The following is a 72,089-nucleotide window of genomic DNA, read 5'->3' on the forward strand; positions in this document are numbered from 1 at the left end:
AATAATAGTAATAATAGATGACCATTTCATGGAACATTTTGTGCCTGTTCAGTAGCTCAGCTTTGTTGAGTCTGTGATCCCGTATTATGGAAAACATTCCTGCAAGCTATTTATTAGAGGTAAACCTATAAGATTTGGTTACAAAGCCTGCCTGGTGCTTGAAAACCTTCCGTGGATGCCTCATTCGTTTTGGCATCTATCAAGGCAAGAGTATAAGAAGATTCCACTTACATTGAAAACAAATTCAGAAAGACTGCAGCCCCTCTTATGCATATTCTACAAGAATTTCAGAGGCAAAAAATCTTCCAGCTTAGATTTGCATGGAAATCGCTCAAAACTGTGACATCATTTCGTGTTGCACCTAAGGGGGCGTGGCGGCACATTACAACACAAAGGAAGGTTTTGAAAGATGTGTGGTATGCTGGTGGTCCACTAGTAGCGTTCGTATTGGACATGTCAAATATGTGGTTGGACTTCGCGTTCCATGTTCCATACGTTTCTATGACAAGGGCCTCCCTGATGGAGTAGTAGTAACATCGTCGGCTTGTAATGAAGGGGTTCCGGGTTCGATACACAGTGGAGGTGCATGACACAGCGGTTCTGATCCCATTTTAAACTCTAGGTCCGGTCCAGTCCCGATTAGTGCATAAAGTGGACTTAAAACGTTTCTATGACAAGTGAATATTCAAGTGTGATATACAATATGTGAATATAGAGTAATCATTATGTACTATAAAGTTACCCGAGCAGCGTTAGCTCAGAAAATATGAGATTAATATTTGTATTATATAAAAAAATAATCAAATTTTGAAAGTAATTTGAAGGTTAATTCAGAAATTTCCAAGTTTTCAAAAATTAATCAATTTGTATGGTAACGGGACATAATTTGAAAAGGGAGAATGAAAATGTTCAAAAAATGATTACAAATCGCTTATTAGTACATAACAGATATTAGACTAAATACAAGAAAAAAATGACAAAAAATAATTCATGCGTTTAAGGGTTAATTTTGCATCCCTATCATTCCCTCTCAATCTTTCTGTCTTATTTCCTTATCTTCCCAATTCTCTCTCTCTGTCTCAAACGACATTACCTTATTGCTTATGTAATAAGACTATTAAAAATCCAGTCAACCTTCTGTATTTTCTGATCTGTAGGAAGAACGAAACAAATATTACAGGACATAACGAGGCATAATTTCTATTTCTACCACAAAATAGCCTCAATGTTGGAGCATGGACGTCCGCAGGATTTTTTTTCCAGGGAGGGGCAAGGATGGTATTTTTTCCAGGGGGGCAAGCAAGGCACATTTTACCCAATAATAGTGTTATTCCCTCAAAAAACATTGCTTAAATTTAAATTTATCATATTCATGCAATAATTAACACATATGATTGTGGCTGAAATGAAATTATATGTGTGAAATATATAATTTTTGGTTTACTTTCATTTTCATATGTTACATATGGACACAAAAACTGTTTTCCTCCAGTATGAATTCTGGAATGTAGTTTAAGACTTCCCCTTTGCGCAATTGACTTGTTACATATTGAACAATTAAAAGGCTTTTCTCCATTGTGACTTCTTGAATGTGATTCCAGATTGATTCCTCGAAAAAATCATTTGCTGCACACTGAACACCTAAAACGTTTCTCTCTGTATGAATTCTTAAATGGTTCTTGAGATATTGCTTTTGTGAGAATGATTTGTTACACTTTAAACACACAAAGGGTTTTTCACCAGTATGAATTTTTGCATGCACATTAAGATGCGAGTCGTTTGAATGATAAGTTACATGTTGAACAAACAAAAGGTTTTTCACCAGTATGAATTTTTGTATGCACATTAAGATGTGAGACTTGTTTAAATGATTTGTTACACGTTGAACAATTAAAATGTCTTTCTTCATTGTGAATTCTTGAATGTGTTTTAAGGTCTATCCCTAGAAAAAAAATGGTTGGTTGCACAGCAAACACATAAAAAGATTTCTCTTTCGTATGAATATTTGAATTGTTCTTAAGATACTACTTTTGTGAGAATGATTTGTTACATATTACACACCCCAAAGGATTCTGACCAGTATGAATTCTAGCATGCCATTTAAGACGTAACGTTTGCCTAAATGATATGTTACATGCTGAACAAACAAAAGTTTTCTCATCAGTGGCACTTCTTGAACGCTTTACAAGGTCTGCTCCTTGAGCAAATGGTTCATTACAAATTGAACACATAAACTGTTTCTCTGTTGTACTTGTTTTAAGGTGTTGTGTTTCTGAAAATGGTGTGTTGCAACTTGAACTTTGTATGGGACTCACGAGGTCAGATTTGCAGCAATCACTGTAAGTTACACCAAATTTAGATACTGAAAACATTGTAGATTCTTTTACTCTTGCACATTCTAAATTGCTTCCATTGTTGTCTATTAGAGAACCAAATACTGCTGACGGCGTTGAGCTGGAATTTGGAGGTACTGATTGTAGTGATTTTCTTCCTAAGTTCTTCTTTGAAACACAAGCATTTTCACGCATATGTGAAAGTTCAGCATCCACATTACCTTTATGCATGGCACTTCTAATCGTTGAGCATTTGGGGGATAACCTGGAAGGAGATTTACGTCATTAGCCAATGTCTCGACCTGAAATTTATGAACAAATTTCATGATTTTACCTCATTCTGCCTGAATTTAATTTCTGCCATTCCTCTCTATGGAAGTTATCAACAATTAACACTATATTTTGGAATTAGCAGAAATTATGAACTACCAAAGTTAATTGTCAATCTTCTAAACACTAAAAGACATTTCAATTCAAGTTGTGAGACATATCAATGATTTCTTTATCAGTAGGAACAAGTATTACCCAAAAGAAAATAAGTTGGCCACACTGTGCTCACATGGACAATCACCAAAATTTCCTGATACATGAAATGTCAGTATTTAGGGCCATATCAGAGGTCAAATGGGCAATGTATTGGAAGAGTGTCAATGAAAGTGTTGTTCTTCAACACACCCTCAAATGCTTGTTTCACACTGCACGAAAACTATGTCTCTGGACTTAACAAAAATTTTCCACTTGTCTCAACTTCTGTAAATATTCACTCAGTAGCAAACATCAACCAAACGAAGAGTAGCATATTACACCATACCAAAAAATTGCCATTTCTAATAAATTTGTAATCCCAGGTAAATGTTAAAAGTATATTTAAAATGGTGACAATTTCGTAGAAAATCATTTCTTTGTAACAACTGAAGTTCTAGTCAGTGCCAACCTGTAATTGCCTCGAATTTAGGCTCAGTGAAGAAATATCCATCCCGTGCGGAGTTGCTGGTCTCCTAACGGGCATCTCCCTAGGTGGCAGATAAGGAAATGCTTACCAGATATGGTGGGTACCGAGGGAATAAAATACCCGAGGTGGACCAAAAACCAGACTCTGCTGCCTTGCAGTGAATGAAGTTGGCTCTCCAAAGGCTAGAGGAAGGAAACCTCAATAACAAATTACCTGGTCCTCCAGGTTGGGGGTTGAGCATGGGGCTAACGACCCTATCCCATAAAACAAACATTGTTACGGAACTCGGAAACAATGATAGTCAGTTGGATTCTATGGAAAGACACAGGCATGGTAAAGGACTAGGTAAACGGAAGAATGATATCTACATGGCCACATGGAATGTTAGAACATTAAGTAAACCAGGTGCACTGCAAAACCTAGAGGAGGAAATGGAGAAATACAGAATAATAGTAGCAGTATTGCAGGAGATCAAGTGGCAAGGAAATGAAATGTTATCTACTGGGGATTATACATTAATGTATAGTAGACGCAGTGGAAGTACAAGAGGTGGCACAGGATTTCTACTAAACAATAAATATAAAACTGTAGTAAAGAACTTCACACCAATAAATAAGAGGCTATGTACGTTGAGAATGAAAGCCAGGTTCTTCAACATTACCTTAGTATGTGTCTATGTCCCAACGGAAGAGGCAGAAGAAGATGAAAGGGATGGATTCTACCAGCAGTTGGATCAGGTAATCCATCGTATACCAAAACATGACATTAAAATAATTCTGGGAGATTTTAATGCCAAGGTTGGACATGAAGAAGCATTCCAAGACACTATAGGAAAGGAAAGTTTGCATGAATTTTCAAATGATAATGGTCTGAGACTGACAGATCTGGCTATGTGTAACTTAATGGTAATTAGAAGCACCTGGCATCAAAGGAACATGTGAAGAAAATGACATGGTGCTCACCCGATGGTGTAACACAAAACCAAATTGACCACATGATGATAGACATGCCTCTGATATACGAAAAGTAGATAGCTGTCGAGGAGCAAACAGTGATTCGGACCATTATTTAGTCCGCATTAAATACAGACAGCGAATAGCTACATATAGGGATGGAAGAAGAGGGAAGGTGACCTCAAGGTATGATGATGAGAAGTTAAAAAGAGATGAAGCAATTGCCAACCAATTTTGTTTAATGGTAGACAACCAACTTGAGCACAGAAGCCAAAGGTGGGAAAGCGAAAGTATCGAAGGGAAATGGAGTATAATTAAGGAGATACTACATGAAACAGTACAGGAAGTGCTGGGAGAGAAGACTGAGATCCGAAGAGGTGAATGGTTTGATGAGGAGTGTAGAATAGCAATAAATGAAATAAATGAGGCTGGAAAAAGAATGCTTAATAGGAAAACCAGGTATAACACAGAACAATATAGACTAAAAAGAAAGGAAGCAGACAGATTGTGCAGGAGAAGGAAATGGTACTTTGGAAAGAGTGGACTGAGAAACTTGAAGTGTAATTAAATAGGCCTAAGGACACATCCTGCACACACTCCATAATTCATTCGTTTTATATGAATTCTAAGGTTAAAACCAACAACTGTAATATGTCAAATTAAAGATAAGGGTTTACACTACAATTTTTGTTTGGAACACTTTCTTCTCAAATGCCTAGATTCTTAGTAAATTAGGAAATAAACAAAAATATTATTAGTGAAAAATATGATTTTTTTATACTAATCTGTGATTTACTCCTGAACAGTTGCCTCTATCGAAAATCTATGATAACCTTAAATACAGAATGCATCTTATGCTTTCATTTGCAAAAAGGTAGTTGAAATTGGGCATTAGTTTCAGAGATATAGTCGTTTTTTTTCAAATGACAACCTCCACCTCTTGGATTGGCTGCCATTTCTAATGGTTTCTTGGTATCCCAACATACCCATATAACTGTGGTATAAAGGAAAATTAGTACCCCCAAGTTATACCAAATTCTTGGCTTGCCCGTAGACTATGGGTGTGATATGGGTGTCATGGCCGGCATCTAAGGGTTAAAGATGTAAACTTGCGAGTGGTGAGAAAAACTACCACATGGCTTCTGGTGCCACATTTTTTTTCCGCACCAAACATTGTTTTCCATCAACCAAAATATTACTCAATCAATATTCTACTTTATTTTGCATGGGTAAAAATTGAGAAAATTGTATAAAAACGTGCCCTATACCTGGGAGAGTGAAATGTGTTTGGGAATGATCATAACTCTGTAGCAAGTGTCTACCAGAGAAAAATATCTGTAGTTATGCATGTTAAAAAAATTGGATTGAATTTAATTGTAATAGTAACTAATTAAATGTTAAGCAAGTATGTATATGAAATATTACACGGAAAATGCTCCTCTTCTTGAAACAATTTTCACAAATGATATCACCTCTACCTTTGAAAGTGGAAACTACTATTTACCAGTAGGGCTGTGCAATATATTGATATTGAGTGAATATTTTTAAAATATTGAAGCATTGATATTGTAAAAATATCTATGTCAACATCAATATGTCAATATTCGATACGTTTATACAGTATGTAACATTGTTATTCGTACACATAGAATTTCCGAGGAAAAAATGTCATATCTACTAGTAAATATAATCATTTTCATATGTACCTGGAAATTAATGTTAATGAAGGTTTCACCAACAAATGTCAATAAAAATGTATGTTCAAAGTGTATAAACAGAGCATATAATTTGTGTGAAAAGAGAAAAACACGCTGTTTCACGCAACATTGTTATTCGTACAGGCAACATTTTTAATCTTCCTCGCATACAGCACCACCGCTATTCGGACGATTTCGTGCAGTTTGCAACTTCGTATCAAGTTTGAACATGCAGGCGCGCTCCCCGTCAAGCGGAATGCTGGCGTAGAAAACCAAAAGAGAGACGGTTGAATAAACATGATGAACGCTTTATTTTAAAAAGAATGCGAGAAAACCCCCGACTAAGTGTTCCTCAGTTACGACCGTTAGTAGAAAATGTTGCTGGCAAGATGATGTCCGATCAAACTGTCCGACGTGCCTTGTGGAAGCATGGATATCATGGCAGAATACCACTAAAGAGGCCGTATGTAAATAAGGTGAATCGCAGGAATAGACTTTCATTCGCGAAAGAGCACATCCACAAGGACCAGGAATTTTGGGATAGTGTCATATGGTCAGACGAGTCCAAGATTAATATATACGGGTCAGATGGGATAAATAGGGTCTGGAGAAAATCATATAAAGACAATGATCACATTAACACAGTTCCAACAGTTAAACACGGTGGTGGGTCATTAATGATTTGGGGCTGTATGTCGTCTAAAGGTGTTGGTACCATCCAGTTTATTGATGGTATCATGGATGCATATGTCTGTTTGGACATATTGAAGAACAATGTAAAGCAGAGGTGTTGCCCACGAGACGAGACTTTGGTCTGTCTCGTCTCGAAAATATTAGTTTGTCTCATGACACATGGTCAATCTCGTCTCGTCTCGAATTTTTAAAAGCCTGTCCCGTCTCGTCCCGTGGGCAACACTAAGTGCCCAAAAAATGGACATGCCGCCTATCTACAGATTCCAACAAGACAATGACAGTAAGCATAAGGCGCGAGTTAACATAAATTGGCTAATATGGAATGTGCCCAACCTACTACAAACACCAGCTCAAAGTCCAGACTTAAATCCCATTGAACATTTATGGGCAATTTTTAAGAGGCGAGTCCATAAAGCAGGCGTCAAGTCCAAACAAGAGTTGAAAACTGTTGGCAAGCCGAGTGGAATAAAATAAGCTCTGAAACATGTCGGAAACTGGTTAATTCTATGAAGAACAGGTGTCAAGCAGTAATTAAAGCCAAAGGATACGCATCAAAGTATTAGAACTGTCAGTCAATTTGCTCTGAATATACTTTTTTCTTTTATATTATTAAGTGTACGAATAGAAAAGTTGTACAAAAAATGGCATGTTTCTCTTTCAGTTTCATTTAATTTATTATTGTCATTGGTTAGAAAGAATTTGGGTAAGATTTTATGTTCCTAATGATATTAGTTATTGAATTGTAAAGAAACAATTTCAAAAAAGTGTATTTCCTTTCAGATATTACAGCATTTTCTTTGAAAAACCGTGTGTACGAATAACAATGTTACATACTGTATCTATATTCGATATCAATATTATTGAAGTATGGTGGTGTAGCATTCCTTGCATAAGTTAGTCAAGCACAAGGATGTTAAGATGACAAGTAATGCGCTCACCATAATATAGACCTAGATATAGAAAAGGCATATGATAGCATTGACAGAAAAAAGATTTGCAAGACTCTAAGAGAGAAAGGGGCCGAGGAAGAGATAGTGTGTAGAGTGCAGAGCACATACAAGACCAATCAGAGCTGTGTGAAAACACCAGTGGGAAGAACAGAGTGGTTCAGTATAAGTAATGGACTAAAACAGGGAAGTGCTCTTTCACCACTGCTCTTCATAATTACAATGTATACAATTAACGAAGAGGTGGGGAAGTTAGGAGGGGAAGACCCTGTTGTTCCCTGATGACTTAGTAATATGGGGAAACGGGGAAGAAGAAGAAGTACAGAGACAGCTTGATAGTTGGAATGAGGAAATCAGAAGAAGAGGAATGAAATTCAGTGCAGAAAAGAGCAAGGTGCTAATAACAACAAGAAACAGCAGAAATGAGCCAAGAATAAAGATGCACATGGAAGAGTTGAGGGTAGTGGAGAGCTTCAAATATCTAGAAAGCATAAATTAAAGAAGTGGAAAAATATATGAGGAGGTAAACAGAAGAGGACAAATGGGTGGTGGACTATATCAAAGCATTCGAAGATTAATATGGAACAGGGATGTACCTATGAAATGCAAGAAAGTAATATATAACACAAACTATGTGCCAATAATTGCATACATAGCAGAGACTTGGCCAATGACAGAGAGAGACAAAAGAAAGATGCAGGCAGTGGAGATGAAATTTTTTAAGGAGTATATTGGGGAAGACTAGAAGGGATAGAATAAGGAATGAGGAGATCCAACAGACAGTGGGTGTGGTGAAGCTTCAGGACAGGAAAGATCAGGCACAGATGAGATGGTTCGGACACATGAAGAGGATGGATGCAGAAAGACTACCAGTAAGAGTTTACAATGCACAAGCAGTGGGAATAAGGCCAAGAGGGAGACCAAGATGTCGGAAAAAGCAGATAGCGGAGGGTGTTAGGAGAAGAGGACAAGATTGGAATACCGTGGAAAGAAAGAAGTGGTGGAAGACCAGGAAAAAACCCAGCCAGAAGCAGGAAATGGCAAAGGATGATGATGATACGGGGCCAGAACTTGGGAGGTGAATGATGAGAGATTGCCTCTCATTAACATGGAAAGCAAATATGTGAAACAACCAATAAAAAGAGTAAGGTTCCTACTTTATAGAACTTGCTGGTTACTCTTGTGTGCCCTAAAGGAGTGATACGGACGGTGTTGGAAAGGTATTGAAGGGCTCTTTCACACGAGATATAGCATGTCTATGCCAGGGTAAAAAAAAAGAACAATTCAAGGTGGTGTAAAGAAAACTTTGGTAGCCAATTTGTCAAAAATGGGTCTTTTAATTTTTTCAAAAAATTACATGTCATTCATACACTATTACTCAATTCGTATACAAAAGTTATGTTAGATTTAGGTTAGGTAAGGGTATGGTATGGTAAGTTAGGTAATGGATGATAACAGATTTCGATAGACAAATTCCTAATATTCAAAAGTAAAGTCTAACAGAAATCAAATACAATATTGTTTGAATTAATGTACAATGATGATTAAATTCCTGTTTATTACAAATACAGGGTTACTCAAAAGTCCAGTTCCATAGGCAACTCGTTATTAGTGCACATAGCAAAAAATGAAAAGAGGGGAAAGTTGTTGGAAATAGATGAGTTTCAATCTAAAGTGCTTGAATTTTCAACATTTCAATCTAAAGTGCTTGAATTTTCAGCGTAACATGCACCGTTCAGAATGTACACTGGTACGAAACTAATTGGCAGCAAAAAATGCTACTTGCTTGGCCTGGAATATTCTATGGTATTGCAATATTACACAGTAAAGGGTAACTTAAGAATTGATGACGATATAATTAAAGGCAAAGAAAACAAGCAAAAATCATGAACATGTGACGAGGATTCCCCCTCCCACTCCAGACCACTAGATAGATTGATTGATTTAGTTTATTTTACTTCACGTTTTGTGCCTCTTGGCTAATTTGCGAAGATGGGGATGAGTGATGAAAGGATGAAACTGATGAATGGACATTCACAAACAACCAAGCCCGAGCAGGACCCTTGGTGTCACAGCACAATGTGCTAACCACTTGGCCACAGGGTCCGGCTCCAGACCACTAGAAAAAGCTACACAGATTTCATCAAGGGGAAGGGTTCCTTCAAAAACTATTTATCTAAATTCACATTACCAGTATTTTATTATAGTTTAATTATTACGACAATCACTACTAATGTTGCTGCTGTAACTACTAATACCACCACCACTACTACTACTACTTCTACTACTATTAAGTAGTAGAGATCCACATAAATATATAATGAAAGCAATAGAATAATATTACTTTCTAGTCAACAGTTATTTATATATTATAGATGAGAAATTTTAAGTGTGAAGAAAATCCATGAGAACAAACCAATACACTAAAATATTTTTGAAATAAGCATAGTATGGAACTCAACCAAAGAGACAATTATGATCATCAATTTTTAATTTAACCAGAATTTTTATATTGCCTTGCGATGGCATACTGTATTCCAGGTCAAGCATGTGACATTTCTAGTTACCAATCAGTGTACAGCCTGAAAGGTGCATGCTTCAAGCACTTTAGATTGAAACTCAACAATTTCCAACAGCTTTCAAATCTTTCCATTTTTCACTATGTGCACTATAGCTGTGCCAAATCAGAAACCAGCGTGGGACTGTTTTTAGGGCAGTCACCTGCTGTTAACAGCCAATTACACCCACCGCAAAATAACTTCGGACCTCATGTGAAATCTGCCATAGTAAGCGGTCTATCACTTTGTAGCCTTGTATCTAGTGTTGTTTTGTTTCGAACACGGAATTGTTTCTACATGAACGTATCTCGCAACAGTGTATTACTGCTGATAAGTGAGTTCATTTCATTTCGTATTGTTAGTTGACACTGGAAGGGTGACTTTCTGCAGTAGTGTGTGTGATAAATTGCTGTATTTTCGTGTGGTGCACTTTGTGTTGGATATTTTCCTACTGTATTTGTGTTGAATATTTGTCTACTGTACAGGTGTATTTGTGATAAGCCGGGAAAGTATTGTAGTAGTGTTGAAAAAGCCGGCATTATTGAATGGCGAAGTGAAAACGTCCTGATAAAGATGATATGTAAACAAACAGGCCTTGCAAAATCAACCACAATGAAGGTACTGGCAGCTGCCAGAGGACTGCCTCCGACTGTCATTCCAAAGCACAAATTCGGTGGTGGCAAGCAAAGAAAAAAGCAACCAAATCTACAGATGCTCTCCTAATGAAAGAAATAAAGAAAAACCCTCGACTGACAGCGTCATCAGAACTTAAAGAGATGCACTCGAGTCTGCTGGAAAACTTTAGTGTTCACAGGATCCAGAACTGTTTACAGAAAGACTTGGATTTGCCATGTCGTACTGCTGCTAAGAAGCCACTACTCATCGCCTGCATGAAGAAAGACCGTCTTGCTTTTGCAAAGAAATATGCACACTGGACACCAGCACAGTGGAGGAAAGTCATGTTTTCCGATGAAAGCTCATTCCAACTGTTCCAAATGGGAGCTGCTAAGGTTCGATTTTGTATACTTATTGAGTAATAGTGTATAACCAGAGTGGCTACAGAGAAGCAGAAATGAAATTCCCTGACAATTGTAAACTAAATTCATGTTTTTGCAAATGGAAATAAGAATGCCATACAGATCCAGGTATATTAAGTACCAACGAGTATATTTGCTTCCACAAAATTGACTTCATTTCTCTATGATTTGCATTCAAACTGCAAAGTGAATTTGGAAAATTATTACCATTCACAAGCTAGAGAGGAATTATGGGATTTTTCATATACAGCCAGTTTTTTAATAACTATTTGATTATTTTTAAAGTTAAGAATAAATGAGATTAGAGTGAAGTTATTGACGCAAAAAGGAATTTTGTAATTTTCAATCTATTTAGTCTTTCTCGTTTGATATTTCCACTGAGGTTTGGAACTCGCTGCTTGCAAGAACCATGAGTGCAGACTCAATTTTCAATGCACAAACCTAATTCTCTTTTCTACGTAAAGCAAACAACTTAACCTTTGCACACAAGTGAAACAATTGAATCATACAAAACAAAGTGTCATATTTCCTTACATTATCAATGGGACTTCTCTTTCAGTACAAACATTCACAGTATATCCAAGTGAAGTACTGTGAAACTGCCAACATGCAGTTAGTTATACCATTATTACTGGCAAAAAGGTATATATGTATTAAAAATTAAACGCAAGCAATTTATGGAAGGGGAATCTACTTCATTGTAAAGGTGTCTGATTTAGCTAATCAAATATTAAAACAGGAATACGCTGTTGATAACAGCTTCTGAAAGTTTATGTATGAGGGGCGTCCAGAAAAAAGTTCCAATGGCACCTGTACACGGTGCTAGTGGTCGAAGCGCAACATGCATATGCAGGCAGGAAGAAGTGTCATGTGGCTGTAATCTGGTGCAGTAAAACACAGCCGTTTTAGAACAGTTCTAGGTTAAATATGGCATCTCTCATACAGTCTCCCACCGACTGCGAGATGCGTGTGGTAATCAGACTTTTGCACGCTCAGAATCCGGGATAGAGCTACCATCAATTGTGCGAGGTGTAGAGACCAGACATCATGAGCAATGATCAGACGATGAAGGTCAATCCAATGTGCACAACCCCATACAGCTGAGTACATGCAGGCTCTTTTTACATCATTTCAAGTGAGAGATCTTGGATCACTCCCCGTACAGCCCTGGCCTTGCATGTACCCACTTTCATCTCTTTGTTCAGCTGAAGATATTTCTGGCAGGACAAGGTTTTGACAGCAACACTGCAGTACATATAGTTCCAGTCTGTGCTGTCAGACACATATGCCGTGGGCATACAAAATTAAGTGTCATGCTACGACCAATGCCCGAACAAAAGTGGTGATTATGCCGAAAATTAGATTAGGAGTCACTGTAACTAATGCTTTTAATTACTACTGATATTCTTGATTTATTTCTGCCTAATCGGTAGGGACCTTCATTTTTTGTTAATTTTTTTCCAAATTGGTGTTTTTTCTCTTTATTTATTTATTTATTTATTTTTACCATTCAGTGTTATTTATTCCAAAATTCACATTTTCATTTTAGAGCATTTTGTGGCAAATATACTTAAAATTATACCTTCATGGTGTTTATAAACTACTGTTTTAAATTATAGGTCACATGGTGTACGTATTTTCGTGACAGTTTCATATGTTGGAACCGATTTCTGAGGAAGTTATTTTCTATTATTTCTCGCTCGACAAATGCCGATGTTATGACTCCCCTGTGGCGGTAGGTGAGCACTCGATCTCCACCAAAATCGCACCACTTAGCTCGATGATTGAAAACACTTCTCGTGCGACAAATACTGATGATGCGGTTTCTGTGTGAACCCCGCCACTTTGCTCTGTAGTGCAAATTGTTCTGATAAAAATTGAGAAAATCCTGGGAAATATTTGATTGAATGTGGCTGTACGAATTATTCCACGTACAACATGCATGCATTATAGTTTTCTCTTGGATAAAATGTTGGAAAACTTGTGTGTTCTAGATACACAAATATGGCACATTTTGTTTCATTAAGCCTAAAAAAGACAAAAATGTTGGATTTTGAGGTATTTTTCGTTGTTTAAGCATATTTTTAAAATTTGTGAGAAATGTCAACAATTCACATTTTATGCCAAATTCTCGTTATTTCACTATTTCAAACAGGTGAAAAATGTGTCCACACATCACTGCACATTCATAAACACTACTTTGCACATTTTTCACAATTATCGCGTTTGCAAAAAATCAAGGTCCTTACCAATTGGAACTTACTTTCTGAATGTCCCTTGTATAAATCAGTAGATGAAAAGTGAAAATTTACTGAAGAAAGTGATATGCTTTTAGGATTGAATGATTCAGGTAATTATGATATTAAATTTTTACGTATTTATTATTATAATTTTATAGCATAACATTGTACATTCCACAAGTTTAAACAGACAGGACTGAAAAGGGGGGGGGGGGTCGTAAATTGCAATATGAGCGTTGCAGAAAACGTGAGGTTGGGAGCATCATGCACTTGTCAAATTTATATGACGTTTACCAATGCAGATTTCTGTTTTACTTTTTTGTGAAATTATTCAACATATATATCCCAATTCCTTGGATTCTTCTTGATATGGAATTACAGTTCCATGTCATTGTAAATGAATGTTAACGTGTGCAAAACCTGTGCCTGGATGATTCAACACAACCTTTGTACATTTTTTTACATTGAAGGGTAATAAAATTCCAGCAGCATATTTGCAGTGGTGCAGTGACATCTTTCAAAGCAAACGCCTGGCAAATTAATTACATTGCAAAAAAAAAAAAAAATCCTGACATTTCCCTGACTTTTTTTTGACCTCTCAAATTTCCTGACTCCCGGTTTTCCATGTTCTCCAGGACTGTCGCCACCCTGTTGACTGACATGTAATTTTTTTGTAAAGAATTAAAAGACCCATTTTTCACAAAATGGCTACCAAAACTTTCTTTACAGCACCTGAATTGTTTTCTTACCCTGGCATAGACATGCTATATCTCGTGTTAAAGAGCCCTTCAATACCTTTCCAATGCAGTCTGTATCACTTCCAATTTAAAGTTAACAAGATGTTGGAAAAAATGGTCCAAATTGCACAGTTTGCAATACTGTAATTTTGAAATACAAAAGATATGGATCTGCAAAGTTTCATATGTACCTACGTCAAGTGGCCCTTTCAGTATGCCAAATTCCAAATGAACCAAAATATGTGAGGTTGAAAAGTGCATCTTCACTTGTTGATTTCACATGGAATGCCCCACAAGCAGTCTGTTTTATTTTTATTTCATTTTCGATAAAAAAAAAAAATTGATCACATTTTTTTAAAAATTATGAATCCCAAATATCATCAGGCAATTCAAATTCATCATTGCTTTCACAGAGTTTCCTGATGTTTTCCGTTACATTAAATTTTAAAGATGGTGGCCTACTATACTTGTGAAAAAGAAAACTCAATAGTGGGTCCATGTTACCATTTTCATTATTTAATTTATTCCAGTGTTCTTATGCAATGAATGAAGCTTCCCAGACATTCCAACCCATGTTTCCCATCTGTCCTTTTAAAACACTTCTCTCTTTAATCATATGCCTCTCCTCGATGATGTGAGCTGACAAACCTGTTCTTGGGTTTAAATTTATAATGTCCAAATCATGTTCATGCCATCTTATTGCAATTTTCCTTGTTGATTGTCCTACATAATTCTTTGAATATGAACAATTTGTATTATATATTTCTGTGATTTCCACATCTGATACAGATTTTTTCATTTTGTATTCATTAAATGTACATTACAAACTTCTTAAGTGATCTAAAAACAATTTTGAAATTAAATTTTCTAAAACTTTTTGCAATTTTATGTGAGAATCCCTTGCGGAATGGAATACAAACACATTTCTTTTCAACATATTTCTCATTTTTGTCCGCTTTTCTCATTTAATTTAGTTTTCTTCTGACTTGTATTATGATTTTGTTTATTCTGTTAGTGTGGAAGCCAATATAGCCAAAGCTATATAGCAAAAGACAATGTAGACTGCTTATTTCACAGTTAAGTTGCTATATTACAACAATGTAACATTGACAACATCCATTGTATAACTGATTCTTCTTTTAAAAAAAATAACCATTGTTATAACTGTATCTTTAATCAAACTAAAAATAAATGTCTGACGAAGGGAGCGTGTGTTCTCCTGAAACGTCACAATGAAAAACTGTGCCATTATGCTTGTAATAACCGTAGACTACAAGAGAAATGATCCCATACATGTTTTTTTTTAAAAAAATGGAAATTGAAACTATATGGAATATTACATGACAAAATATACTTAATTATGTAGAGAACTGTTCATTTTCTTTTAGCAATTGCCACAAATAAACTTTCCCTTACCTGCAGAACTGGAACATGCTTCATGCTCTCACTGTTCACAAATCTTGAACATGATTCCTTCTTCAGGACCACGTACAGCAGACAGCTCATGAGAAGATCCCCCAAATGAAGGGTGACAAGGTGAAGGGATAAAAGGAAAGGCAGGTCCATTTTGCAGATTTTAGAGGTAGCTGCAGCCAATGTCCCTTTGGAAGTGTGTGGGAGTTAATTTGTGTTTTAGTTTTCTCCTGTTCTTTTGAAGTTACAGGATTCACTGCTATGCACAGTGGAGCATGTGAGGTTGCAAGCAAAGTAGTTGATTCCTATGAATGAGAATTTACAGAGCAATATTTGGTGAAGAACAAAGCATGTGCCTGCAGCAAATGCTGCGTTGTAGTCGATGATCCAAATAATTTAGAGAACATCATGGAATCATAGATCACCAATGAGACAACTAATTTCCTCTGGAACGCACATGAAAGACCACCACACCAAATTGTCTCTCTAGATGATCTTGGCATCAATGTCTCATCAAGAATACAATTTGTGGCATGTGTTTAAGTGAGAAAAGAATGCCGACATGTAAATCTTTGTCAGCCATATGGAAAAAAAAATTGCCATTGAAGGAGTACAGGTTGTTCGCTTTATATCCAACCATTTTGACGGGTGCTCACCTTAAGAGATACCGTGCCACCACCACCGATCATGTTCTATTGGACCCCCAGCATTGTGGACTATGGCCCGGCATCGCAGTTTCCATTCTTGCAGCAAGCTCCGGTGCAGGACAGGCATGGGAATTCTGTCCCACTCCTCCCTACATGCTTTCCATAGACCATCCAGGGTGCACGGGCGACGCAACAGTCCAAATGCGTAAAAATCCATTGGACTGGCATCTGGGCTTTTCACAGGAACGTCTTCAAACGGAATGACACGAATTCCTAATTCCTCTGCCACTTCCTGATAAAAACGTAGTGATGTTCTGGCGGTATGACTCAAAGCCTTGTCCATATGGATCATCACCTGGTTCGCGTCCATTCCATACAATTGTGGGATGTCTCTCCGATAGATAGGTGTCAGAATGAGTCTTGGAAGTATCTGGCATTCACCTTCACATTTTTGTCCAACTTGCGTATCATCAACTTACCCTCATATCCGAATCCCGTCACAACCATAAAGCCACGATGGAAACTTTCCCTGCACTGACGAACAAAGTTGCTGCGCCCCTTAGCACTACGGGTGACACTTTGCTTGCAGCCCTTCTCCTGGTGGTTTTCGTGGGTGAATGTTTCGCAAGGAGAGCCTGTTGGGTGTAACGGGCCATAATAGCTTTCGCAGTAGTCACCCCAAGTGTTAACCCATTCTCCCGACACTGTTTTCCAATGCGTACGTATGAAAACTTAGAATGGAAAAGGGCCATTAGGTAACCCTCCCAACACCGGTTGATTTTCGGCGCCAAGCACCTACAAGGTCAGACACAACACTGCTCCCACCAGCAGACCCATAGTTCCAGCATGATACGCCAGGTGGCAGCACCGAATCGAAAATGGTCAGATTTAAAGCGAACAACTTTACTGTATTCGCTAGATATGTTAATGAGAAGCATGGCTTTGAACGGAACAAACAGAAAATGTTAATGGAAATACCCGGCATTGTGGCATGGAGTAAATATTTAGGAGCCACAAGGTGATTTTGTGAAGAGTATCGAATGCTTGTGTATGTTGACGAAACATCTCCGGATGGCAATATTACTTCAAAGTAATGCTGCCATGGGGGTTGATTTCTTTTCTTTATTTAGTTTTAAATTAAGACTGTATTGTTAATTGCTTGTGTATCTTGACAAAATATCTCTGGAGAGCAATATTACTTTGCTAGCATGGGGTTTGATTTCTTTTCCTTATTTACTCTTTCAGTGTATGGAATTCTTTATCTTGTACATTATTTAGCCTGTATTTCAAAGAAGTTCAAAGAAAATATACAGCACAAAACTGCTTTGCTGCACCTGTTACACCAAAACCTGCATGTGTTTCTGACCCAGGGTGGACTCCCCCCCTCACCCTAACAGTGGAGTCGCCTGCCACTATGTCACTTCCATCATGGATCTTCTCATGAGCAGTCAGCTGTAATAAGAATTTCAGTGAGTAGGATTGGCAGTTAAACAACGGGGGGGGGGGGGGGGGGGGGGAATTATTCAGTCCTAAAGCAGGAACATTTAATGATTTTTTGCATTTCTTTGCATTCCTGTTTTAAGAAGAATCATTTAAGAATTGTGAGGATTTGATTGATCATAGTGAACAGTTTAGTACCAATAATTTATCAATTCTGCATTTAACATTCTCAATGTTATGGCTAACGTTGCAATATTTCCCACTTTCTTGCAGATGGTCAGAAGCATTATGCTAGACTTCAATAATATTTGTCTTTTTAAAGATGGGAAAGGGAAAGGCTCGAAATCCATACTTTATTGCGTAATTGCAATTTGCAGAAAACTGAAGCCTCTACCCATGTCACCATGTGTAAGAAGCAATGTTTAATATAAATATTCAAGCTGAGAAAATTTTAATGCTTTGTGGTCACAGCAGTGACTTAAGTGAAAAATGTTAGCTAGGGGATGTTTGGTCAGGCTTTAGGGCTAGCTGGGAGGATGCTCCTATGGTTTAACTTGGTGGCAATGAGGCAATTGGGGGATGTCTTGAGAAAATTTTGCTAGCTGGGGGATACCATCCCCTACATTCCCCTCACTTTGAGCACTGGGTCATGGTATTGTGACACTAAGTTTCTATCATTTGAAAATACTTCATGCACTCACCTATCTGCCTCGGTAGCAGGGCCATCATCTTCTATTGTGAGTTCGCTCTTCCTCACAACTTCGGGTTCTGCTTCAACATTGTCGCTCTCATTATGTTTTAATTCAGCAGTGGAAAACTGTGTGATGTTATCACTCGCATCCAAATGTTCACTATCCTCCTGTAAAAATGCACTCATCTCAGTAACGGAGGGCAAGTATACATGGAAGGGGCTGCCACCAATAACCTCTGGCTCTTCCACTTTCAATTGTTCATCCTCTGGTTCAGATTTAAGAATTGGTGGAGGTGATGATGATGCTACCTCCCAAGTGTTTTTGATTGCTTCTTCTTGGGAAGGAACATCTTCGGGTTCACTCTTGACTGAGCACGTGATGAAGTCAGGCTCTACCTTTACTTGCGGGGATGAAGGGTTATCATCAAGCTCCATCTGTCTTGATGAGGGACAGGCACTTTGAATCTGCAAAGACATTTTACACATGAAAATCAAATTGAGCTGACATTGAAAACAAATTACAAAATATAATTACACACTTGGTTTTAAAAGAGAAGATGTCAGCTGGTAATGAAACACAGGATTTTAACTAGGGTACATGCTTCTGTGGCTGGTGTCATTGGTGAAGAAACATTAAACAAGGTCATCAGAGCTAGTGTTGATTTTAAAATTTCAACAAATTATTGGTGCATCTATATATCATTAAATTCAGTTCGTAAATTTAGGGAAAAAACAAAGAAATAAAGGCACTTTTGGGAATATTCAATACTGTATTCCTACGAATCTAAGATGTCCTTTTGGGAGGCAGAGGAGGGGGGGAGGGGTGGATGTTGAAAAGTATGTATGCATAAATATACCACGGTTTTCGCGTAATATAGAATGGAAAATTTGTCATCTTAAATAATCAATTTTTCCCTCGATATTTTACCAAAATATTGGTACTGATAAAAGTAACCCTAAACAAAATTTTCTTGGGTATGACTTGAGATGACCGGACCCCTCTCCGATTTTCTTCATATTTGATAGTCACTAATTGAGGCCTCCTAATCACAAATCTGAAGTTAAAATTTGTCGGAAACGTCTAGAAATTGCGAACCATTGATGCTAGCCTCACGGACCATTGGCTCTAGCCTCACGAATCATTGGCACTAGCCCCACAAACCACTGGCACATGGTTAGGTTAGTTTCGGTTAGGTTAGGCAAACGTAGTTGAAATTTCGTGTCGTGCTGGTATCAGGATCTAGAAATTGCAAATAATTGCGAACCATTGACGCTAGCCCCACGAACCATTGGCACGTGCTTAGGTTAGTTTCGGTTAGGTTAGGCAAACATAGTTAAAATTTGGTGTCGTGGTAGTATCAGTATTGCTGGTGAAACAAAAAAAAATTGCGAAAATCGACGGTTTCTATTCCGAAAACTAACGCCTTATTTTCGCTTATTCTGCAATTTCTAGACGTTTCCGACAAATTTTAACTTCAGATTCGTGAGTAGGAGACCTCAATTAGTGAGTATGTCAAATATGAAGAAAATCGGAGAGGGGTCCGGTCATCTCAAGTCGTTCCTTTTCTTGTGGTAGTATTCTTACTAGCGGTAAATGTAATCTTACATGTTAGAGTTCTAATAAAGTAAAGGTATTATTGGTATATACACCCATGTGCCTTAAATTGGAAGTACTTTTTTTCTCAACAGCTGAAGCAGTATTTAGAGGTTAGCCTTGAACATATGTTATAGTGAATATGTTCCATAACTTGCATGACACCATAACACTACAAAGAAAAATTCCTTATGAGTATAAACTACTGGTGCCTTTTACGTTAAATGAGTGAGGCAGTGTATTCAGTTGGAAGTTATTTGAAAATTTTTATCCAGCAGAAAACCATGTTTCAGAATGAACAATTGTGTGATCTTCTCACAATTGCAAATCATTAAACACTGTAATAGATAAATCAAGAATTGATGATAATTTAGGGTTGCTATATTTCATAAGTGAAAATCCAGGACATCGTTGACTTAAAGCCTGTTGAGGACAGGATGTAGAGGTGGAGAGGCTGGACCCATTAAGTTAGTATGTATTATGGATAGTTTGATTATCATAAATGAAAATTCACTTCAAATTCTATCATTAAATTTACACTTCCTTTTCAGTGACATAATGAACTGCAGTACATTCTTGTAACTTGATAACTCTTGTATTATTGAGAGGGAGCAATGTACAACTACACTGTCTTGTAAGATGATCAGTTAAAAATTATGTCTAGGCCTACATATTTTAATACAAATAATGTTCGTAAGTACAGTCTTATTCATTTCTGCTTTCCCACCCAACTCGAAGACATTAGCATGTCCCGGAGAAACGTTTTGGAACACAGGGACAAATGATACCATTACGAGACTGTCCCAGAAAATCCATGACGTATCGCAACTCTAGGATAATTTGAGGTTTTTTTATTTCCTACAGGCCAGTATTGCAGTAATACCAAGGCTCCTTTAAATATAAAACATGTGGTAACACCACCTTGCTATTTTTCATTGCAGCTAGTACCAGTGTACAGCCTCAACTGTCCACTCGATGTGGAACATTCCAGCGCATTAAATGGAAAACTGCATATTTCCAATATATTTCCATTTTTTGCTACGTGCACTAATAATGCTGTTCCAAACTTTTGAATCACCCTGTATAATTGTTTTAAATTTCTTTTCACCCACTAAAAATCATTCATACAATTAGAAAAGTTAAATACTTTTACACAAATAATTGGATTGAAATTGAATTGTATTGAAATGTATTAATTTAAGGTTGTAAACAGATTTACATCTTCCTACAACACTATGTGTTTACCATATATGCATAAAAACTATTTTGCAGAGTAAGGTTAGATACATAAAAGTGGGTTGTAATAATATACATTCAATGCACTCATACATAATTCAAACAAGTGTACAAAAAATTTAGTGCCCCTCTATGGTCATTCCACGAAAAGTGGTCCTAATGCATGTAAATAGTGAAATTAATTAATCTGAAAATTATTAGTGTTCTTAATTGTTTTACGGTATAAATGTTTGTCAATACATATAATTTACTTATCACCATCAAAAATGATTAGCATCTGTATGCTACATGCCTCACAGAGAAATGGCAGTCAAATTTTGATAGATTTTTAAAGCATCGCACACCAAGGATGTATTTAAGGGGGGGGGAGGAACAAACCCTCCCCCAGAAACTTATCAAGTACTAAAATTGAATAATGAAAAATATATTATTTTAGCCTTTGTTGTATAATTTCCTCTGAACTTATTGAAAGACAAGGATTATATTGAGATCATACGGCTTTGAAAGACAGGAAGGACGTACTTAGGGGAGGTTCAGGGGTCAGGATCCCCTGAAAAACTAACCAAGTACTAAAACTAACTAATGAAAATACTAACATTTCTTGCATAATCGATGGTTATTAATTTCCTCTGAACTTTTTAGAAGGCAAGGATTTTATTGAGGATCACCACTACTCAAAATAATATGCATAAAATATTAATCAGAAACTTACTTTTCTCCAACTACATGTAACATCATTTTTGTTATTCGATAAATATTCAATTATTCATCTATATGACATTAATTTCATTGCCAGGGCACTTGTTCTTATGTAAATTATTCCGATCTTAACTACAGGTAAGCTACATAATGAATATGTTCTGTTATATCACTATTCTTATAGTCATTTTACCTATTTGTGTAATAATAATATAATATTAATTTATGTATTGTAATTAGTATTAATTTGATTTAATATAATAATTTTATTATTACTAGCTGATTACCTGGCATTGCCCGGGTATTTATAATTATGAATTATGTAAAATGTAACTAATTTTATTTACAGGTATTTAAAAGTATACAAATTATAAAGTAAAATCATTTACAAACTCACTATAATATTAATTTAACTTGAAACTTCATTATAAACTACATTTTTAGTTTCACCTCCAGGAGCAAGAATAAATAAATTCTTAGGTGAACCCAACCTTGAGCAAGCAACATAAAGTTGTCCGTGGGAGAAACATGGCGATCTTAAATCCACTCCGCAGTACTTAATAGATTGCCCCTGTGACTTGTTGGTCGTGATCGAGAAAGCAAGTCTCACTGGAAATTGCAATCGGAATGAGTGGTATCCGTGGGATAAAAACTGTTTCTCCCTCTCCCTAGTCGAGGTTACGTAGTAAAATAATTGGAGATCCCAATTTAAGTAAATGACGATGTGGTGGCAATCCAGCTGGATCAAGAGAGTTTAGGAACTCTGGTGGGAAATTGACGACCTCGTTGGCATCTACTACGGTATCGATATAGACTTGTATTCAGTGACTAGGCCTGGTAACATGGCTATTATTTGATTGCTTACTTCGTGGACTTCATTTTTAGCAGCAAGAATGGTCCTCTCTCCCAACCAGTTCAAATTGTGATAGTTTTGGAAAATAGCTGGATAGACTGCACCTATTAGCTCTGCAATGGATGACACCGGATTACAAAAATTGGATGGCAATTTTATCTTTCCAGAAGACTCAACTGATAATGTACCTTCTCTGATCTCCAGTAGTTTGTTTGAGAAAATTTGAGCACTCACATCCCCCAGATGTACTTTCTTGTTTTGCTTTAAAATTACCTTTCACACATGTCTCCACAAAAGAGAATGTTTCAAACATGTGTGGATCTCATTGGCCGGTGTTGACTTTGGGATGACAGGCAGAGTTTGACGAAAGTCTCCACAGAGCTCCTCCCATCAGGTTGTCATTTCCTCTCAGATCTCTCATAGTGAATTCAAGGGCCTCAAGAGCTTTCTTGTGAGCCATGGTGCATTCATCCCATATGATTAAATTACATATCTTGAGCACCTGTGTCCGAGCACTTGCCTTGCTTATGTTGCAAGTAGAATTTTCTTGCCTGGCGATGTGAAGTGGCAAATTAAGTGTGGAATAGGCTGTCCTCCCTCCTTCCATTAACGTCGCCGCAATTCCTGAAGAGGCGATAGCAAGAGCAACTTCTCCCTGAGCCCTGATTTCGGCCAGAATAAAATTAGTTAAAAATGTTTTCCCTGTGCTCCCAAAAGCATCAAGAAAAATGATACCACCTTGTTGTTTCGCTACCTGATCCATGATAATTTGGTTTGTTTTTTCTGATCTTCATTTAGAAGTGGCTTCTTGTCCACAACATATGCACTTAGCTCTTCGACGTTGTAGTTCTTTTCTCGTATGTAATCTGCGTGAAGTATGCCTTGTCTGTCTCGTACTGGTGCAGGCAGGCCGATTTGTAGTAATGTTTTATTGATCATGGCCAAACATTTGTCCTCAAAGAATAATCAAACCCTTGTTGAAAATTTCCGGAAGACACTTAATTTCTAATGTTGGATTTCTCCTACGGAGTTTGGAAAGTATATCCTCACTTAGTGCCTTCTTATATTTTTACCATAAAGTGTTTGGATTCGATGGACTGCATGTAGTCAATATTATAGCAAAGAGGTTTCTGATTTGCTCTGGGAGGGAGATCAATTCGGCTACTCGCAATGTGAGATTCCAGTGCTGGTCTCCTTCTAGTAAACCCAATTTCTGACAGGCCTCTCTAAATGTCTGGCATACTTCGCCGTTTAGTGCTCTGAGCTCCGCGAAAGATTTTGGTCCTCCAAGTGAGTGAAGAAGCATCCTAAGGAAATAGCATTCGTCATTATTGGGGTGAACTGTGTACACTCGACCCAAGGCATCACTTGCGACTGCATCATGTCCAGGTACGGGCTGTCCAACTTTTCTTCTACAGAAAACTTTTCTCGATGCATTCCATGTGTAATATCGAAGTATCACAGGATACAACAAACTCCTGCTGACACAGTTGAAAGAATGCTGCTGAGGTAGTGTTGGGTGGCTGATCAATCCATGTAAGGGTGCTCTCTGTCGTGAAATGAACTCTCTGACCATTTTCTAAATGGACGCTGAGGTGAACAACAGTAGAGTGTCTTTCATGAATCTCAAATCCTAGGATTCGCCAAACTGCCTCGTTGCTGCTAATGTACAAGTCTAGAAATCGTTAATTTGGCAACGTAGCTGTTGAGAACGAGCATCCAACTTTACTGAAGGTCTCTCTACTATGCGAGAAACCCTGTGGTGAAAGATTTACATTCCCTTTAATAATATGAAGTCAGAAACTATAGTCGCCCAACATATAATAGAGAACAAAATGGAAAACTCGAGTATGAGGAATAATATAAGAGAGTACTTGCGATTCAGCATGTTAAAATTGGAATCAGAGAAACTGTTGTGAAGTTGTGAGGTTGAAAAACTGCACTCGCTTGTGGTAAACCTGGAGGAAATCGCTGTCAAGTTTGAACACAATAGGGCATAATTACGAATAGGTTATGCAAATAAAATATAACACCACCTTACAAAGTACTGTGCAATGAGCGAAAATTAAGGAATGTCGCAATTTGCAGTGAAAATGTGTTCGTCGCATAGAAAAGTGGTAGCTTAAGCAATCATCAACACGTTTCAAAGCATTTGCTACAAGCGATGTTGTAGAGTAAGCCTCACAAATATATTTTTCCTAAGGGAAATTGGTAGGGATGGAAAAGAGTATATAGAACTTGCTCAAGATAGGAAAAGATGGAAGGCCTGTGTTGCTGCAGCCATGAACCTTCGGGTTTAAGAAGGCTAGGGAGTTGGTTGGTTTTAGTTAAGAATTAAGGGTCGCAGGTTCAAATCCAAAGCTCTCCAATTTTTCCTTTAGCTTATTTTCTTTCTTTTTTTTGGTAATGTGGCATCAGATACATTGAGCATGGAGTCTAGTAATTAAGTTGAATAATTTTGTTTCAGAATGTTCACAAAAAAATAATTAGGTGTTGAAACCGATGGATATTTCCAGCAGCTCAATGTATTTGTTTCTTCTTTCTGGCACTTGGATCGAAAAATACCTAAATTGTTGTCGTATTTGGTCAAACAAGGAATGTGTTGGCTATGGCTCGGAAGTTGATGATGAATCATCTTCTTTTCTGAGGCTACACAACAATGCTAAACCGAATATCAGTTAGTTTGTCTTCAGCTACAACCAGAAAACATTATTTATTTGCGTTTGTCGGCCTTCTTTTGGCTTTTGGGTCATTTTCAGTAGTTTTTGTCTTTCTTGTTACATTTTACTTAATTTTATGGCTTATTTTTCTCCTTGCTTGTGCTCTCGTGAATTTTCAATGCATTTGCTAGCATATCTTGTTGATTTAAATTTCCTGACATGGTCCTTTTAGCAAGTTCATCATTAAACTAATATATGGTCAATGGAAAAGCACAACTTTCATTTTCAAGTTTGGCAATGTATTAAATAATTAATTGTGATAAATTTATTTTTCCTCCTCCAAACTTAAGTGAGATTCCCTTGCTAACCTCTGTTATCGCTTTAATGTGTACTTTTAAAATAAAATTAGTCACAATATTAAAGAAGATATAATCTTATGTAGTCTTTATGTGGATCATAGTTGAATCCTTCCAAATCTAAGGTAAAATGTTGCGCATTCCTTGATCGTCTGGCTCTATGTCTCACTTCCTGTACTCAGGTCTCACGCTGTTGTACTGTCTCTGAAGCTCTAGATCTAGCAGCTCTATCTCTCTTATCCTGTTGTCAGACCTCACGCTGTTGTACTGTCTCTGAAGCTCTAGATGTAGCAGTGTCAAATCCATAGTTTTCGGAGTTGCTAAGCTAATTGGTGACATTCACGATGACATGTACCTGTAAATAAAATTAGTTACATTGGCACCCCAAGGTGTGGGGGTGGGAAGTGGGTGACATGTAAAAATAATCTAAAATGACCGACATTAGTGTGGAATCCATAGTTTTGGGGGTTGCTAAGATGAATAGTGACACTCCCAATGCCGTTCAAGTTCATCACCTATCAGCATGGGTGGGGGGTGATTGGGGATGAAAAATAAAATGTCAAAAATTACCTAGGTTAGTGTTGAATCCTAGTTTTCGGAGTTGCTAAGCTAATTGGTAATATTCACGATGACATTTACATGTAAATAAAATTAGTTACATTTCACACTACCCGTATAGTTAGAATTCATTATATAAATACCTGTAAAAAAATTACTTACATTAATCGCAATTAGCTTTATTCTTTTACACATTTCATTGCCTCCAAGGAAACGTAAGGTGACTCCTATGACTCCTAAAACTATGGATACAACACTAACCTAGGTAATTTTTGTCATTTTATTTTCCACCCCCTCTCACCCCCCATGCCGATAGGTGATGAACTTGAAGTTGAACGGCATTGGGAGTGTCACTATTAATCTTAGCGACCCCGAAAATTATGGATTCCACACTAATATAATTTCACCTTCCCATTTTTACAGCAAATACCAGGAGATTCTGATTTAAACTTCTTGGCTTGACAGTAACTACAAACCATTTCCATTTTTCCGATTGTGACACTTGTATGCTGCAAGTAGTCTTTATGTGGATCATAGTTGAATCCTTCCAATGCTAAGGTAAAATGACGTGCTTTCCTTGATCGTCTGGCTCTATATCTGGCTCTATGTCTCGCTTCCTGTAATCGGGTCTCACGCTGTTGTACTGTCTCTGAAGCTCTAGATCTAGCAGCTCTCTCACGTGCCTTCGCAAGTCTTCTATTCCTCTCCTCTGGAGTTTCTTGTCTACGCCGTTGTTTCATTTTTCTAGCCCTTGATTTCGCTCTGTCAATCGCCTTACCTTTCCTTGGAGGCATTGTTACGGCAATGAAATCTGTAAAAGAATAAAGCTAATTGGGATTAATGTAACTAATTTTATTTACAGGTATTTAAATAATGAATTCTAACTATAGTGTGAAATGTAACTAATTTTATTTACATGTCAATGTCACCAATTAGCTTAGTGATATAACTTATAAAAGTTGTTCTTGGACTTTTTTGGTCGAAGTTTCGTTTACACTAGAATAGATTTCTGTTTTACATTTCTAATTTACACTCTCAAACTGCTTAAGAAAACTCAAGGATTCTTTTCTGTTTTTATTACAAACTTCTAAATGAAACTAGCAGATAATACATTTTTAATTTGCCCTGGAAAGCTGGAGGAATTTGTTTCACATAGTTAAAACTAATACAAAAATTACCTCCAGTTGCCTTAGATTAATCTTAGGTTATAAACTAAAACTAACATAAGTTAATAAACAGAAAATAAACACTTTAACCTCAATAAGAAGAATATGGTCGACCTACTTACGAGATTTAATTAGCACTGCGCTTTCACTTTTAACTTGATTAACACTTTGATACGAAAGTACACATTTTGAGAGCTCTCGACACTAGGGGGAACAGGAACACTTTTCGCAGAAGCTCCTTGATATCTTAAGATCTTGATGTCTATCACTTGAAGTCACTCACCGCCGAATTCATTGTTCATAGGTTGAACTTGGTCTCAACGTCGCCACCTTCTCGATTAGCAATTCTCAGTTCACAACTACAAACTTGCAGTGTTCTTTTCACTTCTCGCGCTATAAAAGTTGCCATGAGAAAACAGTCTGTATTTAAATAAAATTCTGTGTGCTCTTTTCCCATTCACGCAAACGTTCAAATGTCCGGAACACAGGTCACTGTTAACTGTCACTTAGTCAAACGACTTCAACAAAAACAGTCCACGAATATATGCGAATTGCTGCAGATAGCACGATCGAGTTCGCGAAGTCATGCTTTCCAGAAATCTCGACGCCCACTGTTGCATGTAAACGTCTGCAGTCAACGTGCGAAACAACGTGGCCTTCCACTCAAAGGATCAACAAACAATGCTCGAAAAACTTCACTGCATGAAGGAAATTGTCCCTTTGCAAACTGTGTAGTAAGGACAGTTCATTTTACCAGAGGGGTGTTAATCTCTCAATCCTCCTTCTTCTCGCAAGAAATCATCAGTCTTCAATATAATCGGTTATAGATGGCACTTTCAGAAGAGTTGACTATACTCTATGATGACTATTTCTGGCGATGAATCTGGATGGTCTGAAGCACTTGAGTTTATCCCATTGTCCATCAGAATACTTAAAATCTCTTCTCCCTCCTCGTCTTCGTTACCTATCATGAAGTGATAGGTAAAGAAGAAAGTTTTCATAGTGAGAAAAATGATCTGTTTCCTAAACTTAAACAATGTATAACTTTAGACATGACAATACCAGAAATGACTGATCAGTAGAAGGAAGAGAAGTCAAATGAGGCTTAGATGTATTTCAGTAAAGAAAAAGAAGAGGAGGAAATTGAAAATAGTTGAAAGAACGTCAGTGAATGTAAAGAAGAAAGTTACTAGTGATGATTCTCATAGTGAAGAAAATATACTAATGGACAACCGGAAACGAAAAGAAAAGACTTCAAGGACAAGAGAAAATACAAATAGTTTTGGCAGACTAATAGTTTCTCTACTTGAAGAAAGTTGGAAGAAGAGAAAGAAAAATGAAAAGCAGAGAAAAAAGAAAAAGACGAAGAAGAAAGGGAAAAAGGAGGCATGATAGGAACGACGAACAGTGATCTTTAGAAATGGAAGTAACAACTAAAACGGATAATTCAAGAAGATATATTCTGAGTTGTCGATTGATAATGATGTGTTGCTAAAGTTGGTATATTTTAGTAAAATATCAGAGTTTCCATTTCACTTGATAGAAATGTTGATAATCACTAATTTATGCAGGTTTTTGAAAAAAGAGTGGAAATTGTTAAATGCAAATAAGCATTTTTAGAGTTGTGTATATACTACGAAATGCTGAGAATATTGTAATCAGAGTATTTTTTTAAAAAAAAAGGTTCTTTAATGTCAGTTGTTTTATGTACAGGTTATGTGAAATTTGTTATCGTTAAATGTAAAAAGTTTAGTAATAGTTTTGACAGAAGCGCTGCTAACTATTATTGTCAATGAGCAGGTAGATAATGAACATTTGAATTTGAAAATAACTTTGTAATAAGAGAAAAATGCCAAAGAGTAAGAAAAAAAATGGAAGTAATAATAAGAAAAAATGGAAGTAAGCCTCAAATTCATTAAGAAAAATGAAGAGCGAATGAGAAAGAAGATTGCAGTTATGCTCAGAAGAAAGTCATTTGGGGAATTTTTTCAGAAAGTATTATGAATAGCGTTAATGAAAGGATGTTGATAAAGGAGATTGATGCCTATAAGGAAAGGATTCAGTATCACCATGAATAACGTATGTGACTCGTAAAGACTGAAAGATTCCCGAGTGTGAAGTGTTGTGTAAATATAATGGGAACCAATAATAATGAACCATGTGCCTTTTGCTGTTTGAGTGGTGATCATGTGTTGCAGTATGGAAAGTTTCACAAGTTAGAAGATATTTTTACTCACTACTACTGTCTATTATTTTCCTGTGGACTAGAACAGATGAAGAAGGCATTCTTGGGTTCCTAGCATTATTCCTGAACAAGATCCTTCATGGGAACTGGAACCAAATGTATTTCAAGAATTGTTACATCAGCAGGATGTTCGTAAAGAACTGAAGAGGGGTGGTCGTTTGACATGCATCTACTGCCATAGAACAGGTGCCACTGTAGGTTGTTGTCTGAAGAAATGCAAGAAAACATTTCATCTCCCTTGTGGGAGGAAAGATGGTTCACTACATCAGTTCTTTGGACAATTCAAATCATATTGTCCTGCACACCGCCCATGGCAAAAAAATCCTCAGAACATCCTTGACCTGACTGCCAGGGAAGAAAGAGCTCTGTGTTCAATCTGTTACGGGGAGGTCCACGGTCAGTCTTCAATAGGAACACTGTGGGCTCTGTGTTTCAAGAAGAATGCTTGGTTTCACCGTAAATGTGTTCCGAGACTTGCTCTCAGTGCAGGGTACTTTTTTAAATGCCCACTATGTAATAACAAGCAAGCATTTCAGAAAGCTATGTTGGAATATGGTGTATTTATTCCTGAACAAGATGCTTCATGGGAATTGGAACCAAATGTATTTCAAGAATTGTTACATCAGCATAACAGATGTGATGCAAGAAAATGTGATTGCCCAAAAGAACGGAAGTATAGCATGGATGGCACGAGATGGAGCTAGTTTTATGCAAATTATGTGGATCTCAGGGTATTCACATTTCCTGTGGTCAACTGAAATGGAATTCACCAGAATGGCATTGCCCACAATGTGAAGAAATGCTAGAGAGTGCAAAACGTCAGAAAGATGGTGACGAGGAAGAACCAGTGCAAAATGAAGAGAGTGGAGGGGATGAGAACAGACAAATTGTAAAAACTGAAGATGATGATGAAGAAATAGAAGTTGTGGATGATTCGCCAGAAGACAGCATTTTAGTGACAAGGGATGGGGCAAAAATTATCGTTTACAAAGTGACAAATTCAGGACCATGTTTGCCAAGGGCAATTGATGATGTTGATGTTCGACCGAAGTTCATTCCTAGGTGGTTGCCATACACAATAATGGGAAACTCTAGCAGAAAAGATGTGAATTTTATGAACAGAAATCCAAAGACCACATATATGTTTCGAAGAGAGACACAACAAGGTAAAGTGCAAATTCTGCAAATAGTGCACCTGTAAACAATGGTATGGCATCAAGTCCCCATAACTCACTCAAGCCAAAATGTTCCTGATATAGCTGTGAGAAAGAGAAAGTCGATAGAAATCGATGATGATGAAGTGAAGGGAAAAAGTGAGGAGGAACAAAGTGATGATGAAAACTATGTTGATGAATCTAGTACATCGTCTGTAGTACAAACACGGGAACCGGTCAAAAGGCATATGGGTAATGCTCCAAGTAATCCTCCTTGCATCAGGAATTTAGTCCCTTCGCATTATCAGCAGAGATCACCACCACAACAAACAATGCTTTTGGAAGCCAGCACAACTCCCCAGAATCATCAGCCAAGGATAATCGACTTGATGGAAAATGAAGACGAGGAGGGAGAAGAGATTTTGCTCTTACATTTAAGATCAGTGGACCTGATTCTGTTCAGATGCTGCTGTCAATGGATGGAAGGAAATAGGTTTTCCCCATTAAGTTGATGGTTCCTCCTCACACACAGAAGGTCACTGGTGGATGAAAGGCTCAAACTCCTATTCTTCCAAAGGAAGAGCTTGACAAAGGCAAAACGTCATATTGCAATGAAGCGGCAACACATACTTTAGGCAACAGCTTGGTAATGGAAAGTGAACCTAGTAACTCTGTCACTGCAAAAGAGAAACTGGGAGTCTTAATGAAAAGGTGCCAAATTTGCATACTTCGGAGGGGGCCCCAAGTAAGAATTCACAGCAGTGCAAGTCTAAAATAGAGAAGGAAGTTGAGAAATCTGGTGGGCAATTTTCAGCAAGTAAAAAGAAGAGATTAATGGAAACTGAGTATGAATATTCAGCGGTTGCAAATAATATTTCTCATGTGTTGAATTCAAGTAGTTGTAGTAGAAACAATTTCAGCTCTGAAAATATTGCAAGGGAAATAAAATCAAATGTTGTCAGTAACAATGGGTCAAATAAAACTACCATGATGAAGGAAGAAGACAGTAAATCACTTAAACGTAGTTCTCGGTTGCATAATGCAAACCATACTGATCTTGACTCATCTTTCATCAGGAAAAAGAAGAGGTGTAAACACTGAAGTAAAGGTTAGTGGAATAGGCCTTCCCATAAAAGATTTAAGAAAACTTCTGATATGTCATGTACAGAATCAGATCCACCCTCTGTTGACAACTTCCTGAGGAATGAATCTCTGAATAATTCTACAGATCAACTTTCAGTTTCTATTAATGAACCTTTGGATAAAAGTGTAGCTTCAACGGCAAGTAGTAATTTTTGCAGTGACCGAAGTTTTATGAAGAAGAGAGAGGATATTGCAGAAGGCAAGTTGGAAATATCGCTGTATGAAGGAATCACAACAGAAGACAAGCAAAGAACACAGAATTGCATTGTGAAAATGAAGGCAGCAGCACTTGTGGCTAGGAAATTCCGACCGCCATCAAAATGGAACAGAGAAAGTTACTAAAAAATTACAGTCTGGATCTGAATATACCTGTAGCTATGGAAGGTTTAACTTTGAAACTATTTAATGTCAAGAATATTATGGGCAGGTAGTTTTTGAGCGAGAAAAAATAGTTGTATGGCTCTAGGGATTCATACCGGTTTTCATATTAAAAAAGAAATTATTTTACAAATAAAATCATCTTTATCAGTGTCACATTTCCCTATCTATTTCAGATTGATACACTCATATTTTATAGAATTATAGTAGTGAAGTAGGATGTAGAATGAGACAAAAATATATATTGAGTATGTCTTCTACTCAGTAGGTACAAGATGTAAGGTTTTTTTTAAGCATTACATTGAGTTATTTAATACTAGCCAGTGAGCATTAATAATTAAACACATTGCAATTTTGTATATTAATGCACAAGTTCTTGCTTATATTTTAGGAAATCAATTGTGGAGGTTTCATCTGATAAGAGTCCAGTAATTTTATTTACCTACAAATTTGTTAGCTCTAGTTACCACTGGCATCATGTTGATTCTGCAAAATTTGAAGAACATAAGTAATTTTGTATAATGAATTATGGCTGCCTTTGTACCTTCCATCAAGACTAGATGGATACTTATGTGTGAATTCAAGGGTAAATATTTGAACTTTTATTGTCGTGAATTCAAGTGAAATCACTGTAATTAATTATTATAAACACACTTAGTAAATGAAAATCATCCTTAACAAATACTTTTGTGCTACATATAAAGGAATATCAATATTGTTGTGTGTATTTAAAAAAAATGAGAACTGTAATGTGAGTGTGACAAAAATGTATATACGAGGTCTGGTCAAAACGTTTAAGCAGATAAAGATACTTTGAAAGACATTAGCTCTCCTTGATCAGTCCATCTCATGTATCTTCAGGGGAGAGGGCATCTATAACCAATTATATTAACAACTGATGATTTCTTGCAAGAAGGAGGAGGATAGAGAGATTAACACTCCTCTAGCAAAATGAACTGTCCTTACTACACAGTTTGCAAAGGGACAAAGAAAACTTCAGTGAAGTTTTTTGAGCATTGTTTGTTGAGGCTTTGAGTGGAAGGCCGTGTTGTTTCGCACGTTGGCTGCAGAAGTTTAAATGCAGCAGTGGGCGTCGAGATTTCTGGAACGGATGACTTCGCGAACATGACGTGCTATCTGCAGCAATTCACATATATTTGCGGACTGTTTTTGTTGAACTGACAGTTAACAGTGGCCTATGTTCTGGACATTTGAACGTTCGCGTGATTGGGCAAAGAGCACATGGGAATTTTATTTAAATACAGACTGTTTTCTCATGGCAACTTTTATAGCGCAAGAAGTGAAAAGAACACTGCAAGTTTGTACTTGTGAACTGAGAATTGCTAATCGAGAAGGTGGCGACGTTGAGACCAAGTTCGACCTTTGAACAATGAATTCAGCGGTGAGTAACTTCAAGGGATAGACATCGAAGATCTTCGGTGGAAAGAAGAAGCAGCAGAAAGAAGATATCAAGGAGCTTCTGCGAAAAGTGTTCCTGTTCCCCCTAGTGTCCAGAGCTCTCGAAATGTGTACTTTCGTATCGAATTGTTAATCAAGGTAAAAGTGAAAGCGCAGTGCTGAGTAAATCTCGTAAGTAGGTCGACCATATTCTTCTTATTGAGGTTAAAGTGTTTATTTTCTGTTTATTAACTTATGTTACTTTTAGTTTATATCCTAATATTAATCTAAGGCAACTGGAGGTAATTTTTGTATTAGTTTTAACTATGTAAAACAAAATCCTCCAGCTTTCCAGGGCAAATTAAAAATGTATTATCTGCTAGTTTCATTTAGAAGTTTGTAATAAAAAACAGTAAAAAATCCTTGAGTTTCCTTAAGCAGTTTCAAAGTGTAAATTAGAAATATAAAACAAAAATATATTCTAACGTAAATGAAACTGCGACCCAAAAAGTCCAAATACAACTTTTGTGTTATAGCGACTCCAAAGACAATCGATTCGACACTAACCTAGGTAATTTTTGGCATATAATTTTTCATCCCTCATGCCGATAGGTGATGAACTTGGAGTAGAACGGCATTGGGAGTGTCACTATTCATCTTAGCAACCCCGAAAACTATGGATTCCACACTAATATAAGTTGTTTTCAATTATGTTTACATGTTGCCACTTCCCACCCCCTCCCCTAGGGGTGCCAGGGGTGTCTTACCCCCACAGTATTTCTTTCCAAATTGCAAGTGATATGTGTACCAAGTTAGGTTGAAATTGCTTCAAGCATTCGAGAGTTATGCCAGAACAAACAGAAACACAAAATTCCATCCATTTTTATATATATAGACTAGCTGATTGCCCGAGTATTTATTTATCCAAATCTTCTATTGCACAGGAAAATAATGAATTCTAACTATAGTGTAAATTGAACAGCATTGGGAGTGTCACTATTCATCTTAGCAAGCCCGAAAACTATGGATTCCACACTAATATCATTCGTTTTAGATTATTTTTACATGTCACCCTCTTCCCACCCCCACCCTGCATGCCGATATGTGATGAACTTGGAGTCGAACCGCATTGGGAGTGTCACTATTCACCTTAGCGACCCCGAAAACAATGGATTCCACACTAATATGGGTCGTTTTCGATTATTTTTACATGAACCCCATTCTAACCCCACCCCTAGGGGTGCCAGGGGTGTCTTGGAGTTGAACGGAATTGGGAGTGTCACTATTCATCTTAGCGACCCTGAAAACTATGGATTCCACACAAATATCTAGCCGTTTTACATGTCAACCCCTTCCCACCCCCAGCCCTAGGGGTGCCAGGGGTGCCTTGGAGTTGAACGGCATTGGGAGTGTCACTATTCATCTCAGTGACCCCAAAAACTATGGATTCCACACTAATATCGTTTGTTTTAGATTATTTTTTACAAGTCAGCCCTTCCCACCCCCACCCCTAGGGGTGCCAGGTCTGTCTTACTCCCACAGTATTTCTTTACAGATTGCAAGTGACATGTGTACCAAGTTTGGTTGAAATCGCTCCAGGTGTTCGAGAGTTGCTGGAACAAACATACACACACACACACACACACACACATCCATCCATCCATTTTTATATATATAGATAGAAGATTATTCCTGAGACACTTGGTTTGGATACCCGCCCCAAACATATTTCTAGATATGCGCCTGTCCATGGGCATCCGGAAGGGGGGGGCAATGAAAGTCAACTAAAAATTATGTATTTCACACTTGTAATTTCATTTTAGCCACAATAATATGTGTTAATTATTGCATGAACATCATAAATTCAAATTTAAGCAATGTTTTTTTTAGGGAACAACACTATTTTTGGAGAAAATGTGCCTTGTTTGACCCCCCTGGAAAGAAAAATACATTCCTTGCCCCTCCCTAAAAAAAAATCCTGCACATGTCCATGCATCAGTCACACACGTAACATTTTAGTTAAAACTTTTCATGCATTCAGGTATGTCAACACACTCAAGTTTTTTTTCCCCAATCCAATCTCATGTCTAGAACCTCACATTTTGTGTGTGAAATGTCGCACACATAATACTGGAATGCCTCTTTAGTAGTTCAGTAGTCTGGAATTCACTTGCCACAGTGAAGGGGGTTAAGAAGTTTTGTTTATACACATATTTCCCCTTATGGATTTTGGCCTTGTTAGTATACATATTATAAGCTATCACAGTAGAAATATGCATTCATTTTCAAACTGGTGCTGATGGTAAAAATCTATTTTGAAACCAACACCCACATTTTGGAAATTTATTCTTTAGCCTTCGAGAATTTTGGGAGGTTCATAAATAAATAAAATTCTATGTTTCCCATCACGTTCACTTTTTTCTAAAGACAAAAGCACATTTTCAACTAATCCTAAACCCTGAGTGAGCAGTAATGAGGTGTTGAAATTATGAATGCATAATTTCAAATTTGGCAGAGGAGCAATTTCAAAACTTTACACTTCTCAATCTCCTAATTCAAACATCAAAGAAGATTAAAAAATTGCATTTTTTGAATGGACTACTTGAGGAACAAATGTCACACATTTGAAGAAAATCATGGATGCAGGGTTACATTTTTGGTACCTTAAACCCTCTGTACCCCCTAGAGAAAGTGAAATATCTTGCATGGTTTATCAAGATTTTGTTGTTTATGAACGTTTTCAGTTGATTCTACAAGGGTCGTTCAAGGTTGACCGGGACTTTTATTTCTGCAGAGGAAATAGGTAGCAGAAGAAACACCAAACTATGTCAGTTTTTCAAAGTATTCTCCGTGCGCGCCGAGGCACCGTTGCCATCGTTCTGGCAGCTCCCGAATTCCTTTGGCGTAGAAAAAACTTGGTTGTTGTCGTAACCACTGGAGGACATCGCTCCGCAGTGCTTCGTCTGTCGTGAATTTCTTCCCTCCCAGATGGTCTTTAAGGGGTGCAAACAAATGATAACCACTGGGGGCTAAATCCGGACTCTAGGGGGATGGGGCAGAACTTCCCAGCGCATGTCGGCCAGAGTTGTTGTTGTCACATTGGCCGTGTGAGGGTGGGCATTGTCATGGAGAAGAATGACATTTCCAGACAACATCCCAGGTCTTTTCTTGCGAATGGACTTTCGTACAGCACCACTCAACAATGTGGAGTAATACTGGGCATTAATCGTGCTGCCTTTGTCCAGAAAATCCACATGGATAACGCCCTTCATGTCCCAGAAGACACTTGTCATGATATTTCCAGCGGACGGCTGCGTTTTGCTTTTCTTGGGGGCCGAGGAACCTTTATGCCGCCACTCCATGCTGCGTCTTTTGGTGTCTGGGGTTGAATTGTGCAACCATGTTTCATCACACGTGATGATGGATTGCAACAATTCATCACCTTCTGCTCGAAACCGATTCAGAAGCTGTTCACAGACCGTCCTGCGTGTCCACTTCTGATCGAATGTCAGCTGGCGGGGAACCCACCTTGCACAGATTTTGCGAAGCGTATGTTGTCGTGAATGATTGTCTCAACACTCCCGACAATGATATTCACCTCGGCAGCAATATCCCGCACTGTTACTCGCCGGTTCTCAAGAATCATTTGCTCAACACGTGTGATATTGACTGGTGTGACTGCAGTCGGGCGAATGTGTCCATGCTCTTCATTTGTCACCAGCTCCCGTCCTTTGCGAAACTGCTCACACCATTCGTACACTCTTGTCCGCGACATCGTTTGTTCACCATACTGTGCTTGCAATCGTCTGAAAATCTCAGCTGGTTTCACTTTCTCCTTTACGAGAAATTTGATTACACAGCCACAGACACACTGCTTGCCGCCATGTTCGCTGCAACTGCTGCGCATGAGCGAAATACGTCGTGCCGGGCGCTAGTTACTCGCGAAGGAATACATTACGTCACCCGCACGTTTCATCATGATCCGGCTATTCATCGATTTTTTACGTACGAAAATCCCGGTCAACCTTGAACGACCCTTGTAGCTCGTGGAAATGTGATATAAAGTACATCTGTTATCTTAGTGCGTTACTTTACAGTGAAGGAGAACAGCCCAAAGGCTTCGTGCAATATATATATATATATATATATATATATATATATATATATATATATATATATATATCACCAAAAACGACTTTCCACAAGCAGCAGCTAAAATTTTATGTGGTTAGGTAGCATTGCTAGGTTTGGTACTGATTGTTATTTTTGACGTTTTTTTCGCTATTTTAGTGTGCATGCAAACAGTTTTTACTACCAAAAAGTGGTGAACGTACTCCGAAATTGCAGGTTTTTACTTATGTCAGCCATACTTTAGGATCAAATATCTGTAATTTGTGTTTTCCATGTGTTGGAACCAATTTTATATTACCTAAAGCATCGAAATCTGTAGATTAAAAAGAAATTCAACTTAATTCTCGAGGTAGTACAGTGGTTTAAGAGCTGCATGTTTTTTTTTTTTTACTTTTTCTGTATGATCTTATTTGAAATGACCCATAACTAAGGGTGGTCAGGCAACTTTTGGAAAAATGTGCATGTCTGCATTTTTGAAAAACATGCTGAAGTCTCTGTTCATCTTATCTACAATTCTATTTTCAATTTTTTCTTTTACAAACATACAATATGTTCTGGACAAACTTAAATTAAGTTGAAACTTTTCTTCCTCACCATCTTGATGAGGTATCGAATCCCCATGTGATGGTAACACATAGTGGCGGCGATTGGGGGGGGAGGGAGCAACAGTTGCCCCTGCTTGGAAATATATTGTCTTCACCCCCCACCCCTGGTTCTGGCACCTTGCCTCCCCAGTTTTGGAACCCAATCGCCGCCACTGGTAACACATGTCTCCATGCCTCAACAAGACTACAAATCCTGTTTCTTTGAAGTTGGTCCTGAACTTATAATTCTAATGTCACACACTAAGGTGTACATAACAAAAAAAAAAAAAAAAAAAAAAAGGAAACAGGACTAAAATATCAACACTTGTTTTGGAGATATTATGTAAATAAAATAGTCAAAACATGCTGTAACAGGATATGGCCCAACTGTTGTCAAGGATGCTCATGTCCATTCAGTTGAAGACTGTTGAAATCTCAAAAGTAAATCAACTCAGTCATTACACACCTAATGTATCATCAATATGAGTACAGCGTGATATTCAGCAAAAGACTCCAAACTGATAAATCATGGATATGGTAAAACAACACAAGAGGGGATATTACCTACTTCTTCATACCAGGGTTGGCATTTTACCCATTTTTTTTTTTTTTTCGAAAATCCCAAACGTGGGTGTTTTTTTTTTTTCAGGTTATGCTTATAAATATATATATTTTAAAAATGAAATACACTTTTCCCTGATAGTAATTTATTGGAACATTCAATTTGTATTGTTTTAGTTCACTGAATCAAAAACTATTTAATATTTTCTGTTAACATAGTTAAGAATTGACAATCTAGGTCTCACACCTTTGAAATGATAAAGGGGAGGACTGACAGTTATGCACCAATTGTGCATTTATTTCAATATCGCCTGAATGGGCAATGCTACTAAAAAGAAAAACCTGGGTGTATCCAAGAGTAAGAATTTCTCTCCATGTTGCAAGTGGAAGCGTTTCTTTATGTTGATTATTAAGCTAGACACGATGTTTGAAAAATATGATGAATAATAATTTTCGGAATACCATGTATTTCTTATGGGGAATCAACTTCAACATCAAGTTACGGCTAATCAAATGCAAGTCTCGACTTTTCGCTGGTGAAATGCATCTTCAAACTGCCCTCTTCCCGTTGACATATTTTTCTATTCCATCGGAAGTTTTATATTCCCAAGAGAACGAATCAAATCATACTCCCATATGAGCAATGCTTTTCTCCTTGCTTCCTGGTAGTGTTGCTAAACTTGATGTGCATAAAAGAACTAAATTTCACCTTGAATGGAGTGAAAACTGACTTTGGAGGAGCTAGATTTACGAAAGCTGGATAAATTGTAATGTTAGTTGTCAAAGGGGTGGGGTGCTGCTGGTACCGTTAACTCTAAATTGATGACAATTTATTCTTAGTTTTCACCATCTAGATCCGGCAGCATCACCCTGTCATAGGAAATCGAAAATATAGGATTTCCTGATAACAATATTATGTCAATTTCTCTTCAACATGGCACTATAAAAAGTAGCTGGATGGATAAGGGGGTGTGGGGCGATGCAGCCAATATGGCAATACCACGTCACGTGCAAAATGTATAATCATGGCAAAAGTTGATCTATGTGGGCCGGAACCATCATAGTGGGGCATGGGGGCAGGCATTCTAGTTCACAGCCAAACAAGTGCACGAAAGAGACAGATCTGGCTCTAAGAGAGCTAAGTTCGCAACACTGCCAAGAGGGGAAGAGCTTGGGTTCTGTGGAAACTGTTCTGCATGCCCTTAAACTAAAAACATACATAACCCGTTCTGTAACAGACCATTAAGGGGCCAGGCCTACCTACTGACTGCCGGTCGAACTCCTACCTAATCCTACTCTGAGGTGGGAGATAATCCAACCAGTTACGGGTTGACGTGTGGTCAGCATGACGAACCCCAGTCGTTGTAGGTTTTCATGACAATGTTACGCTACTCATTCGTAGTTCCCCAATTTAATCATGATGGTGAGTGTTCACCAGTCTCATACACATGCCAAAATCTCAGGAAAAAAGCTGTTACATTTCCCCCAGAAGACTTGAACCTGCACGCATCCCGTAGCTGGAGCCCAAAGCATGACACCTTAGACAGCTCACCCACAGTGCGGGACAAATGTTTAAATTATCTAAAATACTATGTTCTGAAATATTTGACCAAAAGTTTGATTCTACTATTCCTGAATGGCGTAACAGTTAGTAGATCTGTGATCAGTTCCCACGGTTGTGCATTTCAATACTATACTAATACTTGATAGCTGTGTTGCTTTAGTCAACCTCCGTGGCGGAGTGGTTAGCACAGCAAGCTGCAATACCCTGGGTCCCAGGTTCGAATCCTGGCTCAGACGTGAATGTTTGTGTTTGTCCCATTGAGAATACAGAGAAAATTGATGTGTGTGAAATTGAGAATATAGAGAAAACAGAGGGGATACTATTGCTTAGGGGTATTACTTTTATTACAAATATATAAAAAAGTCGACAGTCTGACTGATTGCCATGCAGAAGACCTGAGTTCGAATCTTGGGGTGAGTGATCTAAGGTTGGAATTTTTCCGGCCTTGTCCTTGCATAAAGCAGACCTGCACTCACCCAGCGAGTTTGGTTGTGATCACATCACCTCCAAAATGGCAGAGATTGAGAATATTCTGGCCCTATCCCCATATCCCCTGAATGGGCCATCATGACACGATGCTATATGCACGGGAACTTTACTTTACCTACTATATAACATACAGGAGCTGCACACACACTTTTAAATCTGCTTCAATACAGTTTGTTCACAGTTGTGTTTTCCCATTATCTTTGTGGATGTTTCAAGTTTAAATATCTCCTCCGTGTATTGACCATGCCAAAATTATAAGGCTGACATTTTTTATTGTCTTGGCTGATTTCATCCAAATGGAATACCGTATCCATTCTCCAAAATATCTGGTTGCTATGAATGCCGCAATGGATAATATCCCAAATACGGCAGATATCCAACTGGGCTTGTTTATCAAGTTGTCCCTAGAATTAAATTCCATTACAGATAAAGAGAAAAAATCCCTCCTGAAAATAAATCAACAATGCTGGAAATACTAGCCAAAATGGGTCAGGTTCATCAAAAAGCGGTGGCGGAAAAGAAATGGTTAAAAACCACCTGCGACTTACTTCAAAGTGCAGCAAAGGCAGAAAACAATGCTAAACCATCATATGCACAAACAGTGGCATCACCAGCCATCATGCAAACTGGAAGGGCAGCTCGAATTAAAAAAAACTGCTCAAAATTCGAAATACATAGTCTTCATTTCAGATGAGAACAGGAATAAAGATGCAAAAAAGGTACAAGAGACATTCACAAAAGTGATAAATCCCATCAGGGTCGGGATAAAGATTAAACAAATGAGATTAACAAACAAAATGCTGATTGTGGAGACAGAAACAAAAGAGGAGGCGGAAAAAATAATGAACCACAGGGAACTAGCCAAACACAAAATCAGGGCAGAGCTCCCGAAAAAAGAAACCCATTATTAATACTGTATAATGTCCCTACACAACAAAAGGAAAAAAACTGATCTGTATGAGGAGATACAGGGTGACAATTAATGAACTATATGAAATAAAACGGAAATAAGTGACAAACCACGTAGTACACAAACTGTATTGCACTACAGACATTCGGATTTAGGTTATGACATGTTCGATATGTCTGCCATCTCTGGCGATGATGTGGCGCAGACGAACAGCAAAATTCTGCATGACCCGCTGAAGTGTCGAAACATCGATGCTGTCGATGACCTCCTGAATGGCAGTTTTCAGCTCAGCAATGGTTTTGGGGTTATTTCTGTACACCTTGTCCTTAACATAGTCCCACAAAAATGAGTCACATGTGTTCAGATCCGGGGAATATGGCGGCCAAGCGCGTCCCCTTCCAGAGGCCTCTGGGTACCCCAGAGCCAGAATGCAGTCCCCAAAATACTCCTCCAGGACGTCAAACACTCTCATGGTCCGATGGGGTCGAGCTCCGTCTTGCATGAACCACATCACAAACACTACCTGTTCTCTCAAACTTGCGAATCAAATTCTTGATTGTTAGCACACTTGGACCGGTTGTCTTTAACTTGTACTCGGTCGCAAACTTCCTTTGCGCCGCAATCGGACTGTTATTGCTCGCATAATAGGCCTTCACAAGTGATATATGCTCCTGCACGCTGTACCGTGACATTTTCACTTGCAAATGGCCGACATCAACATGTTGCGTGTGCATGCGCATATGAATTCCCATCATGCCCTGTGGCCAGCCACACAGTTTGGATGTCATCACGTGAACCGTTCAGAAATTATGACGGTTTTATTTCATATAGTTCATTAATTGTCACCCTGTATATTTATTAAACTTAGAAGACAAGATGTCTCGGGAGGAGTTTATTTTAAAAAGTTTCACTTGAAGTTCAAGACTGGTCCACCTGCCACTGTGTTTTTGAGGTGGTTCCAGATTTAAGAAAAATTCTTTTGAAAAATGGAAAAATCTTCGTCACATTCCTGTCCTTATCCATTAAAGATTACATTGTCATCCCAAAGTGGACATTTGAGCTGGTTTTGCAAAGGAAAGAAAATTTGCACCCAGTGTGGTTTAGAAAGTCATTGTAAGGAGGAGCAATGTCCTAAAAAAAAGGGCCAAAGAAATGCATTCCTTGCATGAAAAGAAAAAAATAATGTAATGGCAAGGACTGCCCCACTCATAAGTTACAGTTACAAAGGTTAATAGAAAGCAAAGATTATGGATTGTAAACAGACTGTGGATTTTAAAATGATAAAGAAAAACAAAAATAGGAAAACACCTAGCAGTCTTCGGCACAACGTAGTAGAGCAGCAGCTTACAGGGAAAGGAAAATAAATGAAATGAAGCTACTACTAACCAAAATTGAAAAGAATAAAATGGACAATAATCAAAATATAAAACCACCAGAAACGTTTAGAATCTTCTATCTCCATGACACAGTGAAATGAGAAAACTATAAACTTCATATTAAAGAACAAAATATATATCGATAACAGTCCCATTATAACACCATTAAAACCATCACAGCCTCTACTTAGCTCAAAAATACCCGACCTTACTCTAAGTGTTTTTATCTGGTGATCGGGGAGGCCACTCCACTGGCCAACGTCGACCAAGCCATCGACCAGGAAACTGGAGGTCCAGATAGTGACGAACCTGTCACCCATAATGAGGTGGTGTCCCATCCTGCTGAAAATATGAGGGGAAGCTGCCATCCTCCGTCAAAACTGACGGTAAAATGTGTTCTTGTAACAACTGCAAGTAGCCCTCTGTATTTAAATTGTCATGAATGAGAGAAGGAGTCAATGATACGTGTCCCCAGATCCCGACCCACACCATAACCTTCCCAGCACCAACCATATTGCTCGGATCTCTCCACAACGGGTTCTCGGAGGACCAATACCACATGCTGTTTATTCACTTCCCCATTCACATAAAAATTTGCTTCATTAGAAGGCAGAATATGCAGTGAAAAGTGTAGGTCCTGACGAATTTGCTCCACAGCCCATTCACAAACTGCATTATCCTATCCGGGTCATCCTCAGAGAGATGGTGATGCAGCTGCAGCTTGTACGGGTGTCACTTAACCATCTTTAACACCCTGCACATTTAACTCTGGCTGACACCACATTGCACAGACATTCGACGTGTGCTTCTTTGCAGAGATTTGGCAAACGATGCTAACACTGCCGTAGCTGTTCCTTCGTCAGTGGCAGTTCTGGGCCTATCAGATCGTGGCCTGTCCTGGACTGTACCTCCCTCTTAGAAACTGGTTAGCAATTGGGACACTGTAACGTGCGACACTGGGTTCCGTTTGTTTAAATCACGAGCTACAGCATGGGCAGCTCTGCCCCCTCCCCCCCCCCCCTTAAGCTTGATGACCTGGATTCGTTCAGCCTTGGTTAATGGCATGGTTCAGCACCTGCAAATGATACGTAATTATCACTTTCATATGCCCATAATATCCTTATCATTAAAGTTTTCATAAATCTGACTTCCTGGTGAAATTCTAGTCCAAATCCATACCCCACATGCCCACCTTCCCATTTAAAGAAATGAAGTTGGATCCAAGATAGCGGTCACAAAGATGGCGGACGTTGTCATGACATGCAACAAAAGGTTTTCCCGTAGGCCTAACATATTATTACCATGACCAATTGCTGCAACTCCATCAATTCCACCATATCACCACTCACGTCATCTTCGCAAATTAGCCAAAAGTGGCACGAAAAGCGAAGTACAATAAAGCAACTCAATAATTGTATCACATGAATTAATTTGAATATTAAAAGCTTGGCTAAGCCTCCATTTTACTAGTTTTCTCAAACTGTTGACAATTCTAGAACCTCTCAATTATTTAAAGCAATAATTACTTTACAACATTTCCTGGAAAAAAACAACAACACATTTTGAGTGTTTTTTTTGGTGGGAAAAACTGGGCTAACCCTGCTTCATACGTCGTTAGGTTCGACACTGATTGCAATTATTGGTGTTTTTTGTTAGGTTGTCTAGCCCCGTCTAGTTGGCTGAACTTTTTCGCACTTGGTGCAGTGCAGGTGTATCCAGTGTCAGAGTGGTGCACGGAAATTACGTTCAACCAACTAGACGGAAAGCGGTGTTCAAGTTCAGAAGATTCTTCTGAAGTGTCTGCTCCTTTAAAGGGTCATTTGATTAGTTAGCACACGCCACGTGACCATACACCAGACTACACCAGTCCGGAAGGTAGTGAAGACACCAAATACACTACTTGACTCCAAATCAACAAACTAGACGACTCGGTGTTGCACCGTGCAACCAACTAGACGCTTCGGTGCAGAGAGAGTCAAATCGAGACAAAAAGTGCAGCAAACTAGACTGGGGTACTGCTAACTTCGGTGGTGTTATCATTGTTTTCGTATTCCGAAACATATTTTTACATTACATAAAAGGGCCAAAGTTCCCTTTGTTTTACTGCGATTTCATCATGCTACAAATGCAATTTTTACATGGTTCGATTTCGATGTACGTCTGTTAACACATATTGCAGAGTTTTAGCAATTACTTACGGTTTCGTTCAATAAATGCTTTCGTGGTTAGGTTTGGTTCCCTTAGCATTAAAATAAAGTCCCTAAATGCATTGTACTAGGGTTCCGATTTACTTATACATTCATTCCCACGCTTCTATGATATTTACTGGCACTTGTCAACGGAGAATATCTTGTCCATGAGAAGTGCGTAAGGTAATGTTCAATTTATTTCTTTTTCAACATAGGTAACTTTTTCGAGTCCAAACAGTGCTCATTACTTTAAGGATGGTTCAAATTTTGTGTGACAATGATTTCCAAAATTCTACGATAATTAGTCTTTGTTTTAGAGAAATCGTAAAACAATCGGAACCGTTACCCTAAAATAAGCCATTTCTCGAAGTGTTACGGAACACACATCATGGTGCAAGCCCCACAAACCATTCACGGATAGCCCCAAAAACCATTCACGCATAGTCCAAAAAACCATTTGGGATTGTATAACCATCCACGAATAGCCCCAAAAACCATTCCCACGGACCATTCACAGAAGGTTAGGTTAGGTTCAGTTAGGTTAGGCAAACAGTTAAAAAATGGTGTGGTTACATTTTCGCTTAAATTGAAGCAACGGGAATTTATTTCTGGCTAAAATAGATTGAAAGATGAAAGAAAATACCTCGAAGAACTTCGACAATGCTACAAAAACTGATTTCCGCAAGTAGTTTCTCCTGTAAATTTAAAGAAAAGTGTCTCCGATATAACGAACTGTTACCCAATTTACTTCTACATTAATTCCCACTAGTCTACGACACTTACAGTCGCTTGTCAACGGAAAATACATTGTCCATGGAAAGCGTGCATGCTGGCGTAAGGTAATTTTTAAGTTGTTTTTTCAACATACATAACTTTCTTTTAATCCGAACAGTGCTCATTACTTTACGGAAGGTTCAAACTTCGTGTGACAATAATTGCAAAACTTCTACGATAATTAGACTTCCTGCTAGGAGAATTTTTTAAAAAAATCATAAAACAAACGGAACAGTTACCCATAAAAGATCGATATCTGTCAATTTTAAAAAAAAACACAGACATCTCGAGGGAGTACAGTCGGTCAATGGACCCCACCTAAAATATATTATCCAACACACGGAAGTAAGGTCATCACACATTTTCTTTCTCACCATTGACATTTTTGTTACTGTATTCTGGGACACATGCTTATATTTTACTTACAATTGTTGACTGCTTGGAATGTCTGTCTAGTTTTTTCTCTCGATAGGTGTCAACTTTTAAACTTGCCTGGTTGACTTCTCTAGTGTCTCCATAAGTTTCCGTAATTTCCCTCACTTTATTGACGTTGCCTTTATAACTTAATTCTTACTTTCACATGTATATTAGTATAAGTGTACATTTTAAAATCTTTCTACTAATAAATAAAGGCAAAACAAAGATTCTTTACCCCGTTTCCAAGGTAAAAACTAGGGTCTATCTTTTGGCTCTCGGTATAGGAAATATACACACATCGCCATTTGCTATCTTGAGTGTGTATTAATAAATGTCCTCCGCCGCAGATGAAAACCACTTAAACTATTTTTCCTTACGGGATAAACCAGATTTCATTCAATTTACTATTTTTGGACCAAAGAAAACACACGATAAATTTATTTTTAGCTTGTTTAATGAAAATGCGTTACATAATTAAAAAACTTCAAACAACATTAATGATCAATTCTACATTCTAATTTCTTCCAAATAGCTATCTGAGGCTGTGTCCAAAAGGTACAAAGCACATATGTACTTGAAGTACAGTCTTGACGGAAGTGACGTCACCTAGTGCAGTTCGAAAGCGCCAAGCAAACGAGTGTACAAGACCAGAGGACGCAGCACACGAGCGGTGCACACTTGCGATCTGTGCTTGCTTTTCATTTGTTAAAAAAATGGACGTCTGAAGTCAATCAGCTGGTAGTTGTAACTTTTCTATGGTTGTAGTTCTTCCATTGTGTGGAAATGTAAGTAAACAAGTTTTTAAAATACTATGTAATTTTATTTATTGGTTTTATTCATATATGCGTGGTTTCTTTCTTCTATAGTGAGAAGGTGTTTAAAAGTGAGAAAACAATTTCTTTTCCCGCGATCGTAAACCATGTTGCGGAATGTGTGAAAATTAATTTGAAAGAGCAAATTTCTTTCATATTTCTATAATTAATAACGTGCTGTGTTATATAAACTGCACGCCGAGTCATGTGTGTGTTGTTCACGGAAAACAAGAGTGGCACATACAGTCGATGTTTGATAATTTTAGTTTCGAAGCAACTTTTGTTGCATTCCTCACTTGTGTTGGCGCTGCAGTCGAAGTGCAGTTCGAAAGCTTTCCGCTTCCAGGCTTCAAGACCGCACTGCGAGTATGCTCTCGAAGTATGCTCGCTTCAAGTATGGTCCCGCGAACCCTTTCGGGCCACCTTCACCACCTAAAGCGGGCCATCCATTTACAAAGAAAACGACAGGCAAATGCTCCCTTTCCGTTGGCGAGACGCTGCGATTGCCAAAAGCTGGAATCAAATAGTTGCACACTTGCAGCTGTAAAATCAAGGTCACTCATTTTTCGTTGTATTTTCTTGACTTCGCCCATCCATTGCATTCTGTCAATTTCTCGCGGCCCCCGTGGCTGAGTGGTTAGTACATCGCTGCGACGCCAGGGGTCCCGGGTTCGAATCCCGCTCGGGCATGGTTGTTTGCAAATGTCCATTCATCAATTTCATAATTTCATCACTCATCCCCATCCTCGCACATGCGAAGTAAAATAAAACAAATCAATCAATCTCGCGGCAAGACCTGGCTCATATCCTTTCAAAACACAGGGTCTCTTGTTTCAATGTTACTTTAGATAGCGCCCTTTTAAAAAAGAAAAGAAAGTATAGATGGTATAGATTCTGGTATTTTGCAATGAGAATTGTACATACAGGCATACGAAGCTGAATGAGTTTAAAACTCAACAACAGAGAAAATTGAGAACTAAAAGTGGTAAACGTTGTAAGTGCCAAAAGCAAAAGTGTTGGGAAATCACATCGTTCCGCACATCAGCCCGTAAGAAAGTGCACACCTGCCGCGAAATTAGTTTGGTATTGACGCTAGTGAAACACGTGGGAAACCGGGTGTACGTCACTGCGGGAGGGTGGATTGCTGGCTTGCGAGCCAATCAAAATCTTCCCAGTGCTTCATCCAAGCTCTGGTTAACTAGCAACAGAAAACGTTTATCACGGTGTTGCCACTTATCGGGCGATCAGTTTTCATGTTGTTGGGGGGGTGTTGTTTGTTTGTTGCGTTTCTGTGATGTTTTAACCGATCCGTTTGTTTAGTGTTGACTGAATTTAGCGTATTCTTTGTTGTATCTAGCGTGTTGTTTTAGTGTATTATTTTTTTTTGTACATAATTTTCTGTGTTCTGCTTGAAGGTGTCCGTGTGCTTGTGAGAAGAATGTCAAACATAGGAGACAATGTACCAAAGAGACCATTCACTTAAAGAAAGAAAGCCTTCGGTAAAGGAATTCCTCTCAAAGGCTAAACGCGGGAGATGGTTTATTCTGCGGGCAAATATTTTGAGCAAGAAAAAAACAATGGGGGATTCAATCATTTCAGTAAATAAAGTTCTGGACAGGACTGCTGCTGCTGTCGGCGTGTCTATACCTGCCGCAAAATTAGTTTGTTATTGACGCTTGAGAAGCACGTGGAGGAAAGGGGTCTACGTCACTGCGGGAGGGTGGGTTACTGTCATGCGAGCCAATCAAAATCTTCCTAATGCTTCACCAAAGCCCTGGTTTTCTAGCAACAGAAAACGTTTATCACGGTGTTGCCGCTTATTTATTTATTTATTGCGTCTTGTTTATCATGGCGAAGTTAAGGCTTTGTAGCCTTTTCTACCACTTAACCATGTTTACAACAACATTTAAACCATTACATAGAAAGGTAAATTTTAAAATATAAAAAGAGAAATATAAAATTACAAAGAAAAAAATACATACGGGAATAAAAACCTAACCTATACACACGAACATACTACAAAACACACTCATACACACACACACACAATCAGATATTCATGACAGTAGTCAGGGATTTGAAATATTAAGGTGAATAAGGATTTTCAGTGTTGTTCTGCGCTTAACTGTATGCAATTTATCACTAAAATATAATGTGCTAACTATTTGTGCCCAGTAAAAAATGTTTTAATTGCGTCTTAAAGACATATGCTGAAGATGAGTTTCGGATTTCGAGGGGCAGTGAGTTCCAAAGACGAGAAGTAGAAACGGTGAAAGATTTTGAATAAAAATTTGAGTTATGAAGGGGGATGAGTAGTTGAGTTCTCCCTCGCGATCTGGTGTCAAGGCTGTGTGATTCGGAAAGCATTGAGAATCTGCTCGAGAGATAAGCCGGTTCCTTTGAACTGATTGCCCTATAGAGAAGGGTGAGGTTGTGTACCTTTCGTCGATCAATTAATTTGAGCCAATTTAGCTTTGTAAAGAAAACGGATAAATGGTCCCTATATTTCAGATCGAAAATAAAGCGGACGCAGGTGTTTTGTACTCGTTGAAGACGTTGAGCGAGATCATCTGGTAATTCGGAATAGACAGAATCGCAGTAATCGAAGTGTGGAAAAACAAGTGCTTGCACCAGTTTGATTTTAATGCTGACGGGTAGAAAATGTTTAAGCCGAACAAGAGCGTGTAATGCAGCGAAGGCTCTTTTACTAGTTAAATTTACGTGATCTGACCATGAGAGATGCTGATTAAACATTACGCCCAGATTTTTGGCTGTTTTTGGCTGCGATTGTTCTTGCGATCAGATTTCATGTTGTGGGAAGACGTGAGACGTGTTGTTTGTTTGTTGCGTTGCGTTGCGGTGATATTTTAACCGGTCCGTTTGTTTAGTGTTTACTGAATTTAGCGTATTATTTGTTGTATTTTTTTGTACATAATTTTCTGTGTTCTGCTTGTGTGTGTGTCGTGTGCTTGTGTGAAGAATGTCAAACACAGGAGACAATAATCGAGATGACAATGTACCAAAGAGGCCATGCCCTAAAAGAAATAACGCCTTCGGTAAAGGAATTCCTCTCAAAGGCCAAACGCGGGAAAACGTTTGTTCTGTGCGCAAATATTTTGAGCAAGAGAAAAACAATGGGGGTCCAATCATATCTGTAAATAAAGTTGTGGACAGGACTGCTGCTGCTGTCGGCGTGTCTAAGAACACCATTGTTACCATAGGGAAAGAAAAATATAATGTGGTGGAAATAAATCAATGCGAGGCTTCAAAATTGAAAACCCTAGGAAAGAAGAGGAATATCAGTAAACGCGTGACAAATTTAGATACCTTTCAGCAAGATGCTATTCGTCGCCATATTTACTCTTATTATAGGAGAAAAGATCATCCCACTGTTGGGAAACTGCACATTTCTTTTAAAGATTCGGGACTTTTTCAAGGTGGGGAAACATCTTTAAGGACAGTCATAAAATCTCTGGGATTCTCATGCAAAAAAATTAATGGACGCAAAATACTGATGGAAAAACCTTACATTTCTGCATGGCGATCTGGATTCCTCAGGGAAATTACGAAGCATAATTTTGACGAAATTGTTTGGCTTGACGAAACCTGGGTAAACGCCAATCACAGTGTGAATAAAGGATGGACTGATGACACACCTGAGGGTACGATGGGATTGCCTTTAGGTAAGGGGGGCAGGATAATATTACTTCATGCCGGTACATCCTCAGGGTTCATTCCAAACTGTTGTCTGCTTTTTACTTCTAAGAAAACGGGGGACTATCATGAAGAAATGAACCATGCCACATTTTTAAAATGGTTTCAGGACTCGCTTCTTGACAATCTACACACACCGTCCACTATCATATGTGACAATGCAAGTTATCACTCCGTGCTTTTGGACAAAGCTCCAGCTATGGCGACTAAAAAAAGTGATATTGTTCAGTGGCTTACACGCAAAAATGTACCAGTAAATGAAGACCTGAAGAAGGTGGAATTAATCGAACTCGTTAACCGTTACAAGCCGCAGTTTCCTACGTACGCCATTGATAGCATTTCTGCAAAACATGGGCACAAAGTAGTTAGACTCCCTTCTTACCATTGCCATTTTAATGCAATTGAAATGATATGGGCTCAGATCAAAGGATATGTTGGTCGCAACAATAAAGAATTCACCGTGTCATTTGTAGTGAAACTGACTGAAGAAGCTATAGCCTCGGTAACACCCGAGAATTGGAGAAATGTTGTGCGCCACACCAAAAAAGTTATTGAAGATGCATGGGAATATGAGGGTATTTTGGAGGAAAGTGTAGAAGAACTCGTCATAAATATCGGTAGTTCCAGTGATTCCTCAGATGAAGATGACCACAGCTCCAGCACGGATAGCGATAACATTAGTGATTTACAGATGAGTGGTGTTTTACCTCTGGAATAATCTTCAAGGTACAGTGCTTTTTAAATTATTTATTATTCATTTACTTTGATAATATTATGTTATATATCTGATGTAACTGACTTTTCTTTTTTATCCATATTTTAAACAAATGTATATAAAGTATGTGGGCATATGGGGATGTAGAGTTAGGGTTCCACACATTCTCGACCTCGACTTAGGCCATATTGTGGAGATGATGTGGATGTGGTGATGTGGTTCATCGACCGCCTTTACCCTAGGTTTGCCCCAGGTAATCACTTAGGCTGAGTCGACCCCGTAGTCGCTCAGGATATTTGAAAAAGTTCCACAAAGTACCACAGGTCTCCCCCATGAAAGTCACTTATTACTATATACTAAGTATATAATTATGAGTATTATTAACATTTTTACTAAAAAGAGTTTCAAAATAACGAGGTGATATGACCATTATACCAGTATGTTTAGTGAATTCTGAACAATTTGAGGTCGTAAACACGACTTTCAGGCAATATTGATATGTACGATATTAAGTTATCCTCGAAATCTCTTCTCTAGTCCAAAGAATAAGGGGAAAATAATTCTAAAGTCTTTCACTGGCTTGTAGTAAAGTACGCAAGGAAAGCTTATGCAAAGTCTGTATTGCGAAAGCGGGAACAGCTATGATCAAAGGCATTATTGCTAAAGCACGGCGTGCTATGTGTTTATTTATTATTGCAAAATTAAATTTAAAAAGTCAAATATTGTAGCAAGAACAAAAAAGTAAAACTATTTGCCTGCGATTTGTGTTAGCATTTATGTAAATAATTAAATAAAACTGTTAAATATTGTAAATATTCGCTATTTTTATGGGTACGTCAACACTAAGGTTCATTGCACCCGTCACATGTCCTTTCTTTACAAGTCTGTTGCGGGCCGGGACTCGAACCCGAGACGTCCGGATCAAGGCGAGTTGAGCCTACCATCCAACACGCTTCACTACCGAGGCCGGCATAAAACTGTTATGTTGGCCTCTTAATGTAAATACATAGCCTACTTTTAAACAAAAATGTTAATTGTTATCTAAAAAACAAATGAGCAGACACACGTTTTTCATGTTACATCTCATTTGCATGAGGAATATAATAGCTGCTTAGAAACTGCTATACGAAGACGTAATTTTTATTTTTAAAAAGGGAGGGGGTGAGTCAATCATTCATTTATTTCAGTGATCAGAGCCCCCCAATAATTTTGACAAGTCGGCGCCCCTGACTTCAGTTGCGGTATAATTGAAAGATGGGCAGACTTTAACGGCGACTTCGGAAAGAAATGGTTATTGCAAGTGTATATATTCAATATTTTCAGAATGGATTGAAAAGGTAACCTGTAAACAATGCTCATTTCGTTAAGTCGTTCATGTTGTAAGGGAGATGGAAATGATGAGAGAAAACAATAACACATTCATCATTGTTATGCCGTTTTCCTCGAAAAACAATAACACATTTCATCATTGTTGTTCCTTTTCATAACACGTTTTCCTCGACACAGAGTCAGACTGCGTGTTCAACTCTCAATACCAAACTAATTTTGCGGCAGGTTTAGTGACCTCTTTACAAGCCCTTTGAAATACTTACTTAGAGGGCTACCATCCACATTTCACGTTTATCACATTATAAAGCATGGCACATTTCACAGTTTAACGTGGAAAACGGTGTTTGAATTATTGTGGCACTTACAGCGTTTACCAATCTTAGTCTTCAATTACAGAAACTGTTCACACAACGACGAAGCTTGCAATCACGTATCTAGAAATATATTTCGAGGGGAGGGATCCAAGCCAAGTGTCTCAGAATAGTAATAGTACTAATATAATATGATAGTAATATATCAATAATTATTTAATTAATCGTGCGCCATTGCACCACAAACAATTGGACGAATAATCACACATTAGAATAATCTCGGGAAAATGCCATGCAATTTTTATTATTGTTATGATAACAGAGTATTTGAAAGCGTGTTCATTACTTTCGCCTTCACTTATTTTTCTATAGGGCCAGTGGCGGCTGCTTAATACGTGCTACCGTGCTATAGCACGTTGCTAAATTTGTTAAAATGAAAAGAAGAAAAAAGCAAATCTCACAGATGCAAGAAGTTTAATGAAGCCCCAAAGTGAAATGAAACTTCTCATGTTAAGAGCCTCAACATTTACCAGCGGCGCCACGTATTTCCCTCACGCTGGCTATAAGGAAAAGCGTACCGTGCTAAAATCTCAACAGCACGTTTTCGCCCCTTTTTCATTCCTCCGCGCATGAATACTGTACACCCCCACTCCTCGATTTGTACGGGGGATAGGGTCCCGGCTCGAGAAAAATCGTCTGCTAGCGTGCTACAGAAGGAATCAGCACGGTAAGTGTGCCATCTCAGAATAAGAAGAAAGTCTACGACAACCTATTGCCTCTGTCAGAACAACGTTTCTTAATGTCATTTTCAAACGCTCTGTACGTTATCAGTGTAGAGTTATGTAATGTTTGTAGCATGTCGTATACATTAGCAGCACCTGCAAAAAAGTTGGAACGCGAATTGACACTACCCCTCAGCCTTTAATCTATTTCGGTGGTAAGTTGTAAAGATTGCAACGCTGAAACTATAGTCCGTGCCTTTTTTGCTTCCGAAAGTGGATTCTGCTACGTAATTTATGTTCAGGAAATTCTAATTTTATATTTTATCTAAATTGCCTGTTTTTAAATGCTAGATATTTCCTTGTGTTTATGTAGCACTTCAATAGTCAAGAAACAAACTTACAGAGTACCGTCATTTTTCCCCCGTCTTCCAGATCCGAAAATTTTCCGCGCGGTTCATTGTGTTAAAATCGCGTGGCGCGTGAAGTGGTGGTCATTGTTGTGAAGGATTAGCTTTTTGTTGTTGTTAGAAGTGAAAGTGTGTGTGTGTGTGTGTGTGTGTGTGTGTGTACCATGAATTCGGTGGATTCTTTGTTGCAGCGACCTTTCTCTTCAAGAACACTTGAAGAAAAGTTGGAAATAAAAGCGTTAGGACGGCCGTTGCCAGATTTGGATCTATCGCAAAATGCAAAGGGAGGTAAGAACGCTACGCATAAAAGGCGATTTAATAGAAAACTGTAATATAGTGAACCATGGCATTGTGGGTGTCAAATTCGAAATGCATTATTCTGTTTTCCTTGCATACTTTTTGGAAGTAATGATTCGTGGTCTGAAGGAGGGGTAAAAGATCTAGGACATTTATGTGAATATATGAGAGAGCATAGTGAAAGCAAAAAGCACATGAATAATGAGTTAAATTTTGTCTCTCTCGGAACTGTCAACATAGCAACGCAGTTAAGCCACGTTTATCTAGAATCTCATAATGAACAATTTGAAAAAAATCGCCACGTCTTGTTAAAAATCATAGACTGCATCAAGTTCTGTGGAGCTTTTGAGTTGTCCCTGCGTGGCCGGCCACCATAAAACAGATTCCTCCGCAAAACCTGGGATATTTTTTAGGGCTCCTTGATTTTGTCAGTAGTTTAGACAATGCTGTTAAAGAACATCTTGACAACAGCAGTGTATTTAAAGGCACTCGATCTCGCCATCGAAGTTCCGGGTTGAAGTCTCGGCCCGGGTATTCTTTGTAATACTTTGTAAAAATGAAATTAATGAAGGGGCATTCACAAACAATACCCATACCCGGGCCGAAACTCCAACCCGGAACTTCGATAGCGAGATCGAAAGTCGACCACTTAATGTTCGTGGCCACAGAGCCGGCACACATGTGTGGGTGGGGGTGGGGGGGGGGTAGGGGGCATTATTAGTACATGAAAAACAACATCAGTTGTAGCACGCATCTTTGAAAAGTCACGAGCCGCCGCTGTATAGGGCGTACTCTTTTAGAAGTCATGGCAACTATTTTTTTTCTCACAAACAGGGGTCAACACGAAACATCTAAGATGTATGTTTGGAAGTGTAAATGTACCTTCGAATGAAGCCACCAGATGAAGTCTGGATGCAGGAGACTGTCATAGGAAAGAGGCAGAACACAGGATTTTGGTATAGTGTTTTGTTATGAGGCAGATCGGCAGTTGACACTCTGCCCCGTTTGAAGGCCTCCACTCACCTCGCCACTGTTCGATAGGGCATGGCATGCACACCCGGAGCTTCCCGTAGCTCTGTATGGCATTGGTATTCCTGTGCATTTCTGTTGCGGAGAACTGCTATTTTAACGTTGCTCCTGCTTCATGACCTCCATTTTCGAACGCTGTCACTCACCGACCATAGACATACCGACTGAACTTTGGTGCGTGCTTACTACCCCACCGTTGTTCACATACACCACCTGGTGGCTTCTTTTGAAAGTACATTCCATACACTTTCAAACGTATATCTTAGATTTTTCGTATTGTCCCCTGTTCGCGAGAAAAATAAATAGTTGCAATGACTTATGACTAGAGCTAGGAATTTTAGGTGCAAAAATTTGCCAATAAAGGTGCAAAAAAGGTGCCAATTTTTGTACAAAAAAGGTGCTAAAATAGGTGCTAATTTTCAGATGTAGAATTTATTGTGAGCAGTCCATACATATATGATTCAACTTGTCTGGATAAACACATAGAGTATTCTCGGTTTTAAATCGTTTAATATAACTAAGCAAAGAAAATTTTCTGATACATTAGAAAGCAACATAATTGCTTAGAATCAGTCATCTCGAAAACTGTTAAAATAGATTACATTCAAAATTTCTATGTTCTTCTGAGTGAGGCTACATCTGCGGTCACTAAGCAGATACTTGTAAGTTGAAAAAGAACGTTCAACGTCAACAGACACAAGTGGTGCATATTTTGTTTTCAACCGGTAATCCACATCCTTGTTGGTTGCAACTTCTTGAACATCAGAGTTTTTGGCTAAACTCTGTTCTAACTTCTCTTTCCCGACCCTGGGGTGCGGATAGGACGGTACTGCTTCGCCTATACCGTGCACTCATCAGGTCGAAGCTTGATTATGGATGTGTTGTGTATTCTTCTGCCCGCCCATCTAGACTTCGCATCCTAGACACCGTCCACCATGCTGGTATACGTGTGTGCTCTGGTGCTTTTCGGACCAGCCCTATCGCCAGTTTGTACGTAGAGGCATCTGAGCCGTCGCTGTATCTGCAAAGACAGCGGTTGGTAGTGAATTACTACCTCCATCTTCGCTCGATGCCTTCACATCCTTCATTTCACACCATCTCAGAGGAGAGTAGGCTGGAAAGGTATCGGCTCCGCCCTAGTGCCACTAGACCATTTGGTGTTCGTGCAGACGAGATCCTGTCAGCACTTAGTGTTGACAGTGATCTTCCTGGCGTCTCTCCACTCATTCCGCCTCTCCCAACCTGGGAGTTTCCTGCACCTTCCATCGATTTCTCTCTGACTGCCCTTCCAAAGGCAGAAACACCAATGGTTGTTTACCAGCAACGGTTTTTAGAACTTCGTGCGAAGCACCCCAATTTTAATGTGTTTTACACGGATGGGTCCAAGACAATCGAATCAGTTGGTTGCGCCTTCGTCCTAGACTCTCAAAGTTCCAGTTTCTCACTACATTCTGCCTGTTCCATTTTTACGGCAGAGTTATACGCCATTCTAAAGGCACTGGACTTTGCGGACGTGCATGGGCTGAAGAAAGTCCTTGTGTGCTGCGATTCGACCAGCGTGTTGCAGTCTCTGGATTCGCCGTATTCCCGGCATCCGGTAGCGCAACGCATATTCAGACGGCTTGTGTCCTTATCTGCCAGCGCGGATGTACACTTCTGTTGGGTCCCTAGCCACGTGGGCATTCAGGGGAACGAAGCAGCTGATGCTGCCGCCAAGTCTGCTGATGCAGATGGCGACGTTCTCGTCCACCTTTTGCCAGCTAGCGACCTGCAGAATGTGTTCCGTTGTAGACTTCTTAACACTTGGCAGGCCAATTGGGATGCGGAAACGGGGAACAAGCTTCACGCTGTTAAGCCCACCATAGGTGCTTGGCGTTCCTCGTCCCGTCCCTCTCGGCGAGAAGAAATCATTCTTACCCGCATGCGTCTAGGACACAGCCGTCTAACGCACGGTCACCTGCCCCAAGGGCTGGACCCTCCGTTGTGTCGTGTTTGCAATGTTTTATTAAGCATTCGACACATTCTCGTTGAATGTGTCGATCTTGCTTACCTCCGGCAGACTTTTAATCTTTCTGGCTGTTTGTCATCCCTCTTGGGTGATGACAGCAGTATTTTAAGAAATGTTTTTAGTTTTTTGCGAAGAGCTGGACTCTTCCACCGTCTGTAAGGAGGTTTTTAGTTTGTTTGTTCTGACTTTTTAATGTGTCGTGTTTGTCTCGTGCAGGTCTCTTTACAACCTTGCACTTTTAGTTTTTCCCAAGGGGCTATCTACACCCCTTTTTTAAAATTAAGTCAGAATTTTAGATAAGGGGACATTTCCCCGTATACATAGAAGGGTGCGAAATGGCCTTAAGTGCCGACGCACCCACAAATTTTAATTCAATCAATCAATCAATCAATCAATCTTTCCCGACCCCTTGCAGCTCTCGATGCACATCCATCAAAACAACCCACTGTGCTTCCTTTTCAGGACACTGCTCCTCCAGTTTTGTGATTGCAGTAGTAAGGAAAGAGAAGCCATGTACAATATACAGTTCATCTTGCAATTCCTGTTTAAGTGCAAGTTTTTTCGCTTTTTCTACAGCTGAGGAATCACTAGGTAAAGCATCTAAAAATTTCGATATTGTATAGAAATGATTGCAAATAAACACTACAGCTTTTAACCATGTACCCCATCTAGTGAGGATGGGAGAGGGTGGTAGTGGAAGTTTCATAATTTCTACGTACTTCTGTATTCTAGAAGGAGCCTTTTTCAGTATTTTCTTAATGCTAGAAACAAATTCGTTCACATATGTATATTCATCTTTAAGAGCTTCACAAACTCGATGCAAAGCATGAACAAAGCAGGTTACATGTTTTAAGTTAGGATACATATTATTCAGATTAGAAAATGCAGCTAACATGTAAGATGCTTGGTCTGTAAGAACTAACCACACACTATCATATTTTACACCCTCCGGCCACAATACAAAACATGCATCATTGAAACTTTGCATTACACTTGCATTATCTGTTTTGCCGAGAAAATAAGTTTTTAAAAGCATGGGTTTCACTTGATGTCCATTGAGAGGTGCTACTAAAATGTTCAAAACGTACAGGTCTGTTTTTGCCTACTTATGGTTTCATCTAGTATGAAATAGACTGGATGGTCAGCTACTACTTGCCTGATCTGCGAGATTTTAGCTTCATAAAGAGGTTGAAGGTAAGATTTCCTTAAGGTGCTCTCATCTGGAACTGACTTCCCAGTATATTTTTGCAAATATGATTTCATGACAGGATTGTTAAGTTTCAAAAGAGGTATTCCACACGCTAAAAATGTCCTTGCTGTCCAACTGAAATATTCATTTGTATTTCTGGAACTCGAAGATGCAAGCGCCTCACCAATGAATTGCTATCGCTTCCCACCTTTACCATCTCGTAGTTCTTTATTCCTGACGTGCTTCCCACTTTGTAGATGCTGCACAACCCGAGAGCGTTGGTGTTTATCATCAAGAGCAATAGAAATATCACACACATCACACCTCAGAACAGATCCATCACTCTGAATGCCGTCACCGCTAAACTGTTTAACAATGTCCTGCAGTTTCCCAACATTTACTTTATGTTTTGGCATGGTGAACAAGCAGTCAATCACAGACTGCAGCAGTTACCTTGCTCGCTGAGACGGGAGAAGGAAACGAAAACAAAACAGCTTTCCTACAACAAGTCGTAAACAATACAGCATAGGACAAAAAGAGCACAACTTCTAGCAATTGTAACGCGTCATTGTTGGCACTGTTTAAAGTTCGCGCGCTTACTACATTAACGTCCAAGAACTGAAGAAAGCCGATTCATTGTTGTGCGGTACACAAGAATCGCGTGTCAAGAAGCCGTGCCTCAAATGTGGGTGGGGTAAAACAGCGCGCGAGTTGTATTAAAAAAAAATGATAAAGATGCAAAAGGTTCTGAGATTGTGAAAAAGGTGGAAAAGGTTCTGAGATTGTGAAAAGGTGCAAAAAGGTGCAACTGAAACACCATCAGGGCGATTCACGAAAATGACTACAAAATCGAGTCTACAACGAAGTAGTAGTTTTTAGTAGTAAAAGATGTAGTAAAGTGCGATTCACGAAACCGTCTACTAAGAATCGACTACATCTTTAATTGTCTACAGCGCACGGCTACAAGGAAAGTGGTGAACTAGGCGAAACTAAGCAATATCTATGGAAATAATCGATATTTTAATCGATTGTTGTGCTATTTCCTTGACATTATCGATGCATGTCGTACTTCGAGATTCCGAGAGTTGTTTGTTTACGCAGAATGCACAGAAAACTAGTGTAGTTTGTTAAAACTGCGAAGTAATCGTAATGTACGCGTAACCGCAAAGTAATTTGTATAAAGTGAAAATACTCGTTGAATTAAAGCAATTGTGTGTAAATACACGAAATTTAATAACAGATGCTATGTTTTACCTTACCTTCTACTGTATGTCACTGTTGAAACATATGCGACAGAACTAAGGAATACTATTTTTCTTATGTGTTGCAATTGAATGATGCAAAATGTAAAGGCAGCTGATTTTTCATGATTGATTTAGTTTATTGGTAACACTTTACTATACCGGAGACGGATTTCTTCAAATTTACAGGAGAAAGTACTTACGCAAATCATTTTCTGTAGCGTTGTTGATGTTCGGGAATGTAGTTTTGATCCATTTTAATGCTATTTTTTGATCTATTTCCTACGCGCTATTGCTGCTGCCGCCATTTGCTTTCTGCACGAGAGCACAATACGCTCTCGTATTTTCCGTATATGCTAAATTCAATGAAAGGAGTGCTAATGGAACCTAACCTAACCTAGTAGGCATACCTCGTCCCCGTGATGGTTCGTGAGGCTATCGTGAATTTTTGGGGCTGCCAGTGAAAGTTTGTGGGAAATAAGGAACAACAGTAAGTACTCGTTATTGTAAGAAATAGACATTATTTTCGTTAGAAATTCATTATTTCACCTAAAGAAATGTTCCGCAATGCAGAATAGTACGTTAGCAATGTAAAAAATTGCGAAATAAAACATTGATAGGTGTCTCCGGTATAGTAAAGTAGTACCAGTTTATTTTACTTCGCGTTTTGTGCCTCTTGGCTAATTTGCGAAGATGGGATGAGTGATGAAATAGATGAATGGACATTCACAAACAACCAAGCCCGAGCGGGATTCGAACCCGGGACCCTTGGCGTCGCAGCGCGATGTGCTAACCACTCGGCCACAGGATCGGGCAGCTGATTTTTCATGCTTTGCCATTATTTGTAGCAGGAACGTCTACGTTTTCTTAACCTGTTCAAACCCATTAAGATTAACGTTGCCAGTTTCGTACGAACTGTTTCTCTTTACTCAACTTTATGCACAAATAGCCCTGATGAGCAGCCATCATCTTATGCTAAGCACATTACATACACATTAAAAATAATACTAAAGAAATGATTTACACTTTTAGTCTCTCTTCTGTACTGTTTTGAAACATCTACTGTGTGTAGATTTTCAAGCAGATATGAAAACAAATCGTTTATCATGAGGAATGACAATTTATATTTACAGCCAATATGTTAAAGAAATGGTAGGCGAGTTGTCCATAACAGTTTTTATTTGGTCTGTTCTACACAATGTGAAATTTAAATGAAAATGTAAAAAAAGTGGAGGACAATATGTGCTTCACTTCAACAGAATTCCATTCTTTAAAGCAACATATGATGTGGAATGAAAAAATGAAAAGATATGAACTATTTGCCTATATTTTTTTCTCTTTGCTGTACATTAGATCTACTGCAGGTGTTTGGTAGAAAACCATTCAGTTTCAGTAGATTTCCAAGAAAACAGTAGAGTACAATTGATAACAGTTGTAAATAGAAATTCCCAGCTAATCGGGCCACTATGTACCTCCACTGAGTATCGAACCTAGTAAAGTTGAATCTGAACAATTGGAATCACTAGCGAAAATTAAGTTCAAGGTTCACGGATTACAAATGTCACTAATTATTAGAACAAACTTTTGAATGTTTTTGTGCTCAAAAATTGTTCATGCCTTGAACTTGGCCAAACTTTTAATTGATGAATAAAATATTGTCATGTTACATGCTACATTTGTACATATGAATTTGATTTCTGACTGAATGCACATACTACGGAAACATAAAAGATAGATCTACATTAGATCTACTGCAGGTGTTTGGTAGAAAACCATTCAGTTTCAGTAGATTTCCAAGAAAACAGTAGAGTACAATTGATAACAGTTGTAAATAGAAATTCCCAGCTAATCGGGCCACTATGTACCTCCACTGAGTATCGAACCTAGTAAAGTTGAATCTGAACAATTGGAATCACTAGCGAAAATTAAGTTCAAGGTTCACGGATTACAAATGTCACTAATTATTAGAACAAACTTTTGAATGTTTTTGTGCTCAAAAATTGTTCATGCCTTGAACTTGGCCAAACTTTTAATTGATGAATAAAATATTGTCATGTTACATGCTACATTTGTACATATGAATTTGATTTCTGACTGAATGCACATACTACGGAAACATAAAAGGGTTAAAAAGGGTCCTACAAGAACTGTCTACAACTGTAGCCCGATATGTAGTCGACTGTAGCCTGTAGACCGCTGTAGACAGTTTCAAGAATCGCAAATTCAGGAAATGACTACAAATTTGACTACAAGCCTGACGTGGCTACATATTAGACTACATATCGGACTACTAACAGTTCGTGAATCGCACTGCATGAGTAAAGTTCAATACGTGCTTATTTTGGGGATGAGTCACTTTTTTACCCATTTTCACACAAAAAAATTTAAGGTGCAGCACCTAAAATTCCTAGCTCTACTTATGACTTAACCCACGTATATAATGCATGCACGTGATATTTGAGTACAATGAAATATATAGTAAAGAAGGTAAGATCTTATAATACCGGACACAGCTGTAATTTCTATCCTACTTATACTCACAAAATACGTAGTCCCGATGAAGTATCGTAGGTTAACATGTGGGGGTGACGTGTTGATATTTTTATTTGACGTGCAGAAGTTGTATAATAAACTTTTCAATTACCGCAAGAATGGAAACCATGTTTGTTGAAATCTTCCGGTAAATAATGAGCAATCGTGCATTGTCGGTTGCGATCACAGGCCACACACACCATTCACGCATAGCCCCAAAAACCATTCACGGTTAGGTTAGGCAAACATGGTTGAAATTTGGGATTGTAATTTGTTTCTTAGGTATGGGAAACACAAATCTTCCAGTAAATAATGAGCAATCGTGCATTGTCGGTTGCGATCACGGACCCCCCTTTTTTCGAATCTCTACACGTGACCCCCAAATATTAACCGCAGATTCGTGATTAGGAGCCCAAAATGATTATGTATGCGAAATATGAACGAAATCGGGGAATGGTCCGGTATTGTAAAATTGCTCCGTAAATAATTCTACACAGGATTATATCATATCACTGCAGCATATAAGAGAAACTCGAACCTGAAAGAAGTTTGAAGGTATTAATTGTAGAGGAACTGCAAGGTCGTCATCACCATCGCTCTCGTTTCTGTCTTCTGGCATGTTTTCAAGAGATTTGAATAGGGGTTCACCGATTTCTGTGGTAGATACTTTACCCCGTTTTATAATACGCAAGAAAGTACGTACACATACACCACACGCTTTAGCCGCAAGTTCTCGACTATGAGAAAACACTGTTTCAGCACGCACTTCTTCTACGCCATTGGACATTTCCACTCAATTTTTTTTAGAAAAATTTTAAAAACTACACCCTGGAAAAATGACCCCTGCAAGTTCTCGCGTCTCTGTGCGTTCATTTTAAGGCCAAAACGAGACTTAGCGTTGGGCTCAAAAACACGCCCCGCCATGTTAATACGTCACTACTTAGAGAGAGCTCGTTTAACGTCTGCTCTTCAAGCGTTCAGTTTACTGAAGGGTAGGCCACGGAGAGCCAACGTGTGCAGCAGTTTTACAAATCTGTAGAAATTTAAATAATGGAAGATGGAGCGATAGTGGAAGAGAAAGCTATGCTTTGTAATGATCATTCTTCTATTAAATATTCCTGCTGCTCACGTGCAAGATAAATGAAAGGGTTCTGCTGCGTGTGTGTTCTCAGGTCATGCGAAAAATATTGCTTGTAAAATTGGTTGTTGACCAAAACTTTCAAAAATATATTTTAAACTTATATTTATCGGAATTTATCGTAACCTATGTAGTGCAAAATAAGAATTTTCACATTCTTCACTTTATTTATAAAGCCTATTTTACTTTATTTTCCATAAAGCAATTTCAGTTTGTGTTCCATTTCTGTTGCGCAAATTATGATCAGATATTTTTGTTCAGATAAGAGAAAATACACTGAGAAGATTACATCAGTTGCACATTACATATCAATACTTAGTTTATGTATAAGGAAATAATGTGTATAACCATGGGCGTATTTAAGGGGGGGTTAACGGGTCCAACCCCCTCCCCCCCTTTTGGTTCAGTAGAATTACCAGATTATCTGTTCTATCCGCTTTTTCATAAAAAATTCTTCGGACTTATTTAATTATCTTAAATTAGAGACGTATAGGACGGGATGCGGATGGGAAGGAAATTACGTAATTCCACACACCAGATGGGACTGCAGACCAAATGTCTGCAATTTCCTGATAGTTTCGGAATATCTGCTATAAGAAACTGCATTGAAACTGTCAAATCATATATTTTTCCACCTCGAGTCATCTTAAAGAAATTTGGTTTTCAAAAACGCAGTGATACAAGATGAAGAGAAAAGTATCAATACGTAGCGTGACTTCGTGACTACATACACACAACTTTGTCAGTCCAGCACTCCCGCCCCCCTTGCTCCCTAACATGTTTCCGTCCGGCAGTGTCCTGGATTTTCACTTATGAAATAAAGCAATCCTAATCATACCAAAAGTTGAATCCCCTTACGTGAACTATATATACGTCCATGTGTATAACATTATATCCCATACTGAAATGCTACAATTTTGTGTTGCGAAAAAAAGCCGCCTCATCTCTTTGCCCCGAACGCATTAATTGGTTGGTTCATAACTTCACCACTAAGGATCCTATCGAGACGAGACATGGGAGCTTTGGTCTCGTTGAGAGTTGTAAATGTCTCATTGACAGTCTCGGTCTCGTCTCGATTTATAAACATCCGTCTCGGTTTCGGAGAGCAATTATCGTTCTCGTCTCCAGTCTCGAAAAATATAGAATTAACAACGCATGCAAAGGCTTATCGTACAAACTTTCACAGTGCATAGAGATTATAAATACAAAAAAACTTTTCTTAATGATTTTTTTTGTTTGACTTCTCATTTCGAAGCTACGATCCCTCGAAAACTGGATATTATCCTGCTATATATTCAAACCAAAATGCAGATTCAGAATTACCACGAATGAACTGGCGTTGTAATTATTATACACAAAATTCATGATATATCTGAGGAAGTCGCATGTTCCAGGTTTGACTCTCGACCTGGACATGACGGTTTCCTTGTGAGTGACATTTCATTGAACTGGAAAATGTTACATGGGGGATGTTTGCTCGAGACTTTGGGGACAGCTAGGGGATGTCTCACGAGACGAGAAATTTCCCGTCTCATCTCATTAAAGGAGACGGGACAAGCGAATGTTGGGACAGACCAAAAAGTCCGTCTGGTATCGTTGCAGGTTGAGTGATACTTAGATTGTGCTGGTTGTTGGTGGTGGTGGTAGTGTGTGTGTGGGTGGGGTTCTCCTGCATCCCGACTTCGAATACTGATTGTAGTCTAGTCATTCATCTTCATTGTCACGATTAGCCAAAAGTGGGAAGAAATGTGATGTTACAGAAGATACATACTAAATTAAACATGCGTTCTCATCGTTGGGGTTAAACAAAGTGACGGAAAAGTAGGGTAAATAAAAAAAAAATGCAATATATATATTAACTGAAGAAAATTGTCGTTTACTGCAGGAAATTTAAGCAGAACTGATCTCATGTACCAACTTTTTTTCTTAATATGTACCAATTATTTTATGGTCAAAAATGTCGTGTTCTTTCATAAAAGAAAATAAATATACTACGAGGGTCACTATTTATATTTTGAGCCTAACAATGAAAAAACAGGAATTTGGCATTGAAAACTGCTTTATTGTTTTTCGAAGTATTCTCCTTTATGGTCAATACACTTTTGCATTCGTTCGAACCATTTGTCAAAGCAGTTTTTCCAATCTTCTTGAGACACCTCCATAATATGGTTTTTGAACGCATCAACGGCGTCTTCCGCCGACGAAAATCGTTGTCCACGCAATTTATTCTTGACATTCGGGAACAAGAAGAAGTCATTGGGTGCCAAATCAGGACTGTACGGCGGATGACCCATCAATTCGATTTTTTGACTGTTCATAAAGTCGGTTGTTAGACGAGATGTGTGACAGCTGGCATTGTCTTGATGAAGAATGATCCGACGGCGTTTGTTTGTTTTCCGTATTTGACCGAAGACCTCTGGCAAACAAATTGTTGTGTACCATTCAGAGTTGACCGTTCTACGTTCCTCTAAAGGCACAATTGCCACATGACCAGTTTTCCCGAAAAAAACAGGCGACCATTTGTTTCGATGTGCTTCGAGCGCGAACAACTTTTGTTGGATTTGGTTCATCTTGAAACACCCATACAGTCGACTGCTGTTCACGTTCCGGCTCATATGCATATATCCATGATTCGTCACCTGTTACAATCTTATATACGTCTTTTGAATCACCACGATTGTATTTATTGAGCATTTGTTTGCACCAATTGACGCGAGCGTCTTTTTGAGTTTTTGTCAAATTGTGTGGGATCCAAGGAGAACATACCTTTCTCACAGCTAAATGATCATGTAATATTTTATATATGCTGGTGGAACTAATGCCTATGGTTGCCTCAATCTCACAGTATGTCACATGACGGTCTTGCAGTATTAGGTTTTGCACAGCATCAATGTTTACTTGAACAACAACTGATTTTGGACGACCTTCGCGAATCTCGTCGGTGAGCGAATGGCGGCCACGATTAAATTCGTTATACCAGCGTTTCACAGTGGCAAAGGATGGGGCTTCATCGCCAAATGTGGAAGTAAGTTGATCGATGCACTCTTGTCTTCATAATCCACGTAGAAAATCGTAAAAAAATCATCGCACGAAAATGTTCACGAGTTAATTCCATTTTATTGTTGTCGCGCAATCTCCAAGGCAACATAAACAACACAAATGAAGCTATTGACAAAACATTTGAAGTACGTTATGGTCAATAATGCCAGACGATTCCGTGCAAACGTCAAATCGCACCTAACTTCAATCAGTGTTGCCAAGGCTCAAAATATAAATAGTGACCCTCGTATAGGCTTATTACTAAGCGCAGTCGGCTTCTTTCATGCGCGAGTGCAAAAAATTTTTACCGGCTGGGCAGGCGCCAAATACGGAGTTGACACGATATAAAATTTGAGTTTCACACACGGATATTCCCTCTCCCTCTCCCGAATTCCTTTGTATTTCTTTCACCTTTTCTCATTGCTATTGCACGTCTTATTTTTCCCTTCCAACATTTTTATCTGCTTATATTACCCCCGTCCCCCTCTCTCTCCGTGTGTGTTTTAAAAGACGGATCTGCATGCACGGGTAATCCGTTCACCAAATCTTCTGATTAAAATTCTCTCTATCCCCTCTAGTCTAGAAGAAAAACAGCGAAAGGAATTAATGTCGCCTCCTGTTGGTTATCATTCCTATCTTTCGATCACACTTTAAACTGTAGGTCGGGTCCCGATTAGCCTTACTGTGCATAAAGTGGACTTTTAAAACACCAACTCAATCAATCTATCTTTCCTGTGTGAATCTTGATATGGACTCCGTACTTCTCTCATTTATGTGTCCCTTCCCTGATGCCCTTCAATTGCTCAGAATGCACTTTGCTTTGTACAGTCACGGACACTTCTGGGTTGTAACGATTCCATTGAAAGTTAATGGAATTGTTATAACCCAGAAGTGTCCGTGACTGTAGAGGAGATACTCTATGTGATCAGAAGTATCCGGACACCCACCTGAAAAGTAAAGTACAAGTTTGGGCAACCCTCCATCGGGAACACTGGCAGTCAATACAGTGTTGGCCCACCCTTAGCCTGATGACAGCATTCACTGTCACAGGCATACTTTCCATCAGGTGCCGGAAGGTTTCCTGAGGAACGGCAGCCCATTCCTCGCAGAGCGCCAACATGAGAAGAGGTATTGATGTGGATCAGTGGCGTACGCAAGGGGGGGGTTACCGGGTTTAAACCCCCCCCTTCAGCTTTTGAAATATTATGGAATATGCTGTAGAAAAAAATAAAAATGGCTAATTTATCACAAAGATCTGCGACAGTAATAATAATAATAATTTGAATTATTATTCCCATGCAGCATGAAAAAAAAACACATTCCAAACACAATCTAAACGGCCGCAAAGTTCAATTTTGCATTTTTTTTGCAAAAGGTCGCGCAGTGACTCTCGCGAGAATTGTGAAAATTCCTTGCTTCGTCGCAGTGTGCCGACCTTATTGCAAACGTTCTTCTCTGTACTGATTTCGCATCCCCTTGTGAACTCTCAAGTGATGCTGAGTCTACATCCACATCATTAAATAATGTTGAAGAAGTGCTTTGTGAATCACCTAGAAGTGATAAATGTGTTGGAATGTTTATAAACTTACTTTTCAACGAAAACATAGACTCAGTGGAATTTAGCAACATGTATTCTCGCGCTTCATCATCATCCTGGGCGAGTTCCATAGGTAAAGGTAATGTAAATTCCCCCGTGCATATAGCACCGTGCCATGAAGGCACACGTAGGCCTAGTGGTGTGGTGGGCCCCAAAGATTCTCGATCTCGAACTATTTTGCAGGTGATGTGATCAGCACCATGCTCCGGCAGCCTTCATCCCCAGGGTTGCTCTCAGGTACCCATTACTATGAGGCTGGGTGCGGAGACAAGGCTGGATAAATTCCAACCAATTCCGGGAATCGAAACCGGATATCCCACGAAGTTGTCAGACTAGACCAGCGCGGCTCCTTGAATGAGTTTCATATTTCGATTATTTCAATAAATTTAATATATTTGCTTGTTTTTTATGGATTTTCTTCACACTTAAAATGTCTGACTTATCATATAGAAATAACCGTTGACTAGATAATTATTTTGTAACAAAGAAACAAAAGAAATGTAATTTTGTTCTATTTCTTTCATAAATAGCAGCTGCATTAGTAATAATTATTAGTAGTAATTAAATTAATTAATTATAATAATTATTAATTAATTTATTATTATTATTATTAATAATTAAATAAAGTATAATAAAACAATGGTAATGTGAATTTGTAGAAAGTTTTCGAAATAACACCCCCCTTGATGAAATCCTGCGTACGCTACTGATGTGGATCGGTGTGGTTTAGCACGAAGTCGGCATTCCAAAACATCCCAGAGATGATCTATGGGATTCAAATCAGGACTCTGCGCAGGCCTGTCCATTAGTGGGACGTTGTTGTCGTCAAACCACTCCCCACGAGCCCTGCAGTATGGACGGGTGCTCGGTTGTGTTGAAAGACACAATGGTCATCCCCGAACTGGTCTTCGACGGTAGGCAGCATGAAAGCTGTTAAAATGTCAACGTAAGCTTGTGCCGTGACATTGCCATGTAAAGCAACAAGTGGGCCAAGCCCCCTCCAGGAGAAACATGACCACACTGTAACCCCGCCACCTCCGAATTTCACTGTCGGCACTATACAGGCTGGCAGATGTCGTTCACCAGGCATTCGCCACACCCACACCCTACCATCGGATTGCCACATTCTGTGCTGTGATTCATCACTCCACACAACGGTTTTCCACTGTTCTATGGTCCAGTTTCGACGCTCCTTGCACCACACGAGGCGGCGTTTGGCATTTGTCTGTGTGATGTTTGGCTTATGGGCAGCTGCTCGGCCATGGAAACCAAGTTGCCGCACCTTGCGCCAAACAGTAATGGTGCTTGGAGTAGATCCTGATGCAGTTCGGAATTCCTGTGTGATGGTGGCGATGGATGATTGACGATAATGCTGTACGACCCTCTTCAACACTCGATGGTCTCTGGAGGTCAGCATAGGAGGTTGGCCTACACGCTTTTAGGATGTACACATCCCTTCACTATAACATCAGAAACAGTGGACCGAGGGATGTTTAGGAGGGTGGAAATCTCACACACAGACTTCCTACACAAGTGGCACCTAACCAACTGACCACGTTGAAATTCTGCAAGTTCCTCAGACCATCCCATACTGCTGTCTCACACTGTCTGCAGACTACCGAGTTCGCTGACTATGTGTTCCACGCGGTAGATGGCAGTACTGTGTCGCCTTGTATGATAAACACACGTTTCGCGGTGTGTCCGGATACTTTTGATCACATAGAGTATTTAGCCTTATCCCTTTAAATTAAGAAGAAATTGATCATAGCCCATGCTTTATTAGTTGAACAACATACGTATTACATTAATTGATTTTATTTATTTGTTGTGTTTAACTTCGCTTTTCATCCACTTTTGGCTAATCGCGAAGATGAGGATGAATTGTGATAAGATGAAGCAGATGAAGGGACAATCACAAACACACATGGGCAGATCACAAAACCACAAAAAAACTCCACGTAGGATTGTACTGGCTGTGAGTCCAGACGCCATAGTCTCGTTAGTCTGCTAAATGCAGTCCAGGCAGTGCCGGATCTACAAGCCGCAAAACCCCGCAGTGCGGGAGGGGGGGGGGGGACAAATAAGCCTTTAAGGGGCCCTCAGCCATTGACATAGTAGAGGGTTTGCGTATGTAAAACATAAACGTAGTTACTCAGGGCTACAGAAACGAATACAATATATACAGATAAAGGTAAAGTCACTGTGCACAATGAAGGCACATTTAGGGTATGTGGCGATAGGGGACCCTTCTATGTCGGACATCTTGGAGGTGATGTGATCAGCACCATGTTCCAGCCGCTTTGTGCGGGGACAAAGTCGGAAAAATTCCAACCTTAGATCACCCACCCCCCGGTTTCCAGCGTGGCAGTCAGACTAAAATCAAATCAGACTCGACCTGGGGGGGGGGGCAGTGCAACCGGGCCCCTCCAGTTCTCGTATAACTTTCAACAAAGTTTTGCATACAGAAACTTCGCACACAACAGGTGGGAAATTACGCAGGATTCTGCTCTGAAATGGGCAGAATCAATAATGTGGGACTATCACTCAATTTGAGTCTCTCTCTTGTGCTTGTGCGTTTACTATTTCAGTATTTTAATTTTCAAACCGACAATGAATTAAAGAACACGCATGGTATATTATGAATGAATATGTGCGAGAATAGAGAAAGAAACATGGGAATACTATAGACTTTTTACATGTACCTGTAAACATGTGTGTGTTACTTCGTACTGCACTAATGTGGCTGAAAGTTGCAGGGTTACATATTTATACCAATGCTTAACAAACGTTCAAACCACTCCCCCCCCCCCCCGCTCCCTAACAAGCTTCCGTCCGGCAGTGTCCTGGATTTTCACTTATGAAATAAAGCAACCTTAATCATACCAAAAGTTGAACCCCCCTTACGTGAACTATATATACGTCCATGTGTATAACATTATATCCCATACTGAAATGGTACAATATATTTTGAATTTTGTGTTGCGAAAAAAGTCGCCTCATCTCCTTACCCCGAACGCATTAATTGGTTGGTTCACAACTTCACCACTAAGGATCCTATCGAGACGAGACATAGCAGCCTTGGTCTCGTTCTCGTTGAGAGTTGTAAATGTCTCATTGACAGTCTCGTCTCAATTTATAAACATCCGTCTCGGTTTCGGAGAGCAATTATCGTTCTCGTCTCCAGTCTCGAAAAATATAGAATTAACAACGCATGCAAAGGCTTATCGTACAAACTT

General features: G+C 38.8%; 1 protein-coding gene across 2 annotated transcripts; it reads right to left on the bottom strand.

The window, feature by feature from the left end:
* Nucleotides 1-1,065: 1,065 nt before the first annotated feature.
* LOC145991145 (uncharacterized) lies at nt 1,066-47,120 on the bottom strand. 2 transcript variants are annotated; one of them, XM_083126938.1, is made up of 4 exons: nt 47,009-47,120; nt 26,771-27,105; nt 18,349-18,803; nt 1,066-2,598 (listed from the first exon to the last, which is right to left on the bottom strand). In XM_083126938.1, exons 2-4 carry the CDS (start codon nt 27,086-27,088, stop codon nt 2,025-2,027), a joined length of 1,347 nt encoding a protein of 448 aa, XP_082983064.1. In that variant the 5' UTR covers nt 27,089-27,105; nt 47,009-47,120; the 3' UTR covers nt 1,066-2,024. The 2 variants fall into 2 exon arrangements, with proteins under 2 accessions (XP_082983064.1, XP_082983063.1); XM_083126937.1 differs by having other exon boundaries at nt 46,783-47,069.
* Nucleotides 47,121-72,089: the final 24,969 nt, after the last annotated feature.

Source organism: Lepisma saccharinum, chromosome 8, assembly GCF_977018435.1.
Source record: "Lepisma saccharinum chromosome 8, izLepSacc3.1, whole genome shotgun sequence".
Classification (NCBI taxonomy): Eukaryota; Metazoa; Arthropoda; class Insecta; order Zygentoma; family Lepismatidae; genus Lepisma; species Lepisma saccharinum.

Bases quoted from the DNA above. Each gene is read 5' to 3' on its own strand.
- LOC145991145 (XM_083126938.1), bottom strand. From the start codon at position 27,088: ATGCCTCCAAGGAAAGGTAAGGCGATTGACAGAGCGAAATCAAGGGCT. The intron at 18,804-26,770 runs GTTTGTAGTTAC...ATGTCTTTGCAG, and splicing joins CAATCGGAAAAATGGAAATG to ATTCAAAGTGCCTGTCCCTC. The intron at 2,599-18,348 runs GTGAGTGCATGA...ATCTCCTTCCAG, and splicing joins CCTGCTACCGAGGCAGATAG to GTTATCCCCCAAATGCTCAA.